At 37.3% G+C, this 72,089-nt stretch overlaps 1 non-coding gene across 1 annotated transcript; it reads left to right on the forward strand.

The window, feature by feature from the left end:
• The first annotated feature begins 45,153 nt into the window (after positions 1 to 45,153).
• On the forward strand, positions 45,154 to 45,281 carry LOC123942919. The gene has a single exon (XR_006818542.1). It is a non-coding gene; the product is annotated as a small nucleolar RNA SNORA72 (small nucleolar RNA).
• Positions 45,282 to 72,089: the final 26,808 nt, after the last annotated feature.

The raw sequence follows: 72,089 nt of genomic DNA on the forward strand, positions 1-72,089 counted from the left end.
ATAATAATAATTAAACTGTCAACACATTATACAACTAATTTGTGAACTGCAATAATAAAAATAACAGGGTGAGGGCAAGATAAAGACAATATTCCTACAATTTAGAGAGCATTAATAGTTCAGAGTAAAATATAGCAAAATATACAAACCGGGTGGAAAAAATCAAAAGAAGAATTCTGATGAATGTCAAATCTGCTAAAGTATTCCTAGACTGTAAAAACAGAAATGTCATATAAATTGGGGATACTTATTGAGTATACTAAAATAGTCAGATCTCTGCTTGACAATGGCTAGAAACAAACTAAAATTTAAGATTCTCATATTTCCTTTTCCAAACTTTTCTAGGAAGCATGCATGTAGCATTATTCTATAGTTTTTCGTGTAGCAGCTCTAAATATTTTAACCTACAAGAAGTACTTTTTACCTATAAGAAATAACGTATGGTATACAATTGCTGTCTGAAAAACATGGTCCTTAACTTCTGGAAATCATATAACATCTCTGCTGAAGACTGTGTGGGGAACAGCAAGGTAGGCCGGTGACACATATGGGGAATCTGCTCCCTGCTCCAGGTAGACATTTCACCTTGAAATGAGCACCATGAGAAATCATGGCTGTAGACTAGAGTTGTACTCTAGCTGGTTGCTAAGAACTAGTCACACTCGGTTTCATAAAGAGGAGAGAAAGATTATGAGAGAGAATCAGTCTCAGCATATCCATTTATACATTTTGATATTGTACATGTCACTTAGGTTATGGCTAAACAGAACCATCTGCCTGCCTTCTTACACCGCATCACTTCTCAGCATACTCAATTCATTTCTGTGCTCTGAAAATGGCATAAAACATTTAGGAAGCAACTCACCAGCTATACGGTATTTTGTTAGGGTGCTCTGACAGCTGCATGAGACAAATACAATTTTCGATCCCATGGTAGAGAGAGTTAACAACTACATCGAGACCCAAGAGGATGTTGGCTAATTAAACTGGCATCCAGCAAGCCAACTTCTGTGAAATCAAAACTTCCTACTGCCCTAGAAAAATGTTCCACAAACATGTGTTTTCTTTGATAGTCCTCTTTCTTGAAGTCAGTCCTTCCTTTAAATTACCTCTTCGATGGAATTACCACATCTCCATAACATCAGGTGGCAAGGCAGAATAATGAAGCGGTCACTTCAGAGAGTGAGCTCTAGTGTTAGAATGCCTTGGTTCAAACCAGGGCTCAAGGATTCCACTTGAGAGCTGCAGTGGTGCTCCATATCACTAAATTTCAGATTCTTTATTTATGTCCCCTCCCATTTTGTTTTGTTTTCATCTCTGAAAGGATAATAATATGTATCTCATAGGTCTGGTCTAACAATGAACTTTTAAAAATCTATGTAGAATGTTTAGCATCTTGCCTGAAATAAGTACTGAATAAAGCTCTACCTCTCAAAATATATTTGGCCCCAAATCCATCATTGTTACTATATATTAACTGAATGCTTACCATATGATACATACTCTGTCAGACTCAGGGCCCTCTACATGGAACAAATAAAGACCGACTTTATAGATATTTAGATTCTTAGTATACTACCTTTCCAGTGTTTGGCCAGTGACTTTAGGAACAGAGCAAAACAAAGCAAAAAAAAGAGATTTAAAAAAATATCAGCTGACCCATTTCTGTGCATGAATATCAACATTAATATATTCACCTTGTTTTTTAAAAAAGGAAAATATTTGTGGTTAAAATATCAGTTGGTTCACACATGCCAAAAGTTTTCTTGTTGATTTTCCTGTGACGGGGTAGCTATGATACAAAACATACGAACATATGAACATATGAACGGTCCTCCAAGGAGGTGAAAGCCACAGAATTTTCATGTGTGCTGTTTTTCCTGAGTTGATCATTGAGTTGTCTAAAAAAAAAATATTTGAGAGCTATTTAATATTCAGTATGTTTTGGCAAGTCTGCTAGTCCAAGGATTTCATGGGTTACTGAGCTGCAAGTCTTTCGTTGTCTTTCTCCTTTTTTTTTTGTCTTTCTCCTTTTACCATACATATCAAGTACATCTCAACATCTGACATCACAAATTATAATTACTAATCAGTCACTTAGTCCTCTATGCATTCAATGACTATGTAACATTTCACCAAGCAATTTTACCTTGGTGGGAATCAATTTAAATAATCTGTTCTAAGACTTTCCGTATTACCCAAGTGATTACATTCACTTCTCTGACCAGAGAAAAATGGATTCAGCCATTCAACACCCAGAGTTATCACCTAGTTTTTATTATTCAAGAATTATACAGAGAAAGAACACACATACACAAGAAAGATCATTAAGATGAATGGAAATATAATGAAAATTCCAAATGAGAAGTAAGGCAATAAATCCTATGAGGATTTCAAGGACAGGAAGATTTCAGGTAATATTTGAAAGGGAAAAAAATGATATGTCTGGAGGTAAATTGATTCTCTTCTTAACCTGTTTGGTCAGCAAGTTTATGAAGAATCACAGACACTCTCTGAATTAGTATGATTCAAGAAAACCATGTGTTCTGGCATTGGAAACTATAACAGATGGCATACCTATCTATATGCACATTAATGCGAACTGATATATGCTTGCAGGAAATCAGCGTTATAAAGTGGTATACCCACAGGAGGCCTTCCAATATTAATGCTCACTTAGACTCTTGTTTCTTTTCTAAATAAAACATGGTTTTCTATACTTTCTCTGAAGGAGCAGCATCTTTTCCTTAAAAGTTAAGGACAGAGCAGGCTTTCTGACTCAAAAATATATAAATTAACTTAGCAAAAAAATATAAATATTATATCTTGGATATTATTTTTTGCTCTTCAAATATTCCCATAAACCTAGCTCTACATGCTGCCGTTTCTCAACTGATCATTCAGAAAAGGAAAATCTCCTTTCCCAAAAAAACAGATTGACATTTATGTTCATATTTTTTTAATCACCCTTAAGGAGACAGATCTGTTTACAGGCATCTCATTTAAGGAAAATTCTGATGTGATGTGGAAAGAATTAAAAATGAAGGAAATTGATCTGATGTAATTTGATGTAACATAAGCCAAGTGGTTTATTATAAACAAATTCCCTCAACTGTGAGCTGTTGCCCACTAAAGGATGTTTCATATAAATGATTACATGAATGGAGAGATGTAAAATCTGGCAGACACAGCCATCACAATCCCTTTCTATAAATGGTATTTCGTACCCATCCAACCAGATGTAGCCAGGAGAAATCACTTAAATGAAAATTACAAAAATATTCTTATGTAGCTGATGAAGTTAACCACCCACATCTGGAGATGTGTGGGAAGATAAGAAGTCAAACTTTAAAACATAAATCATAGGAAACTATCAATCTCCAATCCTCTATAGATCTAAATCACCTCTACCACAAATATTAAGCCAAAATCTCCAAAATGTCTCAGTTAAGTGATGAAGAGATGAAGAAGTGTCAACAGTTCCAGCCAAAGTCAAGGTTTCTCCAGTTCTCAACTACCTAGATTTAGCATTAATAAGTTGTCACTTTGAATTCTTTGCCAGGCACATGTATACATTTATATTATATATTTCAATAGCAAATTATGAAAACATGACAATTAGGAGTCCTAAGTGAATGGAGAAGTTCCTGACACTGGGTTAGACCAAGGCTATTAAAGCAGGAGGCTGGACCTATGTGGTCCAGTAAAGAAAGTCTAGAAACTGAGAGATAATGTTTAAAATGTTTTATAAAAATTTGATATTGCTGGGACATTTTTATAGTTTTTCTTTAATAAAGGTGTCTATCCCCAACATATTGTAAATTCAAAATAATGGTGATGATGATGAGGAGGAGGAGGAGGAGATGAAGCAGATGACAACAAAGATGAAGGAGAAGGAGAAGGAAGAAGAAGGAGAGGAAGGAAGAAGGAGGAGGAGGAGGAAAAGGAGAAGAAGAGGAGGAGGAGGAGAAGTGGAGATGGAGGAAATGTACTTAGCCTATATAGGTCCTACTAATGTCCTGGCCAAGGTAGAAGAGAAAATAGAGGCACAGTAGAGATGATTTATGTCATCTGTAAAGTCTGATCTAACACTGACTTGTGAATGATGTTTTTCTGGGTAAAGTCTTGGATTGTAATCTTTACTAAGTGTGCAATTTTGGGCAATACTGCCCTTAAATCCAGCAAGCAGGGCCCCTCCTCTGGGCCACACACAGGAGACCCTACTCTTCAGAAGACAGTCAACCATGAACAAGGCAGGGGTTAGAGGTGCTTACCCCCCATGCAGTCAAAAATCCATGTATAACTTTCAAATCTCCCAAAACTTAATTACTAGTAGTCTACTGTTGACAGGATGTCATACTGGTAACATAAACAGTCAAAGAACACATATTTTGTATGTTGTATGTAGTAAAAACTATTCTTTCTATACAGTAAGCTAGAGGAAAGGAAATACTAAGAACATCATGAAGAAGAGAAAATAATTTACAGCACTGTACCATACTTATTGCAGAAAAAGCCACATGTAAGAAGGCCTGTGAAATTAAAACCTGTGTTCTTTAAAATGTCCACGCTCCCATAGAGTGCCTGGAAATAGATCCTTCCAGGAAGGGGGTCCTTTATCTAGACCAATCTACATGGGTTCTATTCACCAGAAGATCCTACCACAAGACACCCACCTCCAGTCTGTTCCTCCCCTTCAGGGAGATTTCTAGTCCTCCACCTACACCTTCAATCCATCTCTCATATGTGGGGCTGGCCAAATGGCACAAAGAGCTCCAGGACTCCTGTCTATTATTTCTAAGGGGGAACAGAACCACCCAAAAATGTGTCACTTTGGCAAGTGGGTTATTTTGAACTGAAGACAATCAGGGCCTAGCAGACTCAGGAAGAGATATTAACTGTCCCCCCCTTAACTGCCTAAAAGAATTTGAATAGGAGGCCTATAGCAGGAGAGAGCTGTTACCAGAAATAACTTTTTAATATCAGAAATACTTATCTGTGTGGCATGGCAAATTTTGTTTACCGATCATTTGCTCTTCTCATCTTCCTATGAATGTCTTCCTCCCCTTTGTAGCCCCAGAAGCCTACCCTCTTCTCTTTATCTCAGGATGGTATAATAATCCTCGATTACCTAATTTCTGGGGAGTTTTATATTTTTTAATGGGACTCCCATACATATAAAATTTTTCTCCTGTTAATCTGTCTTATGTCAATTAAATCATTAGACTGGCTAAAGAACCTAGAAGAAAAGAAGGGAAAAGTTTCTCACTCCTACATTTCCTTCAGGGGCCAGTGAAAAGCCTGGTTGCAGAACAGCCTGGCTAGTGGATTGCTTTCAAATGATTTGAGATGTCTCAAAATTGTTTATATAGATGGGCCCAGCAAAAAACATTTACCTCTATACCCATTCTCTCTCTCTCTCTCTCTCAGGCAGCCCTGCCTTCAAACAAATGACTTAACCTTTCCAAAGTCCATTGCCTTGTTGGTTAAATGGGGAAAAAATCGCAATACTTACAACATGTTCTGACAATTAAACTATGTAAAATGTGTATAACACCCAGTAAAATGCCTGAACCAATGTAAGTTCCCAGTAAACAACACTGTTACTATTAAAACATTGTGTACGTATTTCTTAATACACATAGTAGATGCCTAACACATATCCATTCCCTCATGACACCGTCAAACACAATCCTAACTTACCTCAGCTCGGCCTTCATTTCTTCTTTTTTCTAATCCTGATTCTAGCTCTCCCTGCTGATGAATGTTTTTCTTATACACTAACAATGAAAATACAGAGAGGGAAATTAGAGAATCGATTCCATTTACTATAGCACCAAGAACCATAAGATACCTGGGAATAAACCTAACCAAAGAGGTAAAGGACCTGTACTCGAGGAACTACAGAACACTCATAAAGAAATTGAAGAAGACACAAAAAGATGGAAGACTGTTCCATGCTCTTGGATTGGAAGAATAAACATTGTTAAAATGTCTATACTGCCTAGAGCAATCTGTACTTTTAGTGCCATTCCGATCAAAATTCCACCGATATTTTTCAAAGAGCTGGAGCAAATAATCCTAAAATTTGTATGGAATCAGAAGAGACCCCGAATTGCTAAGGAAATGTTGAAAAACAAAAACAAAACTGGCGGCATCACGTTACCTGATTTCAAGCTTTACTACAAAGCTGTGATCACCAAGACAGCGTGGTACTGGCATAGAAACAGACACATAGACCAGTGGAACAGAGTGGAGAGCCCAGATATGGACCCTCAACTCTATGGTGAAATAATCTTCGACAAAACAGGAAAAAATATTCAATGGAAAAAAGACAGTCTCTTTTCCCATCTTCAAATGGAGTCATGTGGCTCAATGTGAGCCACTATGTGGCTATGTGGCTCAATGTAGTCTGCCAGTCTAGGGTCACAGACTTGCAGCACTTGTGCAGAGATGCTGCGAGCTAATTGGTGAACAAATCCTGCTTCATCCATTCGCAAGTATTTACATGCTTCCAGGTGAAGCATGTATTCTCAAGTTGGTAGCAGACCTTTAATCAGGCTTTATCTTACACTGGTCTCATTCCCAGAAGTATGTTGCTTGTCACACCCCAATAGGCATTTGAATTTGTGAGTTTTTACATTTCATTTCCTTTAGCTTTTATCCTTATTTACTATTGACAAATAGAAAGACATAGTTTCACCTCCTGGCTAGTGACACAAGGAGGTCCACTTGTTTACACGTGCCCCTCCCATAGCTTTCCTGGTATGTGGTCCTCTGCTGCCCCCTAAGGGCCTCTGCTCACTTTACCCACTGGCCTTGATTGAGACTATTGGAAACTATTAATAGTCCTTGTTTTGACTTTAGTGTATGGAGTGCAGTATATGGAGCATATCCAAAAGTACCTGACAAAGTTCTATCATAACAGATAATTTTGAAGCATAAAATATACTTCCCACCGTAAAGTGTTCTTTTTGTGATGTCCTTTTAATAGGACTAATCCCGCTTTCTTGAAATAGATCATTATTTGTCTATTTATAGTCCCCACTAAATGGAAAACACAGAGCCATATCATCTAGCCTTGAGTGAGTAGGAAATAGATATGCAACTGAGAAAAAGCTTAGAGTTGTTGAGGAAATGATAATAGTTCATCATGGCTAAAGAGTTGAACACTGCAGGTAGGGATGGGATGAAGAAAGAAAGTGGAAAAAGAGGAAATTGGAAATATAAGTTAGATCCAGATCATTAGGAGCTATATTTAAAAATGTATACTTTATTCTAAAAACGCTGGAGATCCACTGGTGGGTTTAAAGCAGAAAATATTGTGGTCAGGTTAAAATTTTTGAAAGATCACCTAAGAACACTATTACAGCAATCCAGACAAGAGAGGATGATTGTCTGGATCCTTGAACAGACTAGGTGAACAGAATTGTGGACTGAGTAAAGTGGATGAAGTCTGGAGATATTTAAAAGGTAAAATCAACAACAACTATGAAGAGTTGAGTCAAGGATGATCAAGTTTCTGTTTTGGATCATTGCATACGTATGGTGGTAGAATTAACTAAGGTCAGTATCTCAATAAAAAAATATGAACCATAAAAGGAAAACAAAGATAAACATTGTCAAAATTTAAAATTTCTGCTCTTTAAAAACACTTAAGAAATAAATCAAGTTAACTGGGAGAAAATAATCACATAATACATATATCTGAAAATAATTTGTGTCCAACATGTATAAAGAACATTTATAATTCAATAAGACAAGTCAGTAAGAAAATGGCAAAGACCTGAACCATGTAAGTGTGTGTGATTATTACTATATAATTATTAATATGCATTGAAAATATGCTTACTGTCATTAGTCATCAGAGTGAAGCAAATTAAAACCACAAAACGCTACACATCCATTTCAATGGCAATTAAAAAAAAGTAGGGAAATTGTGGCATATTTATATGGGATATTATTCATCAATAAAAAGAAAGGATTATTGGAACACATAACTTAAATGCATATACAAAGCACTTCATCAAGAGAAAGAGTGCATTTTGTTGTGTAAGTCAATGAAGTGAACTTAAAACAAACAATAAATAGATAAATACTGGGTAAATTAAAAGGTCATAATTGACAATTCATGATGAAGTTTCTTTGGCTTCCTTATCTCTCTGGAGCCCCTTTTAACTGAATTCTAATAGCAAAACACAATGACATGTCTCAATAGTATTTTGAAGAACAAAAAAAAATCAATTTTCAAAGTTTTTTTAATTAATGTGTGATACAAAGTATTAGTGTCTCTCTATCTAAAAACACTATTTAATTCAGCCTAAATCTTTCAGAATATTTTCATTTAATGAACCTTTATGCAGATACCATCCTTTCTAATAAAGAACATCACTGAATCATCACAAAAGCAAAAACAATAACAAATGAATGTGGCAGAATGAAAAAGAGGCTCTACTAATGATCAGTGTTAATACAACCACTAAACAGCTGCTCAGCTCTTTCCAGAACCAGCCTTACCTCGACTACATCTTCTTGAGCCTTTCTCTTCTCACTTTGGACCATCTGTCATTTGGCAGATAAGCCATATTCTGAGACATCTATATTCAACCACCATTCTCAAACCCTGTGAGTATGCACTAATTCTAAACAAGACTATGATGATCTATTTTAACATTTTGTTTTCTTTAGTTTCATTTAAAACTCTGTCACACATGGGAAAAACTTAGATTTCAGTAGCAACATGCAGCATAATTGCCTCTGAGAAAGTTCCCTTACCTTCTGCAAGCTTTTAGTATCAATTCAATAATTTTCAAGCCTTGCAAAGAAAGAGAATACCATATAATTTTCTCTAGTCGATAATGAAGATTCACTGGGGATTCAGCTAATTTAGAAGTCTCACAGATTTTAAGCATCTGTAGGATTTTTCTCTTTAGCTACATTTCAATCTCAGTCCTGAGTATAATATTTTAATTAGTTATGTCCATATTCAATTATCCTTTTCCTACTCTTCAAATATTATATATCATTCATGAGAAATGGAAATAAAATTCTCTTTCTTGATCTTTGAAATAGCCCAGAGTACTCAGGTAATTTATAAACTTATTTTCTCAGTTGTGTAGGGGAAGAAAACAAAATGGAACCAGCTTGCTGAGCTAAATAGAAGTTCAGAACTGAGAAGAAGAGATAAATTATCATTTTCAATACATCAAATCATCAAGTTCAAAGACAACCTAGGAAATTCTAACTCTATATCTTTCACTGAACTTCCACTGAACAGATCATCTAAGGTGAGGGGAGAAACATGGAGGCAATATCATCGTCATATGATTATTCCTAGGAGTCTATTTTATTTAGACCATGTGTTGCAGGTCATTACACTCTTTTTTTTTTTAATTTAATTTTATTTTTTCAATGTTCCAAGATTCATTGTTTATGCACCTCACCCAGTGCTCCATGCAATACCTGCCTTTCATAATACCTACCACCAGGCTCTCCTGACAAGCTCTCCAGTTTGTGCTTAGAGCAGTCAAAATACTTGATTTAAAAAAATAAAATGAAACGAGCTCTTACATGCAATAAAACCACCTCGGTTTTAATTCAAAAATAAAAATAGACCTAGTGCAACACACTGTTTACTCTTCTACTTAACCATGTTTTTTACATTCTGGTAGAGAAAGACCCGTTTACTCTCTGCACAAATGCAAACATTTGAAATAACCACAGAGCAGTATGCAAGAGGTTCCCAAAACAGGAAAATTGCCTTCTTTGTTCTACTGTTTCCATCTCTTTCCTTTTTCAATTTAGAGCATTGACTGGTAACTTCTCCAAATGCCTAAGATCTGGTGGATATAACTATCTTAAAGGACAAGACAGTGCTGTAAAAATAACCACCTAAGAGATAGGATTAGGGTGCTGGTGCTCCCATCACTAGGGATGCACTAAGTGCAGCTTCTGGCGCACACAGCTAGTAAACACAGCAGTGAGCCAAAGATCAAGACAGTTCACATGTCAGAATGCTTTGCTTACCAGGAAAGCAGCTATTATATTTGAATGAACCTTTACACTAAAAACAAACATGGTGGAACTGAAGGTAATGCATATTTTAACGACACTTCCTCTAAAGAAAACACTGTTCCCACTAAACATGTAAACAGATTCATATCCCTGCAAACACTTGGAGAAACTGTAATGGTAGGCACCGTGGCCCCTCACCATCGGAAAACTATAAAGGCTAACAAAACCTAACCCTGTCACCTCCTGTACTCATTCTGGAGCTCTTCCCTTTCCAAAAACCAAGTAAGGAAAAGTGGAGATAAGGACAATACTTTTCTTGTCGCTGTTACTGATGGAAATAAAGTTTTATGAATATGCAGTTTTATTCCAACCCTCAAAATCTGTATTTAGGATCCTCTTATTAAATAAAATCAGTCTCAGTTTCAGTTTTCAACACTGGCACAAATGAACACATATAGACTCACAAGTATATCAAAAGTGTGCAAGCAGTTTTCAGGGAACCTCAGAATTCCAGAGCACACATTCAATTCAATCCAAATCTATGTGCAAATATGTATTTGGCCTATCAAGGTGTGTTATAAAAAGCACAAGTTATATTTACCTTTCAGCTTTTCATGCTGCCTCATCACCAATGTAGAGTACTCCTGCCTTTCTTATTATCTATAATAAATCATAAATATTTAGAATTAAGCAGGAAGACCCCGGCCCTAATATTAACAAGTAAACAAACCAATTAAAAACAAAACAATAACAAAACCTCAGCTGACTCTAATTCTACAATCCAGACTTGGCTTCTGGTGCCACTTAAACACATAAGACCAATGCCCTTAAAGAAAAGTCACACTAAAATTGGGCTATTAATTCTCTTTAGTAAAGCTATCCTCTCACATCCTGTGACAATGAGTTTCAAAGAACAAAATTTGATAAAGAGGCCCAGATTTGAACCAAAATATAAGTGGCACAAAGTTACAGGATACATTTTTTTCTATAGGGGTGTGTGTGTGTGTCTGTGATTTTATGTCTATTTTTCTAAGCTTTGATTATAGGAACTATAACCTAATATTTTTTCAAGAAATAGTTACAACTGATGACACCCTTTCCTTCACTCTGTAGAAACAGGGGACAAATTCTAAAGCCATCTCTGATACTATAATCATTGGGTTTTGTTTTCTGCTTAAGGTTTCTGTTATTGTATAATGTGATTAAGTATGAAGGGAAGAGATTAAGAAGAGAAAGAAGGTGAAAATCTTAATCCAGGACACCATTTTTCTTTTTAATAGTCTCCATGCCCAGCGTGGAGCCCAATGTGGGGCTCAAATTCATGACCATGAGATCAAGACTTAAGCCGAGATCAAGAGTCAGACCCATAGAGCCACCCAGATACCCCACAGGATACTTTTAAGAAATGTGTTTTAACCTGGGTGGCTCAGTTGGTTAAACATCTGCCTTTGGCTCAGGTCATGATCCTGGGACATGGACTGAGCCCTGTGTCCAGCTCCCCACTTAAGGAGGGGCCTGCTTCTCCCTCTGCTTCTACTCTCCATTTGAGTTCTCCTTCTCAAATAAATAAATGAAATCTTGGAAGGAAGGAAGGAAGGAAGGTGTTTTAGTGAAGGAAAAATAGAACTCTTCATTTTCCTGCTGCCACATGTGGTTCAATCCCCACATCCCCGGCTGCTCCTACATGGGATAAGGACCTCTCCTGATCCCTGTCCCACCACTCTCAGCTTATTCCCTAAAAACCTCTGACTGCTTCCATCCTATCTACTCTAGATTTACAGGTCCTCTACCTGCAAAGCTTCTCCAGCTGTTCAAAGCTTTTCATCCACATTTAAAGAGAAGCAGCTTCTTGGCTTCCCTTCGCATGCAGCCACAGCCACAACCATGATACGTCTTTGTGTTTTGCTGCACCTGAACTGACAGGGATTCAAAGTGCCCCAGCAGCAGCATCTTTGCACAGGCAGGACTGACGATAATACAGCTATCCCTTCTCAGGGAAAAGAGAGAAGATGACCCGCCCTATGCCAGTGCCACCAGTGAGCTCTCCCTCTGGGCCTTTACAGTCAGTCCCCACGCAGCTGTTTCAGCGCTGAGGGAAAGCACAGCTGCCTCAGTTTGACTCACACTTACGGGGCTTTTCTTCATTCCCACTCTCATTTCCACGATCCCCAACTGTTCATGTCTCTCCTCCCCTTTCATCTGTATTAGAGGAAGTACAAGGCTGTGGGCAGAGGCCTTTTGTCTTCCTGTTTAGATCAGACATGTAAATAAACACATCTGTTTGGCTAGGGCACAAGCATAGCCTTAAATAGTAGCATTGCCTAAAAGACATGGCTAAGTTCTGCTAAAGAATTATTACAATTAAGACTTCTCATGACAAGGCAGCTTTCATACAGCTAATCAAACAACAAGGCATCATTTCACAAACCCACTTGCTTCCTTTTTGCATATATGAAAAACGCTGTTACTTAGAGAGCCATAGAAGGCAAGCAATTGCAGATAACAGCCAAGTAAATCCATGTTCTCAAAACAGGGCACCACGGAGAAAATCACAGTCCTTTAAAATAACAACTCTCTCTAAAGCAGATAAAATCCTTAAAAAAAAAAAAAAAAAAAAAACTGCTTTGGAGAATTGAAGTAGTTTTCATGACTTTCTCTCCTCCCAATCTACACTGTATTTGTTCACAAAAATGGATGTCAATTCCAGATACGCATTTTGTTATTTGTGAACAACACATGTCTTGAGGATGGTCTACTTTATTAGAACTGAACAGATTATTAACCACTCTTTAAGCGGTCTTTCTTGAAGGGAAGTACATTTATTTCTTACATTTCTTTCTTTTTTTTAAACCTTATCTACACTTACATAACACCAACATTATCCACATTTATACAACACAATTTGCTCATTTAGGTACTTCTCAAACATTTTGAAAAGCTTTTAGATCTATTTCTGTTTCCATGTGTAGGGCCAAGTACAGTGCTGTCTAGAACAGAAGTCCCTCCTCTGTTGTATAAATTGTACCCATTATTCAGCCAGGCATGGCCACCAGGCAAGGGTGAATGACTGGTCTGAAGTGACCATGGCACTTTGTCATGCCACAAATGAGCTGCAGGCAGCTCTTGGACCAGATCGGCCCAAAGCACTGCGCTGCACTCTTCCCATGTATTATCACCTTTCTGAAAATCACGGTGCCTTGCATATGGACAAAAACAGAATTCCAGCCAGGCTCCCTAGACCAGTTCACTCCACTGGTCCACTTTGCATGGGGCTGGGTCATGTCACTTGTTTACTTTCTCCTACAGTGTTAACAACCTTCAGCTGGTGCACATGCTGAATCCTACCCCCTTATCCATCTGGCAAATCCACACTCCTGAGGCCCAGGCATCTCCCCTAGCGCAAGGCTGTGCTGATGCCAAATACTGTTTATTTCTCCTTTTTTCAATGCAACCAACAGATTCTGTACTTACTTCATTTTTTCTACTAAATCTCTGATTCCACTTTTCTATGGTGATTTCTTTGCAAGTCCATCTTCCTCCCCTGCCCTCACCTTTGCCCTTAAGTTTCTTTTGGGAACTAATCTCAAAACCATTCCTCATCCTTCCCAGAAGACTCAAAGTTGATCTGCTCAAAAAATTTTATGCTCAAAAGGCATATAATTCCTCATTATTTGCTCCCATTCTGTCCTATTCGCTTCCTTTAAATAAAATCACATCTGTCAGCATCTATACAATTTCTATTTCCCAGAACCTTAAGTTCTCTAACTATAGGGACCTGGACAGGCTTGTTTACAGTTGCATGCCCAATGCCTGGGACAGTGTCTGGAATCTGTAGTTCTCAATTGTTTGAAAACATTAGGTGAACAAATGAATGCATGGTAGCTTCTTGAGAGCCAGAACTCTATCTTACTTAAGTTTTTATGCCCAAGTCAGTGAGCAACAATTTTCTGAATCAATGATCAATTCAGTAAATTATGTTATTCACTTATACTCTACAGATATAGTCCAGTTACAACAAACTTGATTCTCAAGAAAAGTATATAACTTAATTTCCCAAAATTTATAAGGATCACAGACACAGCACTGGGAATTGAGATTTTTAAGCACAATTTTTAAAAAATTAGTAATGCCATAAAAATTTGCTCTGATATACATCCAGCAGCTAAACAAAAGCCAATACATATTCATACATGTTTGTCATCAAGCATGGAAAAATAAAATCACAGGTAATTCAGAGTAATTCAAACCCTGACTTTAGTTTTACTTCCAATATTCCTTTTTATTCATACTTGCATATTTTTAAAAATAATCAATTAGTCATAGTCAACATTTATGTGCAGAGACCATATGAGGCAGTATGGAGAAATGCAAAAGAAACAGGAGGGAGACAGATGGTTCCATGTAATATACATAATAAACTGTCCTGCTTTGCTCTGCCTTACTTGAATATTATGCATTCAATCCATAATGTTTTATTTTCTTCTGCATAGGTGTGGGTTTTCTCCTCTGATTAGACTTGAAGTTCCCTGCAAACAAATACCCTGACTTTTAGTTTACTCCTTTCCATCACCATTCACCCTACCTTTTAATGTATCAATTCATACCTTCACTCATCAGATATTTTGTGAGTGTCCACTGTGTCAGTTACTCTGCTAGACACGGGATATACAGTAGAGAACAAGATAAAGTTCCTGCTTCCATGTAGCTTTACTGAACGTGGATGTGGGAGGTGGGGCAGAGCAAAGATTAAACAAGTAAACAAACAAATATGAAAACTTGAGCTGGAAAAGTACGATAAAAACACTTAAGTACAAGAGATTAGATTAAGGGATTAGGAACTGATATAGATGAGGGTTATTTACAATGAAATGGTCAAAGAACATTTAACCAAACACCTGAGTATATTAAGGAAACATTGAAAGATCTAGGTAGAAGAAAGGTTTAGGCAGAGAGAACAAAAAAATGCAAAGGCCCTGAGGCGGTAATGAGCCCTGTGAGTTCCAAGAACATTAATTAGAAGGATAGTGTGGCTGAACCTGAGTGAGTAAGGGGCAGAGGAATATAGTAAGATGGGGTTAGAAAGAGCAGATCATGTAAGGCTATGGTAAGCAGTTTAGACTCTATTATTGTGATGAGACGCTTATGGAAAGCATTGAGTAAGGGAGTGACATAATCTTATTTGTCTTTTAAGAAGATTACTGGGGCTGCTATGTGGCAAATGGACTAGCAGTTTACAAAAATGGAAGCTGGGTGACCAGTCAGGAGATATTACAAGGGACTGGGCAAGAGGTGGTAGTGCTTTGGATTGAAGCAGTGAGAAGAGGTCAGATTTTGAATGTACTTGAAAGCAGAGCCAGAAGATAGTACTTGCTAATGGTTTGCATCTGAGTTATGAGAAAACGAGAAGGATTAAGGATGACTTCTAGGTGACTGATCTGAAGAGTGATAGGGTTATGATATGTGGAAGACTAGGGGAGAAGCCTAAAATAGGGTTCCAAGAGCAGATGCTCCATAAATGCTAATTTGGTAATTGAAAAACAGAAAAGTACAAAATAATAGCATTATAAGCTGTTTATATAAGTGATAATAAGTACATACCCTCAAATTCCAAATCGGCAGCATTTTAGAAAGCGGCAATAGTAATCAGAGCAAAAACTGGAAGAAAATAATATCCCGAGATAAATCATCTTTCAAAAGTGTAATTGAAAATCATTGCAGACAATAGTAGGACCTTAGCTTCAAATTTCACAAATTCTAGGAGATCTTCCATTAATTAAAATTGGTTTGAAGTTATTTGTTGAATCATTAGCAATACTTTAATTCATTGATCTCTCATTTATTTAGCAGAAGACATTAGGTTTAGCATTAGAATCTCCTACCTCTAATACTGATGCTTTCAGAGAAGTTAGACTAGACAAGCTAAATCATCTTTATTAATTGTCATGATGGTAATCAGCTGAGAACTTTCAACATGACCTCTATGTAGCATTCAGAACAAATAAAGATTGGTTGCTATGATCTCTTAATAAAGTAAATATCCATTGCATCAAGCGATGCTTTTGAAATTCATCGCAGAGTTTAATAGTGAAGTACCAGCTCCTTAATTGGTAAGGTTTGATTAATATGTCCTTTCTTACATACACATGGCCCATTTGCAGTAGGTTAAATTTGTTTCATTTTTCAAGTTACAATAGTTTGGAGATTTCTGCCTCCGTTTCATCTCTGATATAAAGTTTTGCACCTAGGCAACGTACACTAATCTATTTTTTAGTGATATTTTAGCCACTTAAATTCAAGATGCTAGACATTTAATAAGGCATTATTTCTTGGTGGTTTTATAAAGCTCCAAAGACTAGACACTGAGGTAAGAAGCATCATTCCATTTGTATAGAATTTTTCAGGAAGGAAATTCGGGGGAGTTTTCTTTGACTGTTTATCACCTAAGATTTGAAATTTTTGCCATTACACTGCTCAGTAAACCCTAAGGATAGTTTCCAATTGGCCCAAGTTACAATAATCTTGTGAAGATTTACTGCTGAGTTTCATGTTATTGGAAATGAAGGAAATTCTACTCACAGTCCAAATACCAAATGCAGCTTCACAAGGGGTCAGGCAGCATCAACGTGCCACAGGCTTTTATCATAAATCAGATACTCTGGAACAAATTTGGAGTGTTGACGTCCAGAGTTTCCATGTAATATACTGTGCCATTTTTTTTTCCTTGAACACACAGAGGGCAGTTGTAAATCACACACTAACCTAAAAACCAAAAGACCATTTTTTTTTTCTCTCCCTGAAACAAAAAACTAAGTTAATGGCTAATTCAAGAAAATACTACCATTGGCAGTGAGTGAAGAGTCTTTAGAACATAGATGAGGCATATTTGCTCCTTGGCCTGCATTCCTTGCCTCCTTCCTCCCTCCCTCCCTCTCTTTCTTTCTTCTCCTTGGCTATTCAATAGGATCTGCCAATTCTATGCCATATCCTGTCCCACATTGTGGCATACATTTGTCTTCATTTTATTTCAAGTAGAGAATTAGTTTCCTTTTCCACAACTACAGGCTGGTAATTTGATACGTAACTTGCATAACCATGCCCACAGGCTACAGACAAACTTTGTTTGTATCACTAAGAATAATAATCTTTTTTTTTTTTCATTCTTTTTCTATCAAACCAGCATTCCTCTCCTGTGATGATTATCTCACAGTCCTATTTAATGAAGTCTTTATAAGATATCTCTCAAGGGGCTTTCTTCTAAAATGTCTCCTTAGCCCTGATAAAAACTTGGCCTCTTTGCCCAATGCTAGCACAAAACATTGTGTACTATGTTCACCTCTCTACAACTGAGATGTCCTCATTCTGGACATCTAATTGTACACCCTGGAATGGGACTATATGTGTCTGGAGCAAGACATATTTTTTCCTAATTCACACAATGGGCCAACAGCAGCTCTATTTTAGCCACACAAACTCCAGAAGTACAGACTTCCTGCTCACTCTGACATGCTGGCAATTCTAACCAGTCCATAGACTTTTCCACGGTAAAGGCTGGCACTTGCATCAGTGTCTTCAGAAACACCACGGTACCCAATGATCTTCTCCCAGTATCTTCCTTACCATATCCAACTCTGATCCCATGGCAGAACTGGGGCCTACTTTGATGTGAATAATGAATATAATCAATCAAAACCCTTAATAAAAATTAATCAAATCCAGTTATATATTCAAAGTTAATATCCTTTGTATTTATTTCAAGAATACATAGGTTACATAAAAAAATGTATTAATAAAATTCATATTGTTAATAAATAAGAATAAAAACTCAAATGATTTTGGTATATTAAAAAGGAGTATTTGATAAAATTTAACATCTACTCCTAAAGGAAAATCTCTTAAAACATGAGTAGAAAGATGTGGTATGTTAAAAATCAATCATAATTCTTCCAGCCAGCCTCACACTTAAACACTGTATGTATGTTAAGGCACTAGGGGGGCTCAGTTGGGTAAGCATCTGTCTTAGGCTCAGGTTGTGATCCCAGGATCTTAGAATCAAGTCTTGCATCAGGCTTCCTGTTATCAGGAATCCAGCTCTATCTGCGCTCTCTCTCAAATAAATAAAGTCCTTAAAATAATTGTATATATGTCCATTAATGCCCGTATTTGTTTTGCCAAAGATAATAATCACTTTCTCCACAAATAATGCACACATGATTATTCTGAATCACACAGCCAATGCATAGGAAAATATTTTAAATATTTATCCACCTAGGGAAAAAAAATAATGAACCAACTAAGAAGTTTTTAAAAATAGAAAATAAATTCAGCAAATTGGGCAACTAAACCAAAAATTAATACATTTTCAAAATTAGAAAATGTAAAGTGAAAACATTTCACTTAGAATAGTAATACACAATGTAAAAGAACGACGGAGGGAATTAAGTTCAAAAGAAATCAGACCTTAGTTGAAGAAAATGATAAAATTTTACTTAGAAGCATATAAGCAAAATGAGGATGTGGATTATAAGATAGAAAGGAACATCTTTATAAAAACTAAATTCTCCCTCAAATTAAGCTATAGATTTATTTCTGTTTTAGTCAGAATACCAGTATTTTTTCAGTGAATTGATAAAAATTATCCTAAAGTTCTCTGGATATCCAGGAAAATTATGAAAAAGAATAATGACAGAAGACTTGTCATGCCAGATCCTAAAATGTAGTCTAAATTTATCATAATTTATAAGGATGGTACTTTTGAAATAAAGAAGAATAACACAAATATATAAAAATACTAGGTAAAGATAAGGATGGATTTTTAAGTTGATACAGAAAAGATGAAAAATTTAATAAATGGAGTTGGGACACTGAGTGAGCAATGTGAAAAGAAATCAGGTAGATTCCTCTTCATCCTTACCCTAACTAAGTTGGAAATAAATTAAAGATTAAATTTAAAAATAAAACCATAGAAATACCATTCTTCTTCTTCTTCTACTACTACTACTACTACTACTACTACAATTCTACTACTGGATATTTACCCAAAGAAAATGAAAACACTAATTTGAAAAGATACATGCACATGTCTCTATGCCGATTGCAGCATTATTTACAATAGCCACGATATGGAAGCAACAGAAGGGTCCATTGATAGATACATTGGTAGAGAAAATGTAATAAGTATGTATTATATATGCACATGATGGAATATTACCCAGCCATAAAAAAGAACAAGATGGATGGACCTAGAGAGTATTATGTTAAGCGACATAAGTCAGAGAAAGACATACCATATGAACAAAACCAAGAAACAAAAAGCAGAAACATACCCATCAATATCAAGAACAAACTAATGATTGCCAGAGATGGAGAGGTGGGGGAGATGGATCAAATGGGTGAAGGAAAGTAGGAGGTACAGGCTTCTAGTTATGGAATGAATAAGTCATACATACAGCATAGGGAATATAGTCAATGGCATTATAACACCAATGAATGGTGACAGATGGTACCAACACTTGTGGTGAGCGTAGCATAACATAAAGACTTGTTGAATCACTATGTTGTAATCTGAAACTAATGTACTATTATGTGTCAACTATATTTCAAAAAATAAATAATAACAAAGATAAAACCAAAAGAGTGCTCTAAGCATACAGAGATGACATTTATTTACTAGTATAATAATATATTACATTATATTATATCATAAATGCAAAATATGAACATGACTTCAAAAGCAATAATTATAAAAGAAAAATATCTTTGACCTCACATAAATTTAAACATATGAATTAGACACCTATTAAAAATGACAGTGTTGGGGTACCTGGGTGGGTCAGTGGGTTAAAGCCTCTGCCTTCAGCTCAGGTCATGATCCCAGGGTCTTGGGATCGAGACCCGAATCAGGCTCTCTGCTCAGCAGGGAGCCTGCTTCCTCCCATCTCTGCCTGCCTCTCCACCAACTTGTAATCTCTATCTGTCAAATAAATAAATAAAATCTTTAAAAAAAAATGACAGTGTTGATGTACATGCAAACAAAGATTATGTGCATTTACAGCATGATCTCATTTTCAGAAAAATAAATATGATATTCAAATAACATGACTGTATTATGCAGTTATAAAGTTGGGTGTTTAAAAACATAATGCTTTTTTCCTTGAACTGATTTTATTTTCTAATTCTGGATCTCCAAACAGCCAGACTCATCTCGGGCAATTTAATTTAGTTCTTGCATTAAAATTCTACCCCACCCAGTGATTTAATAGATCACTTAGACCCTGTACATCAGTTACAGTTTGGTTCAATAGTGCATCCTAGACATCATCTGGCTTTCACTCTCCCAATGTATCAAGCACCTGCCTTCCACTGACAGCAGCTGGATGCCTATCTGCAGTGGGAAGAGGTTGTGAAGAGGAGTGGCAGCCTACTCTCTACACTGTATTTCACAGCCACGTCATTATAGTCTGTGGTCTCAGACACATCAGAAGGAGCTCTGGCAAGGGAGCCACCTTTGGCTGTAGGCAGCAAGCTAGGAGGGTGAAAGCTTAGAGATGCTGCTGCTCTGCTACTCTCTCCTCTGTTTGCCCTACTAGCTTGCACATTCACTGCTTCTCGCAGGTAAGTCATGAAGTTCATGTTTTAGTCCATTGTTACCAGTAACTCCCTGACACGTCACTCTTGAACCAGGTGATACCTTGGAGACTAGGAGGTCTGGAGGCCTCTCTCACATCTAAATGAACCATATGGCTATCTTCCTTGAATTACGAATGCAGGATGGTGTGGGGCACATCTGCCCAACTGCCACTTTTAAAATGCAGCCAGAAGACGGAACATCCATCTCCTTTTCTCAGGTATCGGCACTCCCTGGAGTCTTCTTATATTTCCACTTAGCATCCAGCACAAACCATCAGGGGAGCAAAACAATGCCAGGCTGGTTTTCCCCTTTCTCTTTCTCATCTAAAACTTGATTCTTCTCTCTCTACACTCAACATGGTTCAAAGCCCTTTATGCATGAGAAAGGATATCAAGGGGCATTTCTAAAGCTTAACAAATGAAATTTGCTTCCTGCTCCATAAAAACTCATGATCTAAATTGGAAATGGCCTTGAGGAACAGAAGAAAGAAGGAAATGTTGTCCAATATCCCAAGTTATTATGGTATATCATTATTATTTCAAATTTCATCCCTCTACATATATATCTGTATATACACACATATTTATAAATATTATTATACAGATATACATGCAGTTATAGAGATGTAGATAGACAGAAATTGGCCGGCAGATGATATATATCTAAATACTAACAGAGGTTGAGAAGTGTTTCATCCTTGTCCAACATTTATTACATCCATAGATAAATACTAAAACCATTTTTAAAATATAATTTTCTAAATTTTCAGTTGTCCAAGCAATGTTTTAATTCACCTGGGTAACAATTTGTGTTTCAAAAGTGTTGAGAAAACCACTGAACCATGTAGATACACCTCATTCACAGAGTGGCTTCAGCTTAGATTTGAAAAACTCTTGCTAGGAGAAACACAGACTACATCAGAATTTGTACAATTATGTGTTTCATTAGTCAAAGTAGAAAGAATCCATAAAGTAAAATCTTGCTTTACTCCTCCAGACATTAAATCCACTGGACAATTAAATAGTGTTACCGGGTGTTATTTTTCTAATTTCCACCATGTGCTGCAATCAAAAACCTCTTCAGCATCATTGTGATATATGGCAGCATAAAATATGCATACTTGTTCAATGTAAAACTAACATTTGTTTTTTAGTAAATGCTTATCAATTCAGAATGTTACCAGGAACATCTTTCCTTTAAAATTGATTGTATTTGATCAGAGCAGTCCACTGTTTATAAGTCTCATTTTCTCCAAGGATGAGGGGAAAAAAAATTATAATTGACTCACCGTACTAACCACAAATCCAAAGCCACAAATATTAAAGGCAGCTACATGAAGTGAATGGTAACATTGAGACAAGCTAATCATAACTCAGAAATATTGAGACCCAGAGTGCTGATTTAGCACATATAACTTTCTTGTTGTGTTTCAAGAATCATCATATTTTGTAACTGAGTAATTTGATTTCTTGTAGTAAATATACCAGGATTGCATCTTGGAATAACTAACGATGTTAGGAATTGGCTCAATCCTTTACAATTGCAAAACCTCTAACCTTAAGTTTCCTGAGAGACATCACTTACAAGAAAAAGGAGAAAGCAAGAAATGGCCCAGTACTCTGACTTGTAGAAACTTCAAATTCACAAGTGTCACAGAAAATTTTAGTCAAAGAGAGCTAAGATCAGGAATAGAGTGTGGAAGCAAGGAAATCACTCAGGACCAAATGCTCCTACACAGCCAGACTCCAAGTTACTCCAAAAGCATAAGGCCACCTTCCTGCACCCCCAGGCCACTCTTCCCTGACCCCACAGCCAAAATGTAAGCAGGAAGATTAATGTGACTTAGTTACACAGTAATTCCTTTCTCTCTGTGAAGAGTTACCCACTTCGATCTAATTTCTTACAGCCTCAGGAGGTATATTATAGAGCATATTTTGGTTAAATTCCATCAGACAAATGACATGGAAAATCTTGTGTGTGTTAATCACAATAATTCCTATAAACCTATAACATTTTAACAATGTACCTTAGAACATGTGATAAATTCCATATGATCCTCACAAGACTTTATGGCAAGCATCAGAGTCCAAGATGATAAATAGAATCATTTTAGGTATGTTAAGAAAAATGCATTTAATACAAGAAATTTTGTTTACAAAATGCCTAGAAATTTGGAAGGGGCAGTCTCCAGGCTGGGCATCCAGCAATGACCCCAAGTACTACACAACTGAAATACCAGCAGGGCTGCTGATTCTGCCAAAATGTGAAGTTATATAAGAGTCAAGAGGCCACCACTGGAACTAAGTAAGAACATTCGCTTATGGCTGTGATCTGGAAATGAGAAGGTATCTGCTATTGTCACCTTAGCTACCAGCAGAGCTGACACCAGAACACTGTTGGAGAAAACCCCCACATCTTTGTAACCCGTCTTCTGGAAAGAAAAAGCCAAAGCTGCAGGAAGATGGCTACCACGTCACTCCCATCTTTTTTTTTTTTTTAAGATTTTATTTATTTATTTGTTTTCAAGAGAGAGATCAGGGATAAGGACAGAGGGAGAGGGAGAGAGAGAATCTTTTTTTTTTTTAAGATTTTATTTTTTTTAAGATTTTATTTATTTATTTGACAGACAGAGATCTCAGGTAGGCAGAGAGAGAGGAAGGGAAGCAGGCTCCCCGCCAAGCAGAGAACCCGATGTGGGGCTCAATCCCAGGACCCTGAGATCAGGACCTGAGCCGAAGGCAGAGACTTTAACCCACTGAGCCACCCAGGCACCCCTTTTTTTTTTTTTTTTAAAGATTTTATTTATTTATTTGACAGAGAGAGATCACAAGTAGATAGAGAGGCAGGCAGAGAGAGAGAGAGGGAAGCAGGCTCCCTGCTGAGCAGAGAGCCCGATATGGGACTCGATCCCAGGATCCCGAGATCATGACCTGAGCCGAAGGCAGCGGCTTAACCCACTGAGCCACCCAGGCGCCCCCAGGCACCCCTTTTTTAAGAGTTTATTTATTTTGGGGCAACCTGAGGGTTTTGAAGGGTCAGGGGTGGGAGGTTGGGGGAACAGGTGGTGGGTAATGGGGAGGGCACGTTTTGCATGGAGCACTGGGTGTTGTGCAAAAAGAATGAATACTGTTACACTGAAAAAATAAATAAAATGAAAAAAAAAAGAGTTTATTTATTTATTTAACAGACAGAGATCACAAGTAGGCAGAGAGGCAGGCAGAGAGAGTGGAGGAAGCAGGCTCCCCACAGAGCAAAGAGCCTGATGCAGGGCTCAATCCCAGGGCCCCGAGACCTGAGCCAAAAGCAGAGGCTTTAACCCACTGAGCCACTCAGGCACCCCGGGAGAGGGAGAATCTTAAGCAGACTCCCCGCTGAGTGCGGGGCTCGATCTCACCATCCTGAAATCAACCTGAGCTAAAACCAAGGGACAATCAACAAACTGAGCCACCCAGGCACCTCTATAATTCTCATCTTATAAATCTTGAATAAATACTTCCAAATGGTAGGATCTAACTTGTTTTCAAACCTTAGCAGCAAGTGGCCTGGGAAATATGGATTTTCAGCTTTCTAGCTTCTGCTGGACAAGAAGTCCACACAGAAGTAGTTAGAGATGAATACTGAGAACAGACTGATATAGCTATCACAGGAAAGAGTTAGTACATCCATTTCACAGATGAGGAAACTGAGAGTCAGAAAATTTCAGTGACTTTTATAGGCTTCAATGTTAAATAATTAAATCACCAGGAATAGAACCGAGGAGTTTCTGTGTCATGTCCAGGATACTTTCCAGTTTGCCATTTTGTATTAATTATAGGGATTATTAAACTAGAAAAGAAACAACTGATCATACCATGTAAGGGGAACTAACATTTCCTGACATTTATTTGCTCATTTATCAGGCTATTAATTATGTTTCAAAGAGGTCAACTTAGGAGGAATCTCTAGATAGATTAACATGCCTTCTCAGTGAATGCTAAGCTGTTGACAGAGTTTAGGGTATAGATGAAGTGAGCTTGCAAACTGCAAGCTTTTGTCTTCCTTTGAAAATTCAACAATAACTCGAAATATTGAGATAGAAAGAGACATCTCAAAAGAAATTCATGTTTTTACTTTTATCCCCACCTCCCCCCAATTTAAAAGACTATTTGCAAAGATTTATAAAATGCCAGAGTAAAACAAAATATATTTATGTTATTTTAATTAAATTCAGACTTGCTATTTGAATCAAATGTAATATAAATATGTTAACGAATATTGGTGAAATAATCTTTTAAAGAGATACTGGCCTTAAAAATAGGACTATAAAGCCACCTAATATAATCTGACTCCCTTACCAGTTTATCATATCTCTTTTTTAGTAACTGCTACCTTTCTAAAAAAAATAAATTATTATCTGTGTTTTCACATGTGGATATTAATTTAATTATATGTGAAATTTGAGGTTAGTTTTTAGCCTTAGTCAGACTCAGCTCAAATTCACCAATAAACATGTGGAAAGTGGTTTTTCTGTTACTTTACAAGTCTCTAAGGCAGCATTCAGTGCTCATTTTTGTGACTACCTCTTTAAGGGGAAGCATTTTGGAAGAGGTCTCCTGAGAGCATTTATAATAAATCTTTCCTGACTTCCTTTTAAGCAGGAAAGAAAAATCTATTTAAGACAATGCTTTAAGGCAAAATGTTACCTGACTTCAGATTCAAACTTTTCATTTATTAGGGAAGAAGTTAAGGTCTCCAGCGGGTGCTGAATCAGTCTATTCTGAGAAGTAGAAATGGAGAAGCTACTTTAGTTAAATGGTGTCTGACTCTGGCAACAGAGACAACTTCCTGCCCTGCCAACATTCTCTCTCCTGGAAGTACCACCACTCTACTTCTCAAAAAAAGCATATTGATTCCTTAATTGAGAAATAAGAAAATGATGATGAAGAATTGCAGAAGATTTCATGTATTGAATCCCCACTATATGCCAGCTATGTTTGATGCCTTATACATATTCATAGCTGTGCATCCATTTCAATGATGCGTCCCTTAACTCTGAAGGTGAAAAATTCAAACTGGGGATAGATCTGAAAATGAGAAAATCATTTCAGAATCTTCAGAACATTACTACAAGCATTAATAATCCCATATTACAGAAAAGAAAACTGAGGCTCATAGGAGCTATGATAGCTACATAGCTAGGAAGCAGAAGAAGCAAGACTCAACCCCTGGACAACTGACTTCAAATGTGGCATGCCCTCCCCCATAGCAGGGCAATGACAAACCGAGGGACCCAAGTAAAAGGCACTGTCTTATTAAAAGGAGCAACTCAAATAGAGATAGTCTGAGGCAAGCAATATAGACTGACACAATGACCAAAAACCCACACCATGTGAAACCGCAACACCACAGAAAAAGCTTTACAATCTTACCTGAATGTCTACAGCAATCAATGTAAAGGTTATTCAAGTTCAGCATACTTGCCTATAGCTAAATTTGTTCTACTTATGGGAATGGAAGGAGAGTAAAGATTCCTGTTTCCTCATTTTCAGATCTATCCCCAGTTTGAATTTTTCACCTTCAGAGTTAAGGGACGCATCATTGAAAGAGATGCACAGCTATGAATAAACAAGTTATTCTTTTTTTTTTTTTCATTTTATTTATTTTTTCAGTGTAACAGTATTCATTCTTTTTGCACAACACCCAGTGCTCCATGCAAAACGTGCCCTCCCCATTACCCACCACCTGTTCCCCCAACCTCCCACCCCTGACCCTTCAAAACCCTCAGGTTGCCCCAACCTCCCACCCCTGACCCTTCAAAACCCTCAGGTTGTTTTTCAGAGTACATAGTCTCTTATGGTTCGCCTCAAATAAGTCAATCGGAGAAAGACAACTATCATATAAACAAGTTATTCTTGAAAAGACAATCAACATCCCCTCCACGCGTCTATGTATTACTGATTTTCTTTCTCAGAAAAAGATTATGTTACTGATACAAGAGTGCTCACTTACAGTCATTTTTTTCATGCCCAAGGCGTATTTTCCCTATAGCTTCTACTGCATCATTTAATATGTGTCTTACACACATTACACTCTTAATGATTATTTGGGTAGTAAAAATTTCTTTACCGGTTATGGAACCAAGCCAATTAATCTAGTTCACTTTGGTTCTTGGCTGGAGGTCAGCAGGGACTGGGATGGGGGTGAGGGGGTGAGGGTAGGGGTGGTGGCAAAGTGGTAGATATTTTTGGCTATATGTAAGGCTTTTTTCTTTGATTTAGTGGCACATTTTTTCTTTCTACTACCATTTCTTCCTCCAAACATCTGCAACTTATTGTAACTCAGACACTCAAAATCAGATGTGATGTCTGAAGCACTGTAACTGAATTGTGTGCGATGAAATACTCAGGACTGTGATTATTCTTCATATAGTTCTTCAAAAAGCACTCAGCTTTTCTGCTGCCACATCACATTATAAATTAATTTTGCTTCCAAGTAATGCTCACCTTAATTTTCTTTAACTTCACTACTCTTAACAGGTTATCTTGGCTGAAGCTCAGATGTACTAGGCAATGATCTCTCTAGAGGCTCTCATATGCTACAACCATATACAATCACCTTAGCTGTCTGAAAATTCTTCAGGGCATTTAAAGTTTGTAGCCATTGTTCTTGATTTGTCTGGTGACCGTGGAGGCCCATAGGAAAGAATTTTTGACATACTGGGGTAGGATGTGATATGAAAGGGATTGTTACGGTGACACAATGAGCCTAAAAAATACATAATCTCTACTAGAAGCAATACTAAAAGGGAAAGTATTTCTGAATACAGTAGGAGGTTCTCCTTGAATTTACCCCTACTGCACAGACTACTCCTACCAGTGCCTTCACCACCACCTGCTGCACCCACCACTACCACCACCACCATAATTATAGTCCATTCTCTCCTGACTTCCATCCACTCTCCATTGTATTTGTTGTAAGCCAGAAATGCTGGCTCCCGCAAACTGCATTGTCTGGGCTATGGGAAACCCATAGGAAATCAGAAAAAGGGAAAAGAGAAAGAGGTGAACATTGTTCTTGGCTCATTCATGCTTTGCTTCATTGCTAGGATTCTAACAGTGGCTGTGAGTCCCTCTGACCACAATTTCTGCCAAGTGGCCCCTCCTCCACTGTTTTGGCTGTCACAGGGCTTTGGTGAATTATTCTTACCCTCAAGTTTAGAGATGGTAGCACCTTCCAGTATTGCAACTTGGAGGTGCCTCAAGTTCTCTTGTTTGTTATGTTACTGAATCCCACACATCTCCAACAAGTACTTTCATTAAATTCTCAGAATTCCATCAATGTGCCTTCTTCTGTTCCTGCTGGGTCCCTGACTGATAACAGTAACTGGTGTCAGGATTGGCCTCAAGAAACAGACACTGAGGTTGAAATTCTAGTATTGATTCCACATGTATTATTTTGTAACATAAAGATGACTTCCCTACTCAGGTTGGGGGAGAACATGGGTAACTAGTAGAGGACAAACTTTTGAGAGATTAAGTGTCTATATCATTTGCCTATTGTGGTGATAAAGATTATAGGCTGCTTCTCACTCTACTAGAGAGCTTACAAAAATAAAATAAAAGCCTAGTGCCCTGAACTTTTAACTCAAGTCAAGATGGAAAACCAAAAGGTTTCTAATAAGCTTTATATACATATCTTTTATGTATATGTAAAACAGACATAATTAATGACCATAACCACAACCAGAGAGTATAGGTTGCAGAGTTTCACTATTGATTAAATACATATATTCAGTGTGCTTTGAGAGTTCCTGTTAAAATTAAGGTTAGCAGCCATTTTTAAGTCTCAGGGTCTCATGCCTTTGTAACTACAGTTCTAACTATAATCTATGAGACTTGTTACAATAAGTCTGGTTGAAAAAGTAGAATCCTAAAACTTCAGATGAGGTCCTCAACTTGAAATTTCAAAGACCCCTGAATCTTCCTTGCTGGCTAAAGCAATCCCTCCAGTTTATCTGAGAGAACTTTTTTCAAAGACTTCATCTGGAGCACTTGCCTAACAAGGACATTCCCATTCTCCTCAAGGTTGACTCCCACCATCATTCATCGCTGCCATGGCTAGAGGGAGAATTGCAAAGTACTCTCAAGGATGAGCTAGATATTGCACCAAAAAGGAAGATGGAACCCTGACAACTTTTATAGTCAGGAAATGGGGGTCAGAAGAAGAAGCATGTTTAGAAATAGATTCTTAAGGGGTTAAATCAAGGAGATAAAAATATGAGGTTGGTGCAAAAAGATCTTATCAATACAGAAAAGTTTATCTAAGATTCTAAATATATATTATGTTGGCTGAAACATCCGAAATGAGCTCTAATAATTTGCTTGAAGCCTGGACTCAACGGTGACCTGCACAAATGAGATTGAGATGCTGGGATTTCTCCAGAACTAAAAGGAAAGAAACCAAGAGCTTAAAAAGGTGGGGTTGCTGGAGTGGACCTATTATTTGTGACCTCTTCAACCACACCCTACCATACCTACAGGAGACAAAAGGACACTTCCTCTCCAAAGCTTTAAGACCACTTTGGTAGTGAGCACCAGTATTCCCAAAAGTCTCTGTTGTAGCTGCCTTCCATAGGCCAGAAATGCTACAGAAGATTTGGACTGGACTCCTAAAATCAGTGAGAATGATGCGGACTTAGTGTGGCTGAGGCAGGGGGCAGTGCTCAGTTACGAGGATGAGGTTGGCACAAGGATCACAATAAATCACAAAGGCAGAAGGGCAATATAAATGTTTGACCTACATGAATATATGGTTATGGCTAATTTTTTTCTGAGAATCTTAGGAATGAAATAGATTGTCAACCTTCTAAAATATGGGTTAGTTTACATTGTCAGACCAATTCTTCCTTTAGTAAGTAATACCCAAATTAAAGTACTATAGTGGGAATGAGTGGCCCTTTATCCCATTCTAAAACCCAGAGCCTTTTGAGATGGAGGCTACTTTCTTTTAGGGAATTACTGAAATGTGGTCACAAAAATACACTGTAAATCCTCCTCCACACCTTCCTCCAGCAGATCCGTAGCCACTTAACAGGGTCAAAGTGAGCTGGGAAAAAGAATAACCATACCATATAGGAGTTATTACTTACTGACCATAATTTAGCACGAATCAGTGTGAACACAAACTTAAGAAATAAATGGAATCTGGCCTATATCCACCGTCAGTGGTCAGTGGGCTTCCAGTGGTTATTTCCCATGTTCCTGATTGCATAGGTGGAATAATCATACTTAAGAACTGGAACCATCCATACATTGGTTCTCTGACCCATGAAGTAAATGTTATTATGGTGGGAAGAACCAAGTAAGACTGCTGGAATCTTCCCTGTCAAAGAGGAGGAAGAAAGCAATAACCCTGGAAAAACTACAGAAATTTGTGCTACTATCAAACATTGAAAGAAGCGGGGATGGTAATTCCTTCCCAATCTTCTTTTAATGCTCCAGTTTGTCTGGTAAAAAGCCAAATGGATGCTTTCAAATGACCCTGAATTACTGGTGCCACCAGCCACAGCTGCTGATCCAGATGTGGTTCCCTTGCTAAAGCAAATCAACACAACTGCTGGCTCCTAGAGTGCAGTTACTGATCTAGGAAATGCTTTCATTTGTTGTAGGGTTTTCTCCCTCACCTGAATTTGTAAAGACAATGAGGAAGAGTTCATCTTTATCTAAATAGTAGGATTAGAATTATACCTTCAGTGTCTTACCTTAGGACTGACTATGTCAACTCTCCTGGTCTCTTTGTCTTTAGACTCTGTCTAAAAGAGTCTTTACCATGTTGAAATCCCAGAAAACATCACTCTGTTACATTTGAAGACTTTCTGCAAACTGGACCTCTTAAACAGAAGGCCACAAGCACCTAGGTATCTAAGTAAAATCACGTGTGCTACTGAGTAGGAGATAAACCTCAAAAAGCTTTAGGATACTACCACTAGTAATCCCTTTGGTGTAGAGGATGTGTAGGTAACCCTTCTGAAGTTAGCAACAGTTAACTGTACCTTGAATTTCCTACTGTGAAGAGAGAGGCACCAAATTTAGCATAAGTATTTGTATTTTAGAGGAAACATATACTACAGCATTTGGGAACACCCATCTTCTTACTAAAACTCAAGGATAGCAATTTTTTTTTTTAATTTTTTTTTTAAGATTTTATTTATTTATTTGACAGAGAGAGATCACAAGTAGGCAGAGAGGCAGGCAGAGAGAGAGAGAGAAGGAAGCAGGCTCCCTGCTGAGCAGAGAGCCCGATGCGGGACTCGATCCCAGGACCCTGAGATCATGACCTGAGACGAAGGCAGCGGCTTAACCCACTGAGCCACCCAGGTGCCCCAAGGATAGCAATTTTAATTGCTGTCCAGTGGATAAAAAGGGTTAGCAATAGATCCAAGTTGTGATGCAAGCTTCTCCACCCCTTGGGCTTGGTAAGCTAGGAATATCTAAATGTTACCTGAACTCTTTTAAAAATAGAAATGTCCTTTGGAGCCTCCAATGTGTCACAATAGGAAAAACATAGCACAGACCATAATATTCTGGGGCAAACCCAAACTCTCCTCTACAAACTACTATTTTCCAATTGTAAAGTTATTTCTGGTTGCTACCTGACTGTGATACAACCAAGTAACACCTGAGTGCAGCAGCCAGGGGACTATATGACCTGAGCTACTTGTTACAAATTGGGTATTATTTGGTCAACCAAATCCTAAAAGTAGATGTATGCAGGAGCACTGAATAATTAAGTGGGAATGGGATATACCTGCAAAAGCCTGGACAGGTCCAAAAAACTCAAATAACTCCTCTGAACAGAATCAGAATTCAAAGTACCTACTCCTACTGTTGTGTCAAGAGTTCCTTAAACCATACCTGTGGCCTTATGGGCACTTATCTATGCCTATTAGCCAAAGAGGAAAAATTATCTGCTGCTTGATGGCTGTTCACCCCACCCAGAAGTGGCCATATACTCCATCTGTGGCAGTCTGAAAGACAGTTGTAAAGGAAAATATTCCCAGGGGCAGATTTTTAAGGTAGTATATATGGTTTTGTACTTTGTGTGGAAGGAGAGATGTTCTACAATATGGATCCATAATGACTCTTGGGAGAAACTGAGAAGCTTATTCCATCAGAAACTTTAAAAAAATATATTAGAGGACTGGTGATGAGGAGTTCTGGGGAAGAGGTATGTGGATAAATTTCTTGGAATTGTCATTAAATATTAGGATATTCATATCCTATTTAAAGCCCACCAAGAGGGCTTCTATTGCAGAGGAGTCTTCTAATAATTAGGTGATTCATACTGAAGATACCATTAGCTTCTTTATCCAGCCAATCCAGTGTTTTCAAAATGGCCATAGTGGCAGGGTTGGAGGTTATACATAGGATTCAATAACAAGACTTTCTCTTCTCAAGGCTAATCTGGCCATTATAATTGCTAGATGCCCAACCTATCAACTATAGAGGCCAGTGATTAACTCTGATGTGGTAACTTTTCTCCAAGAGGACCAGCCAGCTCCCCGATGGAATGTGGTTTACACTGGATCCTTTTTATTTTGGAATGGGGGAAATATTTCATTCTCAGGAACCTAAATACCTATCCTAGATATGGACTGGCCTTCCAGTCCACAATGTTTTTTCTAGCAACCTTTGTAAGTTGAATTGTGTCCCCCCAAAACATACGTTGAAGTCTTAAACCCAGTACCTCAGAATATAACTTTATTTAGAAAAAGGAACATCAAAGTTGTAATCAGTAAAGATAAAGTCATACTGGAATAGGGTAGGCTCTTATAAGAAAAGGATATGAGAACACAGTGGAGAGTGTCATATGAAAACAGAGACAGAGATAAGCTAGTAGTTAAGAAATGCCAAGAATTTCCCTAAATACCAGAAGCTAAGAGCATGTGTATGAAATAGACTAATGCCATCTTGGACAAATCTGCCACAAGGACACTTCTGTGACCTGAAGCTTTCTTGAGCATAGCCTGTCACTCCCACGTTTTTTTAAAGATTTCTTTTATTTGAGAGAGACAAAGATAGAGAAAGCACAAGCAGAGGGAGAGGGAGAGGAAGAAGCAGACTCTGTTCTGAGCAAGGATCCCAATACGGGACTCGATCCCAGGACCCTGGGATCATGACCTCAGCTGAAGGCAGATGCTTAACTTACTGAGCCACCCAGGCACCCCTGCACTCCCATATTTTTTAAACACACCTTTAAATACACCCTTGGGGGCTAACACCTTTGATCTATTCTGGAGATATGACTCATTCTCAAATATTTCCTTCCAGGTGGTCTGCCTACAGTGGCCTCCCAGGGGTGGTCCCAAGCATGTATTACACAGCTCTGGGACTATAAAAGCAGTCTTACAGGAGGTGGGGCTGTGGAGACCTACTGGTCTTGCTGCCACCTGAAACAGCTCTGTCCACAGGTCCCCTTAAACCTTTTTTCATCAAGTTGTACTGGTTAGTCATTTCTGTCAGTCTTAAGAGATCCATCAGCCTTGGAGACCATTTTGCATATACCTCCTTTTCATGGAACAGCATGAAACTGATTCTCCCCTAGATCCTGGAGAGACTGTGGCCCTACTGATACTTGGAATTCAGATTTCTGGCCTCCAGAACTGTGCAAGAATAAAGTTCTGTTGTTTTAAGCCACCTGGTTGGTAGCACTTTATTACTGTGAATGTAGGAGTCTATATATACTCTCATCTATGCCCTTTTCACTGACATACCACAAAACATCACCCTCAACCAAGCAACTTACTTTAAAAAGAAAGGAAAGCAGTAATGGGCTTATGTTTATGGAATTCACTGGCCTTACCACATGTGCCATCATCTAAAAGCAGATGGTGCAATGAAGGCTCAGCTCTGGCATCAGCTGAGGATGGTGGGATTATGGTCCTGTAAATCTGTGACCAATATATGATACTGTCCCCGCATTCTACTCCATGCTCAGGTCTAGGAAGCAAAGGATGGAAGTGGGAGTAGTCCTTCAATACAAAACTTGAAATCTCTGTGTTAAGAATTTTTTCCCCTATTTTATACCATTGGGTTCCATAAAATTGGAAGTACAAGCTCCTCAGAGAATGATGCTTCCAACTGGAAATGGAGTCACAATTCTATTATATTGAAAGTTAATTCTTCCTATTACTTAAGGACTCTTATGTCACTGACTTGACATGTAGAGATGGAACATGTAATATAGTTGGGGTAATCTATCCCAATTGCCAGGGGGGATCGTGTTGCTGCTACTGAATAAGATCAAGAAGGGATATGGGGGCAGTCCAATAGATTCACCAGAGTGGCTATTACTCCCATTATAAATTTTTATGGTAATCTTCAGAAATTCAATAAAGGTGGCTATGAAGGGTTCAATTCTATGAGAATAGAGGTTAGAGTTACCCCTACTGGGTAAAGCAACCAACCAGTCAAAGCAGTGGTGGAAGTAGGAGAATACAGAATGGGTTGTGGGGAAAGGAGGTCCCAAAAATCAAGGCCAGAGCACCACTGGAAGGACAGCCTGAGCAGAGAGTCAGGAATTTCATTAAAGCATAAGATACTTGAAAACAGCTGTGGCATGGAGGCTATGAGCCACCAAGAGATGAGAACAGCTGGGTATAGCAGTTTAAGTAAATGTGAATCAGATATTCTCCTCTTGGGGATTCTGTGGACATTTTAGAAGAGGAAATCTGGGGTCCTGCCAGTCAGCATGTGTTGATAAGATTTAGGGACTATGATGGTTAGTTTTTTCTGTCAGCTTGGCTAGGCTTCAGTACTCAGGTATCCAAACAAACACAATTTAGGTGTTCCTGGGGAGGTGTTTTTTTAGACCAAATGAACAACTACAATTAGCTGACTTTAACTAAAGAAAATTATCCTTGATTATGTGGGTGGACCTCACTCAATCAGTGGAAAGGCCTTAGAGTAAAACTGAGATGTCCCTGAAGAAAAAACTCTGCCTCAAGACTACAACAGTATCAGTTCCTCCTGACAGTTTCCAGCCTGCTGCCTGCCTTCCAGATTTCTGACTTGCCAGTCCACACACACACACACACACACGCACACACACACACACACACACACACACACACACACTATATAACTGGTCAGTTCTGTTCTGTGTTTCTAGAGAACTATACTGACACAGGGACAAGCTGTGAAGGTGAACTTCCCTAGGACCCATAGGGAAGTGGGCCTATTTTTAGGCCACCTCAAAATATGTGTCTCTTTATTTCTAAGTTAAAATTTATATGGGGACTTGGGAAGGATGTTTAGGGAGGGTACTGCTTGTTGCTCTTTCTAAATTCTTTGTGATGATTTCTCATGTTACTTATACTGCTTGCGTCCTTTTTCTGTGAAGTCACAGAGGCATGCTGAACTGCAAATACAGAAATGATGCTTTGGTCTAATAGTAAGTTGCTTTACCTGTAGCTGAGATGGGTTATTTGCACTGGATACTCTATGAACCGTAGGGCAATTTCTCTAGGGGGACTGACCAGCCACCACAGGCAGACTAACCATAAACAGAAATTACTTAAATTCCTATCTTTACACTGCAGTCTTGGCCTCCTTGATACAGTGTTGAAAGCAGGAAAACTAACCACCTACTTCTTGGTTTTCAAAGAAAAGATTGAATCTACTAAAGAAAATGCAGAAAGGGGAAAACAGGGGAGGAGGGCAGTGAGCGGGAGAAATTCCCCTAAACTGTCCAAAATAAATCTATTTAACACTTAAGGAAGCCCATTGCAGGATAAATAAATATTAAGTACACCTGGATAACTTTAGAAATGTTCCCCAAAGAACTGAAAAAGTAAAAGTGAATTTTTAAAAAACTCCCATTTTAAAAACTACTACCTAATTAAAAGTTTCTCAAACTTAAACCATGCATGGAACTTTGAAGGGAAAAAAATTAGACAACTCAATATTATTTATTTACCTAATATTAGCTATATGTGTACTTACACAAAAATAGGTATAAAGTTCTTATGTATATATTCTTACAGAGCTAAAATATCTAAATAATTTTGTAAGTTAAAAGATAGCAAAACTACAAGGCCAATGAAGTTGTAATTTAGAACATTAGTGTGACAATATGATATATAATTATTTGCTTATTCAGTTTATATTTTTTAATATAAAATGAGTCAGTAAGGTTTTCAAGGAAAAGATATGTCTTACACAGGTCATTAAGCATGATAGGCCATCATTTGAGTCTTTATCATGGTTAGTGTTACTTATTTTTAAACACTGATGTATTATTTTGATTAACCAATGAATTAAATAAGCACTCCAAATTATAAAGTTGGCAGCAATGTTTCGGTATCATTCAGTAAAATGTCCTCATTGTAGATTTTCTACTGATAATGACTACTAATGAACTTGGCAACTTACTAAATACAGAGACAGAACTCATGAACCCTTAATTCACAGGAGGAACGTAGAACTGTCATGAGGCGAGGTATTCTGAATTACACGTGCATAGACTAGAGATAGGCTCTACTTATGCTGGAATCTTTAGGCTACAAGGAATAGAACCAACTCAACCCACTTCAGCACTAGAGGCTCTACCTCTGTCCTCATGGTGAGAGCAGGATCAGGAATTGGAGAACAGGATCTGGAATAGCTATTCCATGTGGGTGTATCTCTCTCTGCTTCCCTCTCTCTTTTCTTGTCTCTCCCCCTAAATGACAGATGTTTCTGTCTCTATTTCCGTATATGTGTGTCTGTCTCTCTGTGTCTGTCACTGCCTGCTTTTGGTCTCTGTCTCCTATACCACCAACCCTTTTTTCTACTTCTGTCTTCATGTCTCTATTACCTTCCCTCTGTGTTGTCCAGATTTATCAACCCATTTACAAGTCAGTCAAAGATCTCTACTCCCTGTTTTGACTTAACATCCATTGTAAATTTAAATGCTGACTATGGAGAGTCCCAACTCCAGATTTCTAAGAGAAAAAGCCTGATTGGTCACCCAGACCACTGATTTCAAGCTGTGGCTGGTTTAAGTGTGTATCACATGGGTGGCTGCCCACTCAGCAGTGGTTGTTCGAACACGGTCTCTGAAAAGGACATGGGTATTATAGGAAACATGTCTGCTTAAATGTCTTTTAAGGGTACAATACATCAGTTTCTCCTAGCAACTATTAATTAGAGTACTTGAAGTAGCCTGCTGATTTTGACTTTAAAAATAGTGCCCAAAAACCAATCTGGGAAATTATACAATAGGCACAAAAACAAAAGGCATTTAAAAATATAAAAGAGCCCTTGACATCTCCTAGAAAGAGGGGAATGGTCCAAACCACAGGGACTATTCTATGTTCTACCAACAGACCACACTTAATTAAAGCACTTAAGAGGAGAACTGAACTTCAAGACTTGGGATAGAGACGCTAACCACCAAAGTATGTGTTTTGTCCTTGTACTTTTTGTGGGAAAAGGGCATGGATGAGACTACTTACTCCTTAAAAATTTAATACAATATTATAAAATTCTTCTAAGAACTGTCTTTTGTAGCACTTTTATTTATACACATCAGTAGAATCACTAAGACGGATTTAAACATAAAAATTTTAGAGCGAAATTATATCCTCCTTAAAAATTAATGTTTACTAGACATAGGCAAGGTGGGTGTAAAGCTTATGCACAGAGCTGATAATGTCAGAGAGAAGGGAAGATGAGATTAAAATTAATATGTAGGGAAAGCATAAAATAAAGCTGAGCTTTACCAAGGGCACAGAAAATTTGGGGATTATGGATGGGGCTGTTCAAGTGAGGTAAATCCTTCTAGAAGCTAGACTGAGTCCCTCAAAAAATGAGGACACTTTGGGAGAAAACATCAATAAATATAAGGTAAAGTATGACTGAGAAAAAGAAAAGTTGAAACAGGCTTTTATTCAGCGGCAAGCAAGGAGTGCTAAGGAGTAGAGGTTTGGACAAAGCAGTGACTGGAGTTTCAGAGGAGTTTTCAAGAGAGGGGAGATTAAGGCAGCAAGTTGTACCAAATTCATTTGGAAGGAATATAGGGCATAAGCTGAATGATGGAGTGGCCAGGGACTCCAAGTCTGCCCTGGTATAATCAGCATGGAAGTGTTCCTCACTGAAACACACCAATCAGTCCAGGACCTAAAGATGTGCTCCGTATCCATTTCCTGGCATCCAGCATGGCAGGCCACAGACAGTGCCCTTATCCTGCAATTGAAATCCACCTCTCCTAAACACTGACTGATTTCTGATTCTGTCAAGATGCTAGATCTCAGCTAAGCAGGACATAAGAGACACTCGCTGCCATGTCCCATGCCCTAGATAAGACTGTCCTCTTCTGCCAATCCCAGACAAATCTAAATGAGTCTCAGTGTGTGCAGAGATGAAAGTGTAGCAGTAGCTCCTTGGGGGTCAGAAGGCAGAGAGAGAATAAACCAAAAACAAACAATAATGAAAGAGAAGGGGAACTACCAGGCACTGCCAGGAGGAGATGGTGAACAAACATGAATTTGAGGCTGACATGGGGGGGAAGACGAGAACCGTGATGGCAAAAAGCAATGGAGAGAGTAAGAAGACATAGGAGAAACACTTGAGAAAATAAAAGGAAAGTGAGTGGGGGGTCAGAGAACAAAAATTAATAAAAAACAGGGGGGGGAAAAAAGGAGCTAACAACAAAAGCACCAGAAAAGCAAAGCAAGTGAGCTAACGAAAGGAATAAAAGGAGAATCTATATTTTGGCCATCTCTGGCCAAGATTACTGTTGCAAATCCAAGTTTATCTGGCTAATCAGCAAAACACAAATAAAAGAGAATAAGAGAAATAGAAACCTCTGCATAGAAGCCTAAGATTATACCCCTTTGATAATCAATAAAAAGGCATCAATAGATCTATTTTAAAAAACTATTCAATCATATAATTTGCATACATTTGGAAACTACCTAGCTTTTGAAATACATGGCTTTCAGTGAATAGTCATCCTTCCACATGTGACCAATAACTAGCCTACTAGCCTTACTGCTTCATGCCACTGAAACATGAATAATTCATTAATTTTTTAAGGACAAAAAGTCACAAGAGCTTTAAAGGAATTAATAATCTGACAGTGATATTAACTCAAGAGTCTTCCTCACCCTCCTCATCATTAACTATAAACACAATGATCAATAGCACAGTGCTATGGAGGATAAAAGTAACTTTTAGCCTGTGATCTTATTGTCTCTGACAAAAGAAAGTTTAAATAAAGGTGAATAATAAAATTTCTCAAGAACTGTGTGTATTATTGGCTATGTCATTTATCTCTTCCCTGGAGTTAAGTGCTGTCCCAGATGGATTACATTCACAGGTTAGGCTTTCAAGGTTTGTGTCCCAGGTAATATTTGATGAGTCCTTCTTGGTACCTTTTAAGATCTGTAAGAGACTGTATGCTAAGAACATTTTCTATCCCTTCTATGTCACTAATGGCATGGCATCAATACTGAATAATCATTAAAAAGCTTAGAGCCATGTTTGCTTAGAGACCCCAGTTGAAAGACAATCTACAAAACTGTTCAGTTTTTACAAGATCCTTCTGACTCACTTTCATTTTATTTATTTTGCTTAACTATCTAAAAAAGGAGATAAACTTTTTGAAGAGTCCATGGGGTGTTAAGGTTATGGGTTTCAGATTTTCATTGATATATATGTTTCATCTTTTAGAAAATCCAGTTTGGGTTAAGAACTTGATTGACTGGAAGAGAAACAGTCCTCTGTCTCCTCAGAAACTATGATAATCCGGGAGGTGAGCAGGCAGAGGGCCTGAAAAGACTGTGAGCAACCAAAAAACTGAGTGAGCCACCCAGGGATCCCTAGGGATTAGTGCTCTTTAAAAGAGAACCCCACAGGGATCTCTAACTCATCCCTCATCCACCACGTGAGGAGACAGTGAGAAGGTGCCATCTATAAAACAGAGGGTGGGCTCCCACAGACCTGGAATCTAACAATCCCTTGACCTTGGACTTATTAGCATTCAGAACAGTGAGAAAAACACTTCTGTTGCTAATAAGCTATCCAGTCCATAGTATCTTTTTTACTGGAGCCCAAATGGTCTAAGATAATCAAAAATATCAGTGTAAAGATTTTATTTTTAGATATGTCGGTATGAAGTGCTCCACACTGGATTATACATGGATGGCAGAAAAACTGGAACATAAAGATAAGCAAATATAATCAGATAAGAACTAACCGTAATTTCACTATCTAGACAAAATCAACACTAAGTTTTTGGCCAATTTTTTAATTTGTGTATATATTTTTACATACATATGTCTTTATATATAATTTGAGAGACTGCTCTTTTCTCTCAATAAGATATCACTAATACATTCCATATAAGTAAATATAATTCTTATACTTTCATTGTTAATAAATATGTATGTTATATATTATATTCTACTTGTAACCTATATAAAATTAGATATTAGGTGTGCCTGGGTGGCTCAAGTCAGTTAAGTGTCTATCTTCAGCTCAGGTCATGATCCCAGGGTCCTGGAATCTATTGGGTTCCCTGTTCTGCCAGGAAGTCTGCCTCTCCCTTTCCCTCTGCCCTGTTTATGTTCTGTCTTTTTCGCTCTCTCTCTCTCTCTCTCTCAAATAAAGAAATAAAGTCTTATTTAAAAAAGCAGATTTTAATTTCTTTGACAGTATTATTTTCAAAGTATTATTTGTATTATTTTCAGTATTATTCAGTATTATTTTCAGTATTCAGTATTATTTTCAAAGAAGAGTACAACACTAGTAATCTAGAATTTTTAAAGAAAAAATTTACTCTAAATAAAGTACCAGTCAACTAACATTGAAAATGTTAAGCAGAAAGTTAGAGATCTCACTATGTCCTGACCTTAGTACAAAAGGCAGATGTTCAAATATATATAAGAAAGATATCTTGATCTAAAGGAACATTTGTGGTATTTCCCTAAAATATTATGCTCCGTCCATTTTTAAATGGAAGCCTCCTATCATCATTTAAGTAGTTCTTGATGAACTATAGCCAATGACTACTTGCCATGTATCAATATAATGAGTCTGCTCTTCAGTTCTGGCGTTGCTTCTCTTACTGTCTCTGTTCTCTAACTGCCTCACTACCTTTTAGCTGTTCTTTAATTCTAATTGATCATGGGCTGAGACACTGGAGACTTAAGCTCATTAACAAGTGTATGTTAAGTAAGGCCCAATCAATCTATGAAAGAAGTATTAGAGTCAGTAAATATCAGCCATTGGCTTTATATATCATTTTCACTGATACTAGTTTATATAATATTTATGAAAACATGGAGATATGTATTGGGTATTTTATGCTATTACAGAAAAGGAATCTGAGGTTTAGAGAAATGAAATAACTTGCCCAATGTTATCTAGCTGTAAAATGGTAGCAATAAAAGCTAAACCCAATTCTTCTCATTCTGAATCAATTCTAAGAACTTTATTAAATGCAATTTCAGGGATTTTTTTTCTTGTCCCTGACTGAAGGATTATAATCCAGAGCAAAGTTTCCTAAAACACATTTCATCAAACACAAAGATACTAGGTTTAGGTATTACGCAACAAAAGAGAAAAACAATGGATCAATCAATTTGCTCTACTGCAGGACTCTTCAGAGATTTTCATATGCTAGTGTGCCTCATAAATCTCCAAAAGCAGCCTTTTCATAACTACTTGGACCTCACAGTGACCCTCTGTAATAGCAGATCTCTTCAGGCTCCAAGGAGCAAACTACAGAAATAATGTCCCTGTGGGGCGGGAGTAGGTGGAGGGCATTCATCTGTCCAGGTATGTGAGGCCTGGTAGTTTTAGTTTTTGCATTCATTACTTATTTACACTTTTTTCATATAAGAGAGATTAAAATAAAAATTCTGAAAAAGATTGATGTTTGTGTGAACTGTTAATAATACAGAAAAATTACTTCAAATAAAAGGAAGAGACATCTTTCAGGAGTCGCCACAGAATACACCTAGAAACTACTATGAATAACATTCAATCAGGTAAAAGTTTAAATTCACAGAGAACATGTATATGAAATGAAAACCATTATGTTGGATTTGAAATTAAAAGCACCAGGACAGCAGACCATGCTACTGTTGTCCATAACCTCCCCCATGGATAACACACTGTCCTTAGATCTTCATGATCTGTAACAAAAAAAAAAAAAAAGAATTCCCAATGTAACTTAACCTTCACAATTTGCACAGACTACACATATTTGAGCAATCCCTCAAAAACTGGACAAATCACTTTTAAAGTAGCAAACTCTCTGTAGTTTATTAAAATATTTTTAGGAAGTAGCACCATTTTAGAATAATAACAGGGAAAGTCATCATGTAGTCCATGAAATAAGAGATTTCCTAAAGGGAAACACTTCTCACCTTGCCTTCTCAATACGGTTTTTGCATCATGGAAATATTCCTTGCAAAATGTTTCCATCAACATCTGTGAGTGGAAATTTTGCTAAGAATTTTATGTTTATTATCATATTTAATATTTAAAGCAGCCCAATGAAGTAGGTACATTATAAATAATCTCCAACTTTACAAATAATAAAATTAAAATTGAGAGAGATTAAGTTTTCTGAGTAGGCAGAGCTAGGATTGGAAGCCAGCCTGCCTAATTACAAAGTACTTTCCTTCACCCACCTCTCTCTGTGATGCTCATTTTCAGTCAACTATTTCGTGTATTAAATATATATAACACCCTGATGTTCCTATTTAAATCAGACTGTAGCCACAGAAGGTTTATAAGGAATAATATATTCTCTGTAAGATTCCCCAATTTTACCCTAGCAAGCCTCTTGTGACAACAAAACATCCCTTGATTCACTTTGACCTATAACTAACCCCACTCTTCAACTGGAAGTCAAAAAACCATGACATCTCATGATTTCTTCTTCTCTTCTGACATTTCTGCTGTCTCATCAAGGCCTTTACAAATGGAACTTAAGTATGATTAACTACAGTACAAGTTAAACCCCAAATAAAAGCCAACGGGGCATATATGAATGACGAAGCAAGCCAGCCCTAAAGCTCAAGATAGCTTTACCAGAAAACTAGTATATGACCAACCTGCAATTTCGGATTTCATATAAATTAATTTTAATTCAAAATTCATATGACTAATTTGGTCTTCAGTACAGAAGTTGGAAGAGATATAAGTGAAGGAGTCTAGAAGGACATCCTATCAATAAATCCACAATTATTTACTGAGTATTCTCCACCACTACCATTATGCCACATGCTTAGAATCCCAACCCTTGAGCTATCGATAGGGGTTAAATCATGACCAGAAAACAAATATGTGTAAATGTGAACATATATTACTTGGAGAGAGGATGGCAGTAACTCCTTGGTGATTATCATTACAGTAGCATAATATAACATGGGGCCCCAGGGGGATAAAATGAAAGACAGGTAAATTATGATTAATTCTGGAGAAGTCACATCAACGGAGTGAAGCCCCATAGGACCAAAGATAAAATACCAGAGCTGAGGGTCTTAGTTCCAGAAGATAACATCATTGTATGCTACTGGGTAGTAGAAAAGTGAAATAAAAGATAGTGTCAAGAGGGTTTTTTTGTTTTTATTTTATTTGTCTTCCATTTGTCTATGGAAGTTGGTAACTTTTTACAATGAAAATACATTCTGGCATTTGAAGATGACACTTCACAGGTAGAAAAGAGTCCCTTCCTGTACAATACAGGAAAAGGTCACAGAGGTCTATTACATAAAACTGGCATCATTATACACAATTAGAACTCTTGTTCAAAGAGAATTACAAAGGAACAAGCATAGATTTCTCTGGTATCCCTTTCATCTGCAGAGTTGCTCATCTTACAACAAAGCATGCCCTCCATCCTGTGGTATGTTAAGTGTTTAACAACGAGTTCTCCAAGGGAAAAAAAATTAATATAAAATGTGCTGCTTTAAGAACACTAACACCCAATTTATAAATAATGATAAATATGTAGTAACCATCACTGTAAATTCCCTACCAAGGACTTCGGTGTGACTTGGTTCTTGTAAAATCTATCATCAGCTTCTCCTTCCATTCTATCCCCAACAACAGTGCCACAAAGTTAGACTATGTATAGTGCTCGATTATGATCCTACTCCAAAAAGAAGTCTCTCATGTCATTGACAAATAAGTGGAGTTCTGACATAAATGTTAGTTGATATTTTCTTTTATATTACAGATTGAGTCTAAAGTAAAACAACAAGGACATTTGTCAGACTTCATTCAATTTTCACTGACATGAACAATTTCTTTGTTGAATCAGATAGTGGTTTCATATACTAGACAAATATTTTCTCCACTTTATGAGCCATTCACAATCTAACAGCTACAGATACAAGAAAATTTTCAATTTAATCTGCATTATTAATATTTTTCTCCATTTTTAAGCCCAGATAATGAACAAAACAATAATTGTAGCATTTGTGATTTTCATGGTCTAAATACTTCTATCATGGTTGGTTCTTAACTACCAAGGCAGAGCTGGAAAAAGCAGGTAAGAGACATAGTATTTCTACCACATAACATCAAAAGCTTAGATAATAGCAAACTGTAGTAAATTAACTTGGAAGCAACAAGTCAAATATTACCTTTGTTTTTAACATAATGTTCAATTACAAGTTTATATAATTTAATTTTTAATAAGGCTATTAATAAAGAGCAAAATTGCTGCAAATTAACAATAGACTCTTTCAAGCTTACATGAACTGGCTTCAGGATGTCACTGCCTCTTGAATCCTAACTACCAGGATTCTCTTCTTTCTATGGGTATTTTCTTGGTTGCAGACTGTTTTGCAAATTCCCTACTACTACCTCTTTGGTTTTTAAAAGTTCTCATTTTTATTTCCTGAACTGGAATGAAATTAAGAAATGAGTACCAGGGGCGCCTGGGTGGCTCAGTGGGTTAAGCCGCTGCCTTCGGCTCGGGTCATGATCTCAGGGTTCTGGGATCGAGTCCCACATCGGGCTCTCTGCTCATCAGGGAGCCTGCTTCCCTCTCTCTCTCTCTCTGCCTGCCTCTCTGCTACTTGTGATCTCTCTCTGTCAAATAAATAAATAAAATCTTTAAAAAAAAAAAAAAAAAAAAAGAAATGAGTACCAGAGGTAGGAAAGGTCTTTAATCATTAAAGAGCAAGCTGTGAGACAAGGCAAAGAGCTCTGGGGTGTGGAGTCAGGAGCCCTGGCCTGAGATCCTGTCCTGATATCCTAGATGTACATTTTCAATTCAGAGCTGCAGAATTCTTATCTGTGAAGTGCAGTTCATAGCCACCTACTTCACATGTCTTTTGTGAAAAATACATAGGAAAACATCTACGGAAATATTTTATAATTAAAATTTATGATGCAAAATAAATCATTTTACAATATGCAATTTTTTCAAATGAGTTTAATCTCTTAGAACTTTTTTATAGAAATGCCTACAAATAACACATCATGTTAAGTTTTGAACTTATGAATTTTTAATTAATTGATAAAATACTGCAAATTATTCTTGCTGTTCTGATTTTGTAACAATCAGTTCAGCGTTTGCTATATTAAGATCATGCATGTGTTCCCAGACCTAATTCTTTCCCTAGGTCTGATTTTATAAACTGCTGGTGATAAAATCAAGTCCTGATTTATATGATGCATCTCATGTGGGAAGGGGTCTATGGCTCTTGGTATTTTCAATCTATCCTGAGAAATGATAGCACAGCTAGTGTAATAACTTTTGAAGATAACCACTGTTAATTTGATGATAACGTTTCCATTTACTGAATTGTGAAATGATTGTGCCTTATTTTCTAAGTGATTCTAATATCATTAGAAGCATGCCAGAGCAGACTGGTGAAGAGAAAATTGTGCAAATTTTTTTTTTAAAAACTGCCGAGCATATGTTTTAAAAACACTGCATTCACTTCAGTTATTCTCTTTATAGCTTTGGTTTCAGGACACTCTCCTGAAGATGGGATTGGAGAGGACGAGGCAGCTGGATGTGGTAGCAAATCTTCTGGGTTAAGAACCACACATCCCAGGTTCCATGCTCCTGTTTTTGTAAAGGGAGTGGACTGAGTTGCTTTCCTGTACTAGGTTTTGAAGAGACTTAATTTTCATCATTCTAGTCTCAGAACATTGTTGACATTTGGTATTTTAAAATGTTTTAGAGGAAGCAAATTTCAATACCCAAAACTTAACCAGAAGTGTATCTACAAAATTTTTAGCAAAGAGGATTAAATGAAAGGAAATACGTTCCCTCCTCCCATGCAAAGTTTCATCAAAGGCTGAGAAAAGTTCTACAGAACTTTAATGAAGAAGGATCTTTCCTAAACGTGTGTAGTAGTTGGTGTAGAAGAAATGTACTTGGACATTTGAATAATCCCAGGTCTTAAGTTGCCCGGCGTGTTTTAGTCCTAAAAGATACACTGACGTATGTTCAGTGTTTAGAATTTGGGGAAACTGCATATTACCTCTCCCAAGTATGTTCCATAAAACCCTTTACCCCCATCAGTTAATATCTTTGGAACATTCAGCAGAATGAATTTAGGGAAACCAGTGGTTCATATACATCTTGATTTACAGAGTTGAATAGTGCTAGTAGTGGGTACTCTACACAATCTGTGTGGGGCTCTAAGGGAAGCTGCAAAAATGTCAGAAATAACACTGTCTTTTCCATTTTAGAGTTAATCAATTCACAAAGGCAGTTTTTGGTGGTAGATGACTGAGACATGGGAGACGAGGATACCTTCAATATCCTATCCAGAAATTCAAGTATTTAATAAACCTAGAGTCAGAAAACTCTACCTCTTAATAGCTATATAACAACTATGGGTAGGTCAAATTTCCACTTTCACAAGTGAGGGAACTGGTTCATTTCAAGCTAACATTACCTAATTTTAGTTTGTCTGACATTCATCTAAGTTTGTGGTTGTAATTTGGAGAGCAAAGACATAATGACCTGGAGTTTTACTGGTTTTTCAGTTACTCAATATTTAGAATTTCTTTTTTGATAGAGGAAAGTGATCATATTTTGAATGTTTACTGCTACTTGATTACAAATGACAATTTATAATTAAAGATATTTTTCTAGTTTAGAAAAAAGTTTGTATATATTACAAAATAGGTAGGTTTGGTTATGAGCGTTTCCATTACAGAAGATACCAAATATATTTGAGAGAGCTTGAATGCAGGAATAACATTCAAGAAATCAGGATTTCACATCTAACTCACATTAAAAAAAAAAAAACTTATGACACAATTTCCAGTTTCTCTGAGCCTCATTTTCTTATCTTTTCAACTGCAATGACTAAGCAAAATAATCTGATGTTCTTTCTAAATTGGCCTATTATTTCCTTATAATTTTACTAACGAGTCCTTTTAAGTATTGACTCACTATTTAAGTGGTTATTTATAAAATATTATTATCATTTGTGGATTTTAGATTCCTAAACACACAGTAGGCCTTTACATAGGAACATACTTTGAAATAGGTCTTTTCCTTAGAGAGAAACAGTCCAGAGCCCCTTTGTTATTATACCTAAATGATGATGATTACTTTGCTCTTTAGTGACTGAGGTGTATAGAGAAGGGAAATGAAAGTAGGCAGAAAATTATATGAAAAGCCACCTTCTCCAGATAAATAAAATGAAACATCTCCAAAGATATAAGTCAAATGAAACACAAAATTTGACTTATTTCATATACTTTAGTATTTTACCCTTAAAAACATACCAGCTACAGGAAGATCTGTAGAATGTCTGAAAACACCTCCTTTTATTTTTCTTTTAATACCTAACTCCAAGTCTTCCTGTTTCTAAGAGTTGATTCCTCACCCTTAAGTGGTTCTCCAACCTGCCTCTTCGTTCTCTGAGATTTTCCCCTTGACACAGAGCTCCAAAATCCACACTTCCTCACCCATCTCAAAACATGGGCTTCTAATTCAAACAAAAGGAAAACTAAAACAAACCAACAAAAATATAACTTTCAGTACGAATAAGAATAATTTTACATAAAAGTGAATGTGGTAATTGCCTGGATCCTACAGGGTTAGGTACAGAAGCGAAAATGCCACCTGAGCAATTCCTCAGATGGTATGAGTCCTTCCTAGAACTTATTTATTACACAGTAAAGAAGAGTAGGATGTTCTTTCTGAAATACTTTTCTTGGGAACTCAAAATATAAGCCTCCACCATTGACAGGGTGGAGCATTTTTAGATTTTTAGATTAAGCCATGGGAAATGTAGCATGATTTACAAACACAACAGCCAAGAATAACAGCCTTTCTGCCATCCGTGATTGGCATTGCTATTATAGACTCTATTATAATCTTATCTCGATGTCCAACGAAGCTATTCATTCAGCAACTAAGCTCACGTCAAAGACAAGGCAGAGTCTACTTATTTGCAGAATAATGTTCTTGAAAAACACAGTCTCATTGCTCAGACAGAACCAAAAGCATACATGACATGGTGTAAGGTGCTTATGATAGAGGATGGCAGGAAATGAAGTCGAAACAGAAATACCAGCTGAGAAGGTGTTTAATCTCTGAGGTGTGAGGTATTACATTCTAGCACTCTCTCTGACTGATATCAGGCATGAAAGGAAAAACTAGCTAAAACATATGGGGAAAAGGACACGTAAGTCCCTTTGATGTCTGTGTCAGCAAAGCACTTTGCTTTCACATCCAGTCTTTAATAGAACAGCTGAAGTTCCTGGTTTGTAAATAAAGGAAGTTAAGAGATTGCTGAGTAGAGTCTGTCACACACAGAAAAATGCAACTGCACTTCCATGTATGTCTGAAACCAATATTCATGCACACATACACATACACTCACATCTTAGAGCTATCTCATAAGTAACTCTATTCCTGCTTTTCATAAGGCCTGCAGTTTTCAAATAATTTTTGCCATGGAAAACTAATGAACTCCTACAAAATGCATATATTCAAAATCTTGAAGACTGTTGGATAGTTCCTCTATTCTCACAAGGCAGAAACTGAAGGCCATGAGCACAGTAGTGATTAAGCCAGGATCTCTGCATGCAGAAAGATCAATAAAACACAGAACTGACTCCTCAGGAGGAGTGAGGGGAAGACACAGTAACAGCAAACTGAATAGGAGATTTTCTCAATGATTCAGAGCCTCCAAATCCATGAGAGCAATGACTACAGGTGAGGCAGATAAATCTCAGCACCAAGAGAATCCAAACGCCACACCCCATTGGTCTTCCCAGTGGACAGTGTTAGTCCACACAACCCAGGTTTATAGGAAGGAATTCTCTCTCCATCTCTGTCCTCACCAGTGACACATGTGTGCTGCCATGCTCCTCTGGACTTACTGCCTGACACCATTTCCTACCAAGGGTTGATGGGGGAAACTTAGAAAACATTCAAAGAAATTCATGCTATTCAAGCAGGTCTATTCCACTCACCCAAGACAGCTGCATAGAATTCCAGAAACTAAGAATTGGGACTGAAATCTGAGATTGCCTAAATACAATTCCACCCAAAAAGAGTCCCCTTAATTTCTCTTCAGACTGTGGCAGTGTCTCTGCTTCAGTGACTGTTCCTTGCATGCATTCTCAAAGACATGTAGATATGTTGATGGTTCAGGTTTGGGCCACTGTAAATATTAATGAAATTTATCTTATCTTGAATTGTGATCTGGTCTCCTGTGGTTTCACCCAGGGATTCTGCCTGGTCCTTAAAAGAGAGGGATAAGAGGTATCTTTTTTTTTTTTTTTCATTTTATTTATTTTTTTCAGTGTAACAGTATTCATTCTTTTTGCACAACACCCAGTGCTCCATGCAAAACGTGCCCTCCCCATTACCCACCACCTGTTCCCCCAACCTCCCACCCCTGACCCTTCAAAACCCTCAGGTTGTCCCAACCTCCCACCCCTGACCCTTCAAAACCCTCAGGTTGTTTTTCAGAGTACATAGTAAGAGGTATCTTTTAAGAGATTAGAAGTTTTTAGTTCTAGAAAGTTTTTAGCATTGACATTGAATATATCAACAGCCAATTTTCAGGACAGATACTGTTTTAGAAAAGTATCAGTATACTCCGCATGTGGTACCTCCCGGTTTATCATGATTTCTTAATTACTGATGGAAACTCTGCAACTGTGTTTATAAGTCCTTTCCATAAATGATAGGGCAATTTACTAAAATTAAAATGATTTTGTTTATATGAGATCAGTATCTTTTATTGTTTCATCATGTATTTCAGACTTTATTCTACTTTTCCAGTTAGAAAACTAATTTTATTGATCTTCAATATGGAAGAAAAATAGCTGAGTAGAAAAGCACCTGTCATTTAAAGTAATACAGCATCTAGGGGCCCTGTGGGCTGGTCTTGTCCTTGTCCAGCTCACTCTGTGCCTTTGGTAGCACTATCACAATTCTCTTCCGTTCTAGTCTTTTACCTATTCTCATATTCTTCCAGACCTCTGCCACTGTTTTACATGCATTCCATATTTGGGGAACTTTAGAACTTGAATTCATCACAGAATCTTCTGTCAAGTGTCACTGATTTCTTTGTTGGTTTCCCCTTTATTTTTTTTCCTAAGAATCATTAGCAGTATTACCATCAGATTTTCACTTTTTTTTTTTTTTTTTTTTTTTTTTCATTTCAAGAGTGCCTGGTTTTACAGTGTGATATCTCGTTTCTTCCCCCAACTTTTGGAGCCCAGCTTCTGTCAAATCTAGAGATATGCTTGACTGGGACTAATATTCTTTACTTCTTTTTATGCATCCTAAGATATTTTCACCCAAGATTCCAATCACTTACAAAGCTCAACTCCAAAATTGCTTTATTCCATCCAAGCAATAAAGTCTCGGCAGGACTCTATGCTATGACTGCCTCTCTCAGATTTAGAATTCAGATGTCAGAGGGTTTCATGAATACACATATTAACACATGTAACTGGATTAAGAAACAAAATCACCTTTTTTGACAGATAGTAAATCTGATCTGGATGATTGGCTTGACATGAGGACTGCTTTGCCAAATAAGTTTATTTTCCATAAATTAGCTAATTCTATAGTTCTGAGATTTTAACAATAGTGTCTTGAAAGTGTGTGAAAAGAAAGCATTTTATCAAAACTACTTGTTAAATGTATATCAAAACTAATAATAACAGCTATTGAATACATCTCAGTAAAAAAAGCCTTTTTGGTATACTTCCTATAAATTGAGAAATAAAATGACTCTAATGACAGGGTGACAAATATTTTTGCAAGTCAGAACCAAAATTGAAGAGAACCTAATTGAATTGCCAGCTGATAGATTAATAAAAATATTTTTGATGATAGATCACTATATGAATTTTTGGCACATAACTTGGAAGGAGTTCAAGGAATTGAATGATATTGCTCTCCCAAAACTCTTTCCATTTTTATCTTCTTACTTATGATAATAAGTTTTTTCCAAGCTTACATATACATAGAATACAAAAATATCAACTAATTTATGTTGAACTTGTCTTAATCAAATAATAACTGATATTCATCTGGGAGCAAACAGGCTATTCTTAAGAGATTCTTTTCAATAATATTTTCTTTTTTTATATTTAATAAGTATCAAAATCTATAATATGTTGTTTTGATCAATTGGGTAGTAATAATTTTCACAAACTTCAATCTGGTGGAAATTCTTTAACACTTAGAGTGTTATGGCCAGGAAAATAAAAGTAATTAAAAACTTATACAATCATTCTTTTGGCAGAGATATATGATAGGTGACCAATGAAAGACTTTAAGAAACATAAAAGTGGACTGTACTAGGGTAAAATTCACTGGAAAAATACAATGGAAATATGAGTTCAAAGAAGAAAACAAAACCTCAACTGAGTGGTATTGCTATCCTAAAACACTTGCCAACTATTAAATAAGAACTTGTTTCTATATATTTAAATACACATTTCTTGAACCACAGAAATTAAAAATTGGAAGAGAAATTAAAGGTTGACTATTAAACTGTTTTCATTTTTACTCGCTTGCATTATTAGAAATAATTCTGAATAATTTTATGTTCCCTCAAATATTAAATTGACTTCTACATTTTTCCATCTTAAGTTGACATGATTACCAAAGATGTAATTTCTGGCACAATATAAATAATAAAAAAATTTTTTAAATGTTTAGATTTTTTTAAAATTTATTATTTGACATAGAGAGACGTGACGAGACAGGGAACACAAGCAGGGGGAGTGGGAGAGGGAAAAGCAGGCTTCCTGCTGAGCAGGGAGCCCAGTGCGGGGCTGATCCTAGTACCCTGGGATCATGACCTGAGCTGAAGGCAGATGCTTAACAACTGAGCTACGCAGGCACCACTAAAATTTAAAAATTTTTAAAAAGAGTTACACTCACCCTTTAAAATATAGCCAAACAGAATGCAAACACTATGGCAATTTGATTCTAGCATCGCTCTTGTCCTCCATCCCACAGGGAAGCTTCTGCAGTATCTCTTCTCTTCTGTTACTCTCTTTATGTTTCCACCATGCTTCTGCTATGAGCTCTACCCTCTCAAATTCTGGTGGTAATTATGAATTTGCATTTACTTTGTACATTACAGATTATTATGACATATCTAGCACACAGTAGATGCTCAGCAAATGTTAGCTATACTGGTTATATTATCTTCCTTAATAAATATTTCAAGTATACTTTATTATAAATTTCATACACATTGTTTTATATACATATCAAATGTTAAGTATTCTTCCTTTTTTTTTTCAAGAGTCCTGGGCAACTTGTTAGTTTTACATTTTTATGTAGATATTTTTCTTCTCCTTCTCAGATTTCTGCTTGAAATATGTATTCAGAACTGGGATATTATCTCAATGACCATGGATATTATACACTCCAAAACCTTTATTTTATGGTTGAAATATTATTACAGAGTGAGTTTTCACCTGATTGAATTAGACAACTAGTTATTGACCAAGCTAACCCTGGAAACCGGATAGAATTTAACACACACTTATTTAGCTTTCTCTTCTGGAAAATGAAAACATTATCACTGATACTCCACTCCCTGGTTATCTTTCCTACACTTCGATCAACCTGCCATCATATACCATTGCTTTTCCATTACCAAATTTTCATGTCTTTATAACTAAAACTTAGTTTCAATTCTGAAGATTGAAACCATTAATATTACCATTAGGTAAATATTATTCACTACAGAACCAAGTATAGTAATTGGACAAATACAAAAAGACAAGTAATTTTATTCTGAAAGCTATGCTTCTTGAAGGAGGATATCAAAGGCTTGTGTTCAAATGAGTTATTTAAACTCTCAGTTACTCAATTTGTCCCATTTATTTGGGTAGATTTCTTGATAGCCTGTTTGTTTTCTCTTAGAAGTTTAATATTTTCCTTCAATTTCCACATTTATTTTCTTGCTCACAAAAGAAATGTCTGCCTCCTTGGCTAAATAACTAAGTCATACAGTTTCTTAATCAATAGAATATGTTGAATGGAATAACTTTAAAAAAAAATCTTCTTGGAGACCTGCTGCTCTTCTAAATTTGATGCAGTTTTCTCATTCTGACATTTCCTTTAATAGTATTCCAAATTTAATCTCATGCTTTTTTTATTTCTGTGCTATCCTCTTGTTTAGTTTCCATTTATGTTTTGGTGGAGTACGTTCTTAATTTTTTTTTTCTTTTTCAGTTAGTGGTAAGTAAAATCCTTCCAAGTTTGAATATGTCCTCCTTTTGCTCTCATATTTGGTTGATAGACTAAGTGGGCTAAAATTCCTATGTTCAAAATAATTTTGATCAGATTTTCAAAAATTAAATCTTGGCTTCTAATATATATCGTTGCCCAAGTCTTGGAAGAAGTCTGACAATAGACTTCAATAATCAGATTCTCATCCTTTTGCTTGCAAATTGTTTCATCTGCTCTGGAAACTTTGAAACCCTTCTCTTTGTTTTAATTCTGACCCTTCATTAAGATAGATCTAGAATGGATATAGCTTCCTTCATTTTATTTGGTCTTCAATCAACTCTTAAATTTTCTTCATCTCAGTGAAATCCTCCTATAGTCTTTTTGGATTTCCTCCCATCAGTCACTTCTGTCCCTTTCCTTATATAAATCCTATTAGAGAAATACTGGATCTCCTAGATTTCTCTCCATACCTCTCCCTTTTCTCTCTCTGCCTTTATTCTTCTACATTATCAACTATTTCCAAACTTTATCTCTCAGCACTCCTATTCTCGTTTTTATTTCACTGAGCATACCTTGAATGCACAATAATTACTTCCTGCCATCTGCTTGATTCTTTTACATAGCAGCCAGTTCTAATTCTATGAATTAGCTCTTCTTTGAAATACTCCAACTATATAAATTAGAACTTTCTAAAACTCTCTTTCTTCATTTGAAAAAAAAATGGGTTTTCCCCCTCTATTTATTCTTGTCCTTTTCTTTCATGCTTTTTATTTTACTCAAATATATGTGCATCCTTGATTTCCCACTTATATTTATGAATCAAATATTAATGTTTACAATATAGGGATCAAACACTGGCTGCCCTAGAATATTCATAGTTCCACTCTTCCAAGAGGCTTCTCCATGAACCTAAAGACTCACTGCTTATATATTCTTAAACATGAAAGACCTGAATAATTATGCTATGGATATTAATCATGCTAGCCCTAAAATTCAAAGGGTAATAATGGTGGCACTTGATTTGATGCCCTTGCACAATGGCTGCAAGTGGGAATGTAAACAAGCCAACCTCAGGAGGTACAGCTAAAAATGGAGATAGCCACAGAAGGGATGGAGTCAATAGGATAAGTTGTATTACCTTTTTCATCAAGCAAGAATATTTACTTGCCATAATTCTACCATTTTTCTTCTCTTTGCTGAAAATCTTCTTAATTCAGATAGTGGGTAGTAAAAAGACAAATGGAGATTGGAAATCTCAGTATCTGTGCTAGGCATTTCTGCCACTAACTAGCTATAAGCCTATAAGAGAGCCATACCCTCCTTAAATCATAACTTGATTCATACTTGAATCAAGTCATACTTGAGGTCCTGTCCATCCTAAAATTCTCAACATTAGGAAAATAAGTGTTCATTAATGGTCTTTCTGTTCCTGGGTATGTACAAGCCAATCAAACATTAAGCCAATAAGAATCATGTATCAATGAATCATATACACACTTATATACTTCTTTTATTACACAGACACTGTATTTAGTACTAACACCTATCTTCGTCCTCTCCTGGATGCTGTGATTGGTCTCTACATAAATTTCTTATCCCACTCAACCAACTGATAAGTTTTAATGCACATAGAATCAGAGGAATACGTGAATTATAGTACTTTAACATAATTAACAATATGAAATTAAAAGTTTCTTTTTAATGAAACCTCCATTTCCACATATAGTTTTATTTTTTCTTCCTAACTAAATGTTATATTATCCAGCTCAGTAAACTTACTTTGAACACCTTACTGGTTCAATGTCTATGATCGTAGAGATCTCTGGCCATGTTCATTGTTCCGGCTACTGTCAAATGATGTCACACATGTCATCTTTGCAACCTGAGATCCAATCACTTCTCTTTTTCATAAAACTGCAAAGTGCCTCTCAAATTCTTTTCAATCAAGAAAGGAGACTTCATCTTTATAATTGGCAAATATGTGCTTTACATAGACAATTGGGGAAAAATTATCATTCTTCCAATTTTCCATACAATCTAGTTCTTTATCTTATGACAACTAAGATTAATGAGTATATATTTCTTGGTTATTTAATAAGAACAATTTTATGCCATATGGTTTACCTATCTTATGTAATTACTTCATTTGACTCTCTGAATTAATCTGGGATGCAAAAAGAGAAATGCAATCCATGTTTTACAGATTGAGAAGATGAAGCAAGAATGCATGGAAGGATGAGCTACAGTCTATTTCAGCACGCCAGAAGCCAATCCCATTCACATTTGCTGCACCCTCTCACTACTAAAGTTTACATTATATTTCTTGTATTTTTTTCTGTCAGCTCAACTCCAATACCTATTTTCTATAAATCATTCTATTCCTAACTTCTTTCATTCATTAAGCAAATATTAATCACGTCCAACACAAGTCAGTTTCTATATACTATATACCGTATACTACCGTATATCCCTGCTCTCATGAAGCATGGACCGGTAAAGAAAAAAACATTAATCAAATAGTTTCAAAAACAAATGGATGTTTTAACTGCGGCAAATGCTGCAAAATAGAAGCAACAGTGTCATCAGATCTTGTACTTGGGAGATCTGACCTAGTCGCAGTGGTCAGAGAAGGCCATCCTGAAAAGGTGATATTTGAGCTTTAGCTGAACAATGAAGCAAAATTTACCAGAGAAAAGGAGAAAAAGAAAACAACAGATGTAAAGACCTTTAACATCAGGAAGCATGACGAGTGGGGATTAACGAAAGGAGCCCAGTGTGACTAGTATCCAGAGAATCAGGGAGAACATAATTTTAGATGAAACATGAGAAGAAATGGAGGCCAGGCTCTGCGGGGTTTTAAAGCTAAGGTTTGTGCATCTTGTCTTTATCCAAAAAGCAAAGGGAATTGTATAATTTAATTTATAGGAAATTTACAGAATAGGCAAATCCATTGAGACAGAAAGCACATTAGTAGGTTTGGGGCCTGGGGAGAGTGAGAATGGAGTGTGACTACTAATGAATTTAAAGTTTCTTTTAGAGAAGATAAAAATATTCTAAAATTAGAGAGTGATGATAATTGCACAACTCTATGAATTTACTAAAAATTGTTGAATTGCAACTTTAAAAGGGTGAATTTTATGGTACTTGAATTATTTCTTGATAAAGTTATTATTAAAAAATAACAATAGAAAAGCATGTAAGATTTTATGAAGAAAATTCTCTTGATGGGGTTAGTTTTGAAAGGATCATTCTGGCTTCAGTGTGAAAAAAATAGATTTGAGAGTGTAGAAAAGAGGCTATTGTAATAATCTAAGTAAGAGAAATTTAGAAAGGAAAACCAATAGAACTTAATGATAGATTGAGCACAAATCAAAGACAGAGACAAATCAAAAGGATCTATCCTTTTCTAGGTTGAACAAGGGAGTGGATGTTGGTACCACTGACTGACATTGTGGTATTGGGAGATAATCAGATTTGGGGGGTAGAGGGTGGGCAGAGGGATATATTGAGTTCAGTCTTATAGGGTTGAGTCTGAGGTTCCCCGGAGAGCTAAGGATATATAAGGATCTATATAAAGATATTTGAAGATAAGGAAATAAAGATTATGCTAGATAGGTAGTCTGAAACTCAAAGTAGAGTTCTCAGTAAAAAGAAAACTTATGAGTCTTCTCTATACAAATTAAAATAATAGGCCTAGATACAGAGAACAGTCTAGGGAGAGAATATAAGGTGAGAAGAGGCCGGGCCCTACCCTCAAGGAACTGGCCCAAGTTGTTGACCATGTAGACAGTAAAAGTCTTCAGTAGAAAAATAAAAATTAACAGAAGCCAGAGAATTGGGAAAACCAGGAGAGTGTTCTGTCAAAGAGGAAAAGGAGAGCATTTCAAAAACCTCTATGGCAGATCTCATATTACAGTATTACATGTTTCTTACCCCATTCTTCCACTAGATTATATGAAATTTTTGAAGGCAGGTATATTTTCTTCTTGCACTTTACTTAGTGTTTGTCCCATATAAAACATCAATCAACACGTGTGGTTTGCAACTGAGTGTTTAAATTCGTTAGCTGGTGAGAAAAAATTGTTACACTGGTAACCCAATTTTTAAAACACGCCTTTGAAACAAAGAAAAAGAGCTCATAATTCTATGTTAGAAAAACTTTAATGCAATAGATGAAAGGAAAAGTTGTCATTTTTCCTAACTAAACAGAGAAATCTAACTCCATAGTACATTGCAAGCGCACAGCATAAATAGAACTAAATGAAAATGAGTAGCAGTAGCAGCAGGCTAGCAGCAATTGTGGTAAAGACAGAAATGCACAATAAAGTTGATGTTTGCTTAAAATGAAGAAAAGGAGCCAGGATATTTTCAGAGTTAGAGCTTTTAGGAAAAAGCCAAACCAATGAACAGAACCAAAAAATCAAGGAGCCTGACGAAGAGATGAATGTGCTACAATTTGGCTTCCACTCACCCAGGATTCAGAAAGATGTGACCAATTCCTACTGAGCAGGACTGTGAAACCTACCTGTATAAAAAGTACACAGCACTATATTCATAATTACACATGTAGGCAATTACCAAGCTTAACTACTTAGTTACTAACTTCATAAGCTATTTACATTGTTCTTTCATTTGATTCTTTTGTTTCTATGTCCCAGGAGCTTGTTGAAAGCCTCTGACCATAGCCCTGATGTCCAAACAGGGATGTCAGTAGACCAGACGCACTCAACTGCAAGGCATTTCTTCACAGCTGGCCTGAGAAAGTCTGGGTATGGCAGAGGAACCAAGTCTTACCCAATGCCAGCTAATACTAGTCTAAGAATCATACTGAATGTCGGGGACTGTTGGGACAGTGTTCACTGCTGTACGTTCACAGAATACAAAGAATATTTTCTTTAGGTAGATACTACCTCACAAAAGTTTGCACTGATTTATACTTCTACTAATGTATATGAGAATGTTTGACACCTATTTATAGCTGGACTGAAAATTTCACCCTAACCAAACCTGCTTGAGCAGCCCTTGTCAGCCAGGGCTTTGCAAGTTAAAGAAAATCTATGATCTGCATTCAGAAAGTTCATCATGTTCTTTTTCCTCATTCTAACCTTTTCTCAAAAGTTTTACAAGTCACACATCACAAAAAGAAGTTAGCAGTTAAGTCTAATCTTGTTATCTTCTCTTGCTCTCTTACCATTTCATATATTTCTTTGCTTTATCTCTTTCATCCTGGAGGTTTGTAACATATACTTTCTCTTAGCCTCTTTATTAAGCCTTTTAGAAAAGCACTAACTTGCTCTTAAATTTCTTCTTACATGAAAATTAGTCCATAATGCTCCCATTCATACACTTTCATCCTGCTTTCCAGTTGTAAGCACATCGCATAATAACATGTTTTAGATTTTTCTGACGTCCTGCAGCACTAAGACTTTTCTTTTAAACACGAAATCTTTCTATCTCATAATTTTCTTCCTTCACCCATGCTGAGGATGCTTTGTTTCTAATGCTACTAGCCAGAGGCACAGATACTCAATAATTTCCATTTCCTTCTCTTGTCCAACTTTGTCCAAATTTACTTAGATGGCCCTATCTTATTTTTCTGAATGCAGAAAAATAAAAGTAAAGGTACTGTCTTTTAGTTTATTTTTCATTTATGTGGAAAGCCTAGGAGCTTAACCTCCAAAAGCAAGCATGCTTACGTTTTGGTTCAAATCAGTTCTCTTGGCTATCGGGACTATTACGGTGACTTGAAGACTAGTTTTGTCATGGCTATCGATTAGTCTTTTCTTCACTGGCCAGGGACTCAACAGCTAGCCAGACATGGGAACGATTAATTTCGGCCACGGTGGGTCAGAGCAGCAACTGGGCTGCTTCCCTCCACTGCCTCCAATGGAAGAGTCAACTGGAGAAGGGTTACAAATCACTGTATCCACAACACGGTCCACAAAACAGGTCAATCAGCAAGTAATGGGGGAGAAGTTATTTATTCCACAGAAATCCAAATAAGTACCTCTAAGACTCTGAGAATCACTGCAATAAGGAATATTTCACTTTGTTTAACCTTGAATTTCCTACTCTCCTTAATTTGAGAACATTTGTTGTGTTACACGCCTGTATAAAAACTATGAACATTTGGTGAATCAAGGTTTATAAAACAGTCCTCTGGAAAACTTTAGATTAAGAACCAAGGCCAATTCTTATTCATCTAAGGTTAATAGCATTTAGAACACTGGACAAATCTTTTTGTGACAGGATTTTCTCATGTGGTTTTTCTCCTTGGACTTCCATAAGAAGTTTTATTTATTATTTGGTGTATATTTCAAAGTGCTCCCTACAGAGGGAACTGCCTCCATCCTACTCAGAATTTGGGAATCTAATGTTAACAGATTGGTGTTCAATTCCCAGCTCTGCTATTTACCAGCCTTTGGATAACTAATTGAATCCCTTTTAGCCTCAATTTTCTCCTCTGTAGAATTAAGAACAGGTCTCCACTAATACTAGCATAGCCCAGAGCAAAAGGACAAATGAGGGCCAACATATCAACAAACTGTATGTTTAAGTACCTGAAAGTTATAAAATAATCTATGCCTCTTACCTTCCCTATTTCCCACACAGACTTTCTCTCCCCCACTCTCAAGCTTTCTCCTGTGGAATGTGCTCACCCCCCAGAGGCCAGAGAGCGACCTTGCTTGCTTTCCCTGCGCCAGCCCCTGCCCTCTGCAAGCCTGGGAAGGAGTTCTGGTCTGCTGGAGCTGGGCAGGGCAGAAGGTTCCCAGGCCTGCTGGATGGTGATTGCAGTGCCAGAGGGATATCTTTCTGACTCATGATTTACAGACATCTCTAAGAACCTAACAAAACTAGATCATCCAGAGGGTAGGGAGGAAGAGAATGACACTAACTAGAGATCTTGGTCAGCCCAAGCACCCAATCTGGTGATTTGGGACAGTGAGATGTAAGCAAGAACCCTGGTTCTTCTTCTAGTTTCCCAGGACAAAAGACATGACATGCACACACAACGCGCACGCGCTCTCTCTCTCTCTCTCAGCTCAGATCTTCCAGCCTGGGGCAGTTATTTTGGCTAATGCTTTTACTTTCCATAATACTTACATAGTTAAATTCATTCTAAGCAGAAGAGAAAAAGAGAGAGAGGAGAAAATCTTAGGCTTGAAAAGTAAAATAAAAAGTCTTTGGGTTTCAATATCTAGGCTCCCAACACTGACTAGGAGCTCCTTTTTCTCATGTCTAAGGACAGGAATGACTGAGATAACCGCACCTGCTACATAGAGCTGTGTAGGAATTAAATATGACAATGCATGTATTTATAGCATTATCAAAATCAGGAGTAACTTTTCCCTAGTATGATCTCTAATTCTTGCTAGGAGAACAGAAGGCAATAAGGCTGTATTCTTAGAAGATGAACGAACCTGGAAACCACTCAAAGTGTTACTCCACTGCTCAATTATTTCAACACATTTCGACATTATTGCATTATGTTGGACTCTGTTTAAAAATTTATTTCTCATATATTCAAGAAGAGCTGGATAACTCTTTACGCATTGAGGCCTGCATTCAGCTGATTGTCTGCTTTAATGAAGAGGGGCATAGACCCCTTATAACTTCTCTCAGAAATGATAAGCAAAGATGGCATTCAATCTAACTTGATGAGTGCATATAAAATATTTTTATGTTTTTACTTTTTTAATTGAGGTCTAATTGACCAACAATGTTACATTTGTTTCAGGTGTATAACACAGTGATTTGACAAGTTAATACATTATGCTATGCTCACCATAAGTGAAGCTACCATCTGTCACCATACAGTGCTATTATAATACCATTGACTATATTCCCTATGCTGTATCTCTTATTATCATAACTGATTCATTCCATAACTGAAAGCCTGTATTTCCCACTCCCCAGCACCCATTTTGCCCATCTCCCCATCCTTCTCCCTCTGGCAACTAAGTTTGTTCTCTGTATTTTAGGTCTGATTCTACTTTTTGTTTAGTTATTCATTTTTTTGGTTTTTAAATTCCATGTATGAGTGAAATAATATGGTATTTGTCATATAGAATATTTCTAAACAGGAGGTCGTCCCTGTTACTTCATATTAATTAGACATAGGTTGACCCAATTTCTGGATAAAAACTTGCATGAAACTTTATAAATCTAAATATTCCAGTTGCAAAAATGATACAAGATTTATTTTTGTGGGAAGCAAACACTCAGATATGATGGGACTGTCTTTAGGTATCATGTGTTAATCTAATATAAAAGAAGAAAAACTAACTGTATTGTGAGTGTTACAGGGCTTCAGGCCTCTGAAATGAAAGCCAGTCAACAATATCCTGAACAAATGAATAACACTTTAAATCATATATAGACTATATATTTCATGCCCATGTATATTTACCCTACCTATTCATATACTCACACATAGTCTTCAACTCAAGCAGGCCATCAGCCAACTGAAGAGCCCATACTCATTTCTACCATTAAGCTAACCTTTTATCCATGCAGGGCAATGCCCTCCCACCCAAACAACCTTCCAGGAAACAGCCCTGAAAGTCTCCTCTGCATTCCTATCTTTACCACTCCTTTGGTCCAACATTTTTTAATGTCATATATACATATTTTGCCTTGCTATTGAGATTATAAATCACTTGAGAGTGGAGAACAGATATCAAGTGATTTCATATTCGAACGCCTGGCATAATGCTAATGGCTTCATTTGAGCACAGAAGAGCTAGTTATGAGGCAGACCTCCAAGGTCCACATAATTAATTAGTGCCCAGCCTAATCACTGTTTTAATTCCAGAAGTAAGGTTAGACAAGGTAACAGGCTATTTGAGCTCTGCTTTGTTCAACATGGTGTCAGACACCTGACAAATACAGAGATATGAACTAAGTAATGCAAACCCTCAACTAATTAAGGGGTTTAGTGTGTATGTGCTCCTATAATGAATAATTAACAGAAGCAATTGGAGAGACTTACCCATGCTACCGTGGTGGAAGCTGTGGTTTGATTTGATTTCCCTTCTGTGTTTCCTTTGAAAGCATTCACACACCAGCCACCATCCTTTATGCTACGTTTATAGGTATGTCATGTCTGGAGCCTCTGAGGTGGAAATTATGATAGTTGTTCTAGCACCAGTGATAGAAAGATAATTAAAAAATAATTAACAAAAATAATTAGCATGGGGCCAAGGGAGGAGAGCTGTTATTTTATTAGCTAGTATGACGTGATTAAATGTATACAGAACACATAGCTAGAAAAGCACCTTTATATGGCAATATGGAAGAAACTCCAATTTATCATTTTTATTTTATTTTCCTGCTTTTCCTTTCCGCCGACAGCAAGAAGTTGCCTCTGTGATCCTCACTGCTTTTTGAAAAATGCCATCCTGCTTCTCTCACAGCATAGCTCCATTTGACTGAAGATATAACTGCACAGCTCAAATGAAAACACAGAAGTGGAACATCAGGATCTGTCAGCATAATGCGTCTGGGGGTTGTGTATTAGGTGATTACTTTGGCACCCGCTCAGGAGAAAAGAAAGAAAAAAGCAAAGGCGGAAAGCATCAATAGAGTTTTTACTTGTTTTTGCTTATCATGTTTTACTTTCCTGAGAGCAAGGCTAACCTATGCTGGTCAAAGAACAGAGGCGTTAACACTCACTTTTTAAGCCAGTAAGGTGTTCCCAGCACTGATTATCTTATAATTGGACAAGACAGCATACAATTTTATCCAGTAATTTCCCTGTTACAGGGAAGCTGTACACACTCAAGAATGATCTCCTGCTGAGGGAAAAGCCCTTAGTTAAACAACTCAGCCATCCAGCAAGAGCACAGGCTTTGTAGTCCCATAGATCAGGCTGGAACACTGGCCTCCCTCACACACTAGTACTGAGTGGACCTGGACACAATACTTCCTCTCTCTGAACTGATACTGTCTATAAAGTGATGATAATAATACTCACCCCACCTGATATCTGCACTACCATTTATTTGAATGCTACTCTTTGTATCACCATACCTGTTATTATCATTTGGTAATTTAACCTCTCTGAACCTGCTCCCTCATCTAAAAATGTAGGTAATACTTCTGTGTTTAGTTTGAAAATTAAGTGAAGTCCTCAAGCAAAGTTACCTCCCCATGCTCTATCATCTATCGGCACCCACTGAGTGCAAAAGTAAGGAATGTTAGAAGGTCACCAAGTTTTTGACTTAGATTTATTGATTGGGTGGGGGTGCTGAAGATCCGATATAGCTACAGATACAGACATCGGGACAATGGCTTTTGTATTCCAAGAATCTGAATATAGTAGCCATTGGTTATTTTTGTTTACCTGCCTTTTGTTTGTTATTATAAATCTAAGCAGGAAACCAAGCTGTCTCCTAAGCATTAGATATTTGTTAAGGCATAAAAATATAATTAACACATCATCACACCACTCTGTTTCTCCCAGAACTTGATAGCACTGTGGAACGAGAAAACAGGGTAAATGAAGTGGGAGAAGGCTTTAGCTGCTATTATAATTGTAGACAGAAAATAATTTGTGGTGATTTGGATTCCTCAGATGAGTTTTTCAGATGCAATTTGCCTAGAGGACATTTGAGATGGAAAGTGGAGACCGGGTGGCCAATCACATCAGAGGGTGTGAAAATGGCTGACCTGTCTGAAGTTATCACAGAGAGTTTATAGTAATTTGTGTTAATCATATCAGGAAATTCACTCCCCAGTAGCTGTGTTTCCCCTGGCATCACTAGATTTTAACAGAAGCCAGTCTAGGTTTTCAGAGTCTCAAAGACTTTACTACGTTCATGAACTCTATCAGCATGATTCAGTCATTCATCTAACAAATATTTTTTTGTATCCTTTGCTAGTCATTGCCCTCCTGGACCTGTAGTCCAGTGGAAAACAGGAAGAGGCTATTTCAAAATCAAGCTCAAATAAATAAACATTAAGAAAATACATAGGGGCATCTGGTGCCTCAGTCAGTTAAGCATCTGCCTTCAGCCCAGGTCATGCTCTCTGGATCCTGGGGTTGAGCCCCATGTTGGGCTCCCAGCTCAGTAGGGAGTCAGCTTCTCCCTCTCCCTCTGCCTCTTAACCACCCCCCCCCGCGGTGTTCTCTGTCTCAAATAAATATATAAATAAAATCTTTTTTTTAAACATCATATATATATGTATATACATATACATATATATATATAGTATTTACTATATAGGGTAAAACTTCATCACCATATCCAACAATATCTCATAATAAACAGAACAAATATTATCAGAGAGGGAATGATTGAAAATGCGAATGAGTCTTTTCCCTCTAGCAAGACATGTTTGCCCTTGGTGATTTCATGTTAGCTATCTTCCATTCTCTTGTGAGTTTTTGGCACCTTGTTTTACAGCATGACCCATTAGCTCTGAAAAAGCTCTAGATAAATCTCATTATTCTTACCATGTTAGAACCAAGAATAAGTCTCAAATTCTTCCATGTCCGAAGATACTAAGACTAAACATTCCAGCTCAGGTGATGCCAACTGAACTTTAATTACAATGCCTAGAACATACTACTCAAATATTTACTGACTGAGTAAATGAACAATAAAAGTCTCTGAAATGGAAGGGAATGAAGGAAGTCTGTGGATGATAAGGAAGGAACATTTTCAGGGGAACAAAAGGAGGAATACACAGTTCTGCAGCCTGGCTGCCTCTGTAAACTGGGTGTTCCTCACAGTTCATTCCAATTCTGCCTGAGACTCTCCCTTTCAAAACATCCACAACTGTTAGATAAAAGAAAGCTAACAGTTGGAGGACATTAAAGCTGATTACCAATAGATTGCATTAACATGCAGAGCAATTAGGAACCACTGAAGGGTATTAACATGATGGGCTGATGCTTTGTGTACCGATCATAATTCTGAATCTGTGAAAGTTAACTCCGTCTGCAGCCAGACTTAGACACTGATTCAGAGCTTCAAAATGGTATTTGTCAATACCCTTTTCCCCATGTCCTTTTCACATGACAAAACACCCTGTCCAACTGAATGACTGCCTCCTACTTCCCAAGTGTACCATGGTTGACTGAATCCTAGAAGCAGTTTTCTATTAAAGTCACTGTAAATTGATGACTTCTCATCTCATATGATCTTTAACACTGCCAAATAATCCTTCTGTCTATCTACATTTATCTCTAGCTCCCGTGTTTCTCAGCTGTAGTCCAAAAATCTCCTTCAAGTATTGTCTGCCATTATTTCTTTCATCATTCTCAGCCAAACATGTGGCTTCCTAGTTCACAGATAGTGAAGTCCATGAGAATACCCTCAATCACAAGGTCTTCCATGTCCTATCCACACTAATCCTTTAACTGGTATTCTACCACAGGTAAATCATTCCATCAGTGATTCCATCTCTACCTGTGTTTTAGCCATTTCACGTTGAGTAGTTGTATATAAGTATGTTCAAATCTCTCCTACTTAAAAAAAAAAAGTACAGCCACATAATCCCTTAATTATCTTCATACATATTATAAAAATTACTTTTTAGAAATATCAATCCATTTTGAGAATGGATTTTATTCACTATAAAACTGATAATGCTGGGACACCTGGGTGGCTCAGTTGGTTAAGCCACAGCCTTCGGCTCAGGTCATGATCCTGGCATCCTGGAATGGAGTCCCACATCAGGCTCCTTGCCAAGCAAGGAGCAAGCCTGGCGTGGCTCCTTGCTTGGCAAGGAGCCTGCTTCGTCCTCTGCCTCTGTCGGCCACTCTGTCTGCCTGTGCTCGTGCTCTCTCTCTCTCTCTGACTAATAAATAAATAAAATATTAAAAAAAAAAACTGATAATGCTAACTGGCTGAAAATGAGTCAGTGGATCCCTTTTGAATACACTATAAATTCCCTAATAGAGCATACTAGAGTCCTCATTACCTGTCTTCCACTCAGCTTTCCTCCTCATCTACCCAACTTTCTTACATACCCTATGAAATACTGAACTATCTCACCCAACATTTCGTATCACCACTCTGCCTTTACAACATGTTGTGCTCTTCCGGGGATATAGCTTAAGTTATAAATCAGGGGCCTTGGGCAACTCCCCTTAGAAGGAAACCTGAGTAGGGCCGCAATCAGAGCCACAGATCATTCACCGGAGCGATAGAAGAGCTTTAAAGTTATTCTACAGGCAATGGTAATTATTCAAGTTTTGTAAACAGAGGTGAAATATTGGGTTTCAAGGTAGATCATTTTATATATATAGAACAGATTTAAAGAGGACAATGATACAGAAAGGTAAAGCTAGCTAAAACTCTATTCTGACTGTCCAAGTGAAAACTGATGGGGGCCTGAAATACCCATAGCAGTTGGGATGTGGTCTGTCCACGGAATACTACCACAGAGGTCATTCATTACAGAAACCAAGACTATAGAATCCAGCATGAGGACTGATGATTCCAACATCACATGTCATAGAAAAGAACCAAAAATGTGGCCACTTGGGCTAATAAGTAAAGAGCCATTTTAACCTAAACAACAGCAGCTCTAACACAGTAGGAGCAGAAACCAGAATGCAGAATCGAGTGACTGGCAGACAGGGAGTGAGTTGGTGAGTGTCTAATACTTTCCAAGAATTTTGAACAGAAGGGAAGTGAAATAGACTAGACAGGTCTAGAGGCTCTATAACTTCAAAGGGTTGGTAAGCCTGAGAAAGAGATTCGTTCATTCATAGGCTGAAAGAAATCTTGGGAAACCTTTTCTGAAAGGATCAGATAGTAGGTACTTTGGGCTTATAAGCCATGCGGTCTCTGCAGCAACTGTTCAACCCTGCTGTTGTAGGACAAAGTAGCCAGAAACATGGGAACTAATGAGTGTCATTCAGTTCCCACAAAATTTTATTAAAAAAAAAAAAAGAAAGAAAGGGAAAAAAATATATAGAAACAGGCCTCTGGCCATAGTTTTCTGGCCCCTAAGTGACCTCAGACAGACAGAGGAGGTGGAATCCAGGGCAAAGCTTGGCCTTAAACAAGAGAAAAAGAGAATATAATGATATATAGCGGTCAATAGAGGCTAGATTTGCAGTAAATAAAAACTTAAATACTTACTTAAAATATCAATTCAGTCTTTTAAAATTATTAAGAGACATAACCTTAAAATAAACCCAACTCTTTCTAAAATAGCTCCTTAAATAACTCTAAAAAAGAAATATTTATTTAGTTCTATTGAAATAATTTGCTTATTTTTAAATTCTCAACTTTGATCCATCTAGTATCAACTCTTAGAAATTATGAAGCAGTATTAATGCTAGCAGCAAGACCATCCCCCTTAACATAAACTTGGTAGAACACAAACTCATCACTGCCTACTCTAAAAGGAAGGTCTGATATAAAAAGGATCACATTATATTCTCTTTCAACCCAGATCTACAGATATCTTACTTGAAAAGCTGATTGTGCAATCTTGGCTTATTTCCATGACTAAAGCAAAGTGATTAAGTTCCTATAGGGCTTTAGATAATCACCCAAGCTTTTTGATTCTTATAATCAGGTCAGAGCTTCAATCAATGAAGCTCTCGGAACACTATTGACTGCTTTAAGAACGTGGACAGGATAGTACCTAAAAACAAGAACTGCAGTCAAGCTGAATAAAAAGCCTTTTAAGACAGTTTTCTTGGTACAGCTTAAGCAATCTGTCAATGAGGAACTGGCATGAAATGGATATTCACATACTATGTATAATGGACAGGGACATATTTGCAGGGCAAAGTGGGGTAATTCTATGTTTTGCTGATTTTCTAATAATTGCAATGGTTTTTCTTTGAGACAAATACACTAATCAACATCATCATAATAAAGTAGTGTGGAATACAGGTAACTTTTCTGACCCAGCCAAAATTTGCCAGGTGAGGTTATTTTTTTCCAACTTAAATTATGTGAATAGTATTATTAATTCCTCCTAAAAACATTACCTTCCTCTAGCAAGGTAACTTTCTCCTCTATGCAAACAAAGAAAACATGAAGACTGGAAACATGAAAACATGAATAGCAGTGGCTTTTGCCTAAACATCCACCTCTCCACCCATCCACCCACCAACAAAAATGCCTTATCTGGGCTAGAAACGGGGGTGGTAGATATTTGGTGGCAAAGATCAGTGATGCGGGTGTTAAAAAAATATATTCTAGTGCCTGTCAGGGGAAACATTGAAGACTTTAACTCCTCTCTAAGGCTGCTCTGCTGAATGGCTCTGGGGAAAGCTGTAGGCAGCCCTTCTCTGCTGTGGATGGAAGAAAAATAGAAATGGAAGAAAAATGTGTTAGGAAGCAAAGAGGTGAGGGGGTGAGAGGAACAAGCAAACAACAAATAAATCTCTTGGTAGTGTTTTGGATTGATAGATAGCACTTCATCTTGAAGCATTTCTCAAAACCCCATACACGCAGTTTCACCAAAAAAGAAAAAATGTAAACCCTTCAGGAATAGAAGAAAAGCAGACAAAATAGCCAAGAGCCTGGTGGTGAAAAAGGGAAGGAAGTATTCTGGATTAATTTTGATTGGTTAAAACATTACAGAAAGAACCACGAGCTCTTGAATTCCCACAAGGTCCAGGTAAAGGCTCATTTTTTATGGTCTTGTCCTTCCTGGCATTCCATTTGGTTGGGTGAAGTGTTGAGTCACAGCCCAGCTGGGAATAGAATCTGTCCCAGAAAACCACACAATAACAAATGTTATGACCAGTTCACTAAATCACATGCTAGGAAAACCTTGACTTACTCTCAAGCTGTATTTCCTCAGTGCTCAGAATCTGAACCTGGCTCCAAGCATCCATTTGATGGGTGAGTTATCTTCCTAAAATCCTCTGCAGAAGCAGGAAGCCCTAAAGCCCTGGCAGCATTTTAAAAGCTCTTGTTCCACTGGGATGAGATACCAAATCACAGCTCAAAATGAAAACCTCCACTATGACCAAAATAACTTGTTCCCACCTACAAAACTTCATATGGCATCTCTGGATGCCACTCCATAATTTTTGTATAACTAATAGCTTGCATTTCTAAACCGTTTATATTTTACCCAAGTGCTTTTACAGACCGTCACATTTATACACTTTGTCTTTGAAGAGTTGCTATACTTACAAGTGATCTATATTTTCCAGGCTATTTGAGCACATAACTACACAGCAAACGGTTTCTAATCCTTTCCTGCTTGTTCTTTAAGAACTCAAATATCCTGTAAGTTCCTTGGAAAATATTCTAGGAATTAACACAGGATTTTGTTTTATATGAAAACCAAGAATTAATTAACTCTCTTGGTCACCACTATTTTCCTGTCCTCTGACTTACATCTCTATTTTGGTGCTTATAGACAGCATCGCTTGTAGCCAGCATCAGAAGTGGTAACTATCCTCAGTTCTCCAAAGGCATGACCACCACCATCATGGCCAACTATGACCACCAAGTCTGCCAATGTCAGCCATAAACAGTGCTTCCACACTTGTAAACATCGAAAACTGATGCTGAAGTCCATGCCAAAGTCCACTAACTCGGCCACTGTTATTCCCCACACCACTGCCCCAGTGCTAGAGATGGCCCTGTTATCGGGTGTCAGGGCAGTGACTATGGAAGCCAATACTGCCACCAACGCTCAGATTACTATTACCACCCTGCTGAGGTCTAATGTGGATTTTATCCTGGCTCCTGTGACAGCACCAAGGAAAAGTTTCTTTTTAACCTTCATCAGTCTTTTATTATATCCCTCTTAGGATAGAAACCAGGAAGTCTCCTCAGTGGTAGACTAACAGATGGCTGCCACATTCACCTCGTAGCTCCAACAAAAATTCTAGAACACATGTTTGAGAAGACTTTCCCTCACCCCCACATCCAAAACATCATTAAAGTTACTACTTCCAAATCATATCCAGAATCCAATTACTTCCCTCCATTTCTATACTAACTACTTTCATTCAAGTAATGATTATCTTTAGCCTAAACTTTGAAATAACCCCTGAACTGGTCTCCCTGCTTCCATTCTTGCCTTCCAACAATCCATTCCTCAGAGGTCAGTTAGGGAAAGAATTTTATAACTATAACTCCAATCATATGACATGCCCTTGATTAGGGTCCTCCAATGTTTCCCTGCCCCATTCTAGCTTATGAAGTTCTTTGTGATGTGCCCTGGCTAAGCCCTTTAACTTCACACTATTTTTTATTTCACCAATGTGTCTTCAGCCACTTTGGCCTTCTCTCTGTTCCCCCAAATACAAAGTTCATTCCATCCTGAGAGTCTTCTCACCAGTTATTTATTTTCACTTGAAATGCTTCCTCAATATTAGTGTGGTTCCTGTTTCCACAGAGAGCTGTCCCCTGACTAGCCAATCCAAACAAGCTTCCCAGTCATTGTCTTTGCACTATTTTTTAATTCACTGAAAAACAGGGGAGCCTGGGTGGCTCAGTGGGTTAAGCCTCTGCCTTCAGTTTAGGTCATGATCTCAGGGTCCTAGGATGGAGCCCCACATCGATCCCCACATCGGGCTCTCTGCTCAGTAGAGAGCCTGCTTCCCCCTCTTTCTCTGCCTGCCTCTCTGCCTACTTGTGATTGCTCTGTCAAATAAATAAATAAAATCTTTAAAAAATTTTTTCACTGAAAAACATTTACCACTCTATTTTCTTGTTTATCCAGTTGTTTATTTCTTTAATGGATGTTTATATAAATTGATGTCACATAGATATATTGATATGAAATAAAATCTTCAGCCACAAAGTCTATAGGATCGTATAAACAATCTACTTCAGAGAAAAAATTGCACTCTGATTCCCCTGAAAGTACTAGTCAGTAATTGACTGACGTGTTCAGTCCCAAAAAAGATAAAAACTCAGAAGTTCAATCAATGTTAAAATATCTCAGCCCAACTTGGGCCCACTGCCAGCAGGAAAGGGAGGGTTTGGGAAGGTTCTTTCTTCGTGCATTACTTTCCTTTCCGCCCTTACCATAGCCCTTACCATACTTTCGACTCTATCCTCCTAGCACAGCTCCAGTCCTTTCCATGGTTGGGGAAAGGAGAGAAAAAAATGAGGAAAGACTTTCCTCCAAGACTGGTACCTGATATCATCTGGAATTGGTTTCCTCTGGCCCTGGCAGATATCTCCCAGGCACTTCTATGGATTCTTCAAAACCACAACCACTCCCATCTCTGGAAATCCCTCCCTGTAGTTCTCAGATGGACAAATTCAGACTCTCTCTGGACACCGAAGAGTCCCCCTTCAGCCCCTAGTCTAGGCAATAGGTGCCTAATCAGATTCTTTCTACTAGAGTGTCCTAATTCCCCCAGAGACCCCTCAGAACTCCCCTACATGGGTCAGGCTCAGGTGGCCATGTGAGGTCTCAAGTAATTCCATACCGCTTGTTCCTCTCTCCTTTCTACACTGGACAAGGCAGTCATGGTTGTTAGCACTATCTTTACAAGCTTTCTTAAGGGGTCTAGCACCTCGCTTTGAAATGTAAAGGTACTTCAAACTTCTTATCATGGGTTTCAGAATGGGCTTATCATAGGCTTAACTTTTCCATTCTTATCAAAATATACAAACTCTATTAATCACTCCTTCTATGAAACATTTTCCACATAGCCTTAGTTTGTCACTCTCATAGTATCAGTTTAGGCAATGAGGAAAATAGAGAGAATATTCCCAAAGTGAAAATGTATTAACCCTTACATATGTAGTCCAGAATATGAGCCTAACTTTATGGATAAGTCCCATATGGCAATTCTACATTAATGAGTCTG

This window comes from Meles meles, chromosome 5, assembly GCF_922984935.1.
Source record: "Meles meles chromosome 5, mMelMel3.1 paternal haplotype, whole genome shotgun sequence".
NCBI lineage: Eukaryota > Metazoa > Chordata > Mammalia > Carnivora > Mustelidae > Meles > Meles meles.